Here is a 71,218-nt window from a genome sequence, read left to right as displayed (position 1 = left end):
CTCCACTTTCTCCCTTTAAAGTTACATCCGTCACACTTGCTTACTTTCAATCAATAAATAGATGTAGCTACCTAGTAATGGACTTTACTCCGTTTTTCTGTTTGTAAAGAGACTCCCTTTTTGAAGTTTCTGGATTATAATTGCACTTAAGTGAGTCTGAAGGAGACACTGGCTGCGGGGAAAAAGGCTATTTGTGCAGCAAGGTGAGCCCTAGACCACACAGAGAGTCTCAAATAAATTTCTAAGAGTTATTTGGCACTCTCAATAATTTACCTATGTTATTTTTAGCATCACAAAAAAAAAAATCCTCATGATGATAATTTCTAGGCAAGGGCTGCCATCCCCTTAGAGATCAGCTCAATTTCAAATGTTCCAATGAGATAGCAACAGACAGATGGAAAAGGGGGTTTTCGGTGGAAAGCTCTCACCAACAAGGACAGTCATGAGTCAAGAGCTCCTGCCCCACCCAGGCCTCAGACGCCAATTGGCTCAAGAATAGACACCGAGGTTTTCTGTTTATTGGACTTGACATGAGTGGTCTTGATGGTCCTGGCTTGTAGCGGAGGCACTTTTCTGATTATGGCTCCTGGTGGTGGCCACCCAGGGCTCTCCCTGAAGAATGAACCATTACAGTTGAATACGGAAACCCACAGCATTTTAGGGCCCCATGCCATGTGGGACAAGAAGGTACAAATGAAGGCTTTGTTACCCTAGAAACTTCACAGTTGAGGCAAAAGGCTTACTTCACAGTTCAGGCAAGAGGGCAGGAAGACAAAATTTCTTTTCTCACATGATGTGGAGAAATATAAGCACCCATATCAGAGTTCTACCTAGATAGGTGTTTGAGGCTTAACACCAAAGCAACTTTGCGCTCCTCTCTGAGACATTTGCACTGAAGATGGAGGAACATTTGCTTTTTTTTTTTTTTTAATGACTGAAAGTTTGGGATGCAGGGTAGAAGGAGTCCAAGTGGCCAATAGGTCTTGGAATCTGGAGGAATGTGTAAGGGATCCAGTTAGGTAGACCTGGGTTCAAACCATGCCTGGGCCACTGTTATGGAAACTGAGGTGATGCATGCCTGTACTTGAGACCTTGCCAGTGAGCTCTCGGCGAACCTTTGCTACAGGTGTCCAGACAACTTTCTGAGAACCCTAGCTTGAAGAATACATGCTAACGGCACACAGCCTCCCTGGCTGGCTCCGTTATCCTCTGTGTTGCTGCTCAGACCCACCCTCCCTTTTAAGCATCACCTTCCCAAGGCAAGTACAGCAGCCCTTGCTAGCTCCCCTTCTCTTTTGGAATGTTCCCCTAACAGAGGAATTACTTGTCCCTTTGGTGTTGGAGGCTCTGTGCCTTAGAGAACTCTGAATAGCAGCCAGATCTCTAACAGGAGTATATGTTCTTCTGAGCAGTCAGTTTCCCTCACTTCCGTTCAAGTGACAGTGACAATGAAGTGGACCAGTCAGGCACAAGAACTGCTGCTGCCAAAGGCACCTGCTGGATTCTTCTGGACCAACAAAGCCCATCAGTCTATCAGACCCTGTACACTAGTTTTCCAGTCCCTTTGATTCTAGCTTCTCCCTCAACAAAGACATACAGTCACCAACCCAAGATAGGGCCAGCACTGCCTGCTGTGCTATAGTCAGACTATTAAAACAAAAACAAACAAACAAATCCCATAAGCTGCCCCCAAAGTCAATTGTAGTTGAGATTTAAAGCCCAAACCCACCCAGGTGACCGAGCAGTTAAATGCCTTTTTTTGGGCATTCCCTTGTTGAGAACCGTCGGTATTGAGGACTTGTTGCATTGCTTCTAGAATCTAGGACACTGGCTCATCAACCTGTGACAGTAGTTGTGAGGCAAAAACAAAACAAAACAAAACAACTGGGAACTCGTGTCTGCCACTGTTGTTGCCTCTGCAAACTGGCTGGCTTCCTTAGTCCCTAAAACTCTGTCTTGCTTCATCAATCCCTGGAAAACTGTCCAAGGAAAAGAATGTGAAAACCATCTACTGGCGGAAGAGCTGTCCATCACACACCAGCTCTATGCTGAGCAGGCCTGGCGTAGCTGGATGCTGGGGCTACCAAGAGAAATAAAGCATGGTTCCTGCACCAACCCACCCCCAGGAAGCTCACAGTTTAGCACTGAGACAAACACTTTTTACATATATTGGGTACCACAACAGGTCTTCGGGTCTTTCTGAGGCAAGAGGCCGGTGTCAGATTTCAGGCCTCCTTGGCCAATGATGCTGTAGGAGGGGAATAAGGGTCTACCTAGGGCTCTGGGCTGGGTAACTGGGCAGTTCTAGAGGGAATTTGCACGCTCTTGCCTTGGGCAGTAAGAAGCCCTGAGGGCAGGTGGGTTTGCCGGCTGATAGCCTGAGCTTATCTATGAACTGGGAAGGCAACAGACGCACACCTGGAGACGTTTGGCAGGGCAGATCTGTCCGGAAGCTTCTGAATAGTATTAGAGAACCAGGCAGGGGTGAGCTCACCAAGAGTGTGGGGACAGGATGAATAAAGTGATTGTTCCAGGGCACCTTACTTCAGGGAGGAAGTGGAGACAATGAAATACAGAATCCCAAAAGCCTGAAAACGAGAAAACTTCAACTTGGCTCAGAGGGGCCAAGGCCACGGAGAGTAGGAAGGAAAGTAAGTACAGTAGGATGGGCAGTGATCACAAAGGTCTCTTCTAGAATGTTTCAGTGCCAGTCTGCAGGGAGTGACTGGGAGCAGAGAAAAATGAATGAATAGCCCTCTTTTCCCCAAAGAACTTTGGGGGGAGGGGTGGAAAGGTAGTTAAATAAGGTCAGGGAGGCCAAGCAAGACATCTTCTTGGTGTGTTTTATGTGAAAGATACTCTTGCTAACAGGTGGAGGGTAAACGGGTTTCAGGGAGAGAGAACCTCCTTCTTGATAACTGATGGAAAGAGAGAGGGCAGACGGGAGCTCTCTAGGGAGGTTGGAGTCCCATTGAGTGGGGGTAGGAGTGTGACAGGAGGCAGGCCAGTAAGGATGGAGTGAAAGGAAACAGGCATGGACAAGGAACACACACACACACACACACACACACACACACACACACACACCACCCCCAAATTCTTGTAGTCATTCTATCCAGCATCCCCCTAGCCAAGGGAGGTACCCAATCCCCAAAGGGTCTTTTATGAAGTCAACAGTACCAAGAGATCACAAAAAGGAATGCCTTGGCGAACCCCTAACACCTCACACATCACTTCCTGCAGATCTCCTGTCACTAACCCCATTTCCAAATGTCTGCTGCCTGCAAGGTGGCGGCGGTGGGACAGCACGTGGCAATGCACAGGGAACCTTCCAAAAGAAAAGTGCTATGCAAGCCAGGGCTGGGTTTGTTGGGGGAGCGACTGCCCCTCCTTGAGACAGACACATTACAACTTCTGTACCTACCCAAGAGGCAACAAATGGATCTCAACAAGGCAGCCTTCCAGCACTGATGAACACTGTGCAGGCCCGGGTGAGTTGGCTGTTTTCTCTCCCCAGGGCCGTGGCATGCTCAAGGGGGCAGGGACAAACCTAGCAAGAAAATCAGATTGAGCAATCCCAAACAAGTCCCCGTTGACCAAGGCAGAGAGGGCCTTTGCCTGGATAAGCATCCAGTGGGCCTTTTAGCAAAGTAACAACAGATCCCACCGCTCAGGTGAGAAGTCTTGGTGACCAGAACCGGTTGGCTTGAGCAGCCTCCCGGTAGGTGTGGGTGTGTGCGAGAGGCTAACGCTGAGAGGCACGTGCACCGCGGGCGCCCCTCTCTGGGTGTCAGTGGCTATGACTCCTTAGGCGAACCTCAGAAAGTCCGGTCAAGTAGGGATAGACAGTCAGGACCGTACTGGGGAGCCCTCCCTGACAGGGAGCTCTAATACTAAATGACTGTAGGGTATCAGACAAAATCTGAAGCATCACTAGACGCTGAGCGCCAGAATGGGCCTGAGAGTTTTAACTACTCACTCACTGGCCAACTATGGGAGGGGAGCACTTTCCAAGAAGCGGCAGGGTTTGGGGACGATCCAGGACAAGGCTTGAGAGGCTCAACTTGTGGTTTTAAAAAAGCAAGCAAACAAGCAACAACAAATAAAAGCGTTACTCTACGTCAGGGTGTCCGGGCTCCAGGCCCAGGCATGAGGTGCTTGCGGTTTCCTTCCCGCAGCGGGCGTCAACATCCAGGGAAGTGAAAAATGCAGCTCCGGGCATCCCTGGGTAGACCGGTCCCCACACAGGCACACGGAACTTTCTAGGTTGTGGCTAAGCTTCCAATGGTGCGGAGGTTAGTTAAGAGGACCAGTTGAAACCAGTTATCTCTAGTGTGACTGGGCTCACTAAAAGGTCCACGTGCCTCCTCCCCAAACTGTAAGCCAGACATCCAATCTTAAGTCCTGGGACTCTGCATTCTTCAAGTCTGTCCCGGCAGGCATAACGAGATCGGGTCCGCCACCGGAGCTACGGATGCCGCAGCCCAGGCGTTTGGTTGCAGCAGGGCGCGGGAAAGGGCACTTTGGCGCGGAGTGGGAACTAAGCAGAGGGGATATGTCGGCGCGGACCCTGGCGGCGACATTCCCCCTCCTCCCTCCCCACCCAGCACGACCCCCGCCTCCACCTCCAGTAGTTCAACCCCCTCCATCCCCAGACATGAGCCCTTCAAGAAAGATTGCGCGGGACCCCGGACCTGGCCTAGCGCCCACCTGCATCCCGCCCCCAGCCGGAGCACCGAGGGGGCGGAGGGCATGTAAGAAGGGGGTTGGCGACTGCAGTCTCTGGGCTTCTTGGGCGGGGGCAAGGGCTTTAGTCGGAGAAAATGGGCGGGGGCAGGGAAAGACAGACCCTGCAGAATCAGAGGGGGCGCGCCGAGCTTCTCCAACCCCCAGGACGGGCGTGCCAGGCAGATGGGGAGAGGATGGAGGAGTAGGGCTCCGGGAAAGTTTATCCGGGAAAAGCCTGGCTTCTTGTGGGGCTAGTAGGCTGGAGAAACTGAAGCCACAGTCCAGGTGCCCTGCATCCCGGGGAGGGGATGTCTGTCTCCCAGGTCCCCCACACCGGCTGGATCCGGCCAAGTTGCGGCTGGGATTGGAGACATCCATGAGGGTAGAGGTGAGGATGTGGTCGAAGATGGAGTAGAGGATCCGGGCAGACAGAGGCGAGGATGAGCAGCAGGGTGGGTAATAGGAAGGAGGAAACCAAGCCGATGTGGGGGAAGGGACTGGGACCGCGTCGAGGTTGGGTGGGCTCGGGTGGGGCGCACGGCACGGCCAGACTCACCCGCGGCAGCTGAAGCACTGAGCAGCCCCCAGCCCAACAGCAGCAGCAGTGGCGGCGGCGGTGGCGGCGGCGGCGGCGGCGGTGGTGGCGGCGGGCGGCCCCAGCGACTCCCGGTGCCCGGCACAAGCGCCCAAATCCCGTTTTCGCCGCGAGCCCTCCCTGCCGGGCAGCCGCAACATCTCTGCTCCGGTCCCCGCGAGCGCGGCATAGCGCGGCCGGCAGCCCGAGGGAGAGGCTCAGCTCGCCGCCGAGGAGAAAGGAGGTCAGGAGAGCTCTGTAGCTTTTTTTTTTTTTTTTTTTTTTTTCTTCCTGCTCCGGGAGGGGGAAAAAAATCCCGGTACGCGGGAGCCCTTAGCTTCTGCGGCTGGAATGAACCAAGTGTCCGCCCGGCCGGGGAGAGGCGCGCTGCGCTCTCGGAAATGACTCGCTCCAATCCCGCTTCGCGGGGTTCGCGCCGGGGGGCGGGAGGGGGGGTGAATTATCCCCGGATTAATCACTCTGGAGCCGCTTCTCCGCCGCTCCAAATGCTGGGGGTGGAGGCTCAGTTAAGGAAAAAAAAGGGGATGGGGGTGGGGGGGTTTCTTCAGCGCCACCTGCACCTCCAAATAAACCGCAAATTACATCTAAAGGGTTGTTTATTCCTATTTGTTTTACAACTGACCAGTTTCTTTTAAGTTCAGTCCTCCGGCTTTCATTTTTAAGATCACCATTAATACACCCTCTCCCGTACACACACATACACACGCATAGAGACACACTCGCGTACACAGGCACATACAACGCCTCCTCCTCCTCGCTTGGAAATGGGAATACTGTCTGGGGAAAGGTAACTAAAAGAGGATTGCAGTTCCCCAAGTCATGGCTCTTAGCCAATCTTGGGTGCTGGCTTTGAACTTTGAGTCTCGGGGCTGGGGGGACACTCAGGAGCTCCACTCGCAGTAGCCCATCCCAGGAGATGGGTGCGCTGCGTGCATGTAAAGGGAGGTAGGGTTAAGAATTGAGTAGTAAGTGAAATAGGGGACTAGAGGTCCCCTTCACTCAGTCCAGGGCAATCTTACCCCTAGCCTAAACGAAATCGCAGAGATGTTTATGGGCATGGGGGTGGGGTGGTGATGAGACTAGTGGATGGACTCTGTAAGAGTTATTTGTAAAATGTATCCTCTAATTTAAATGACCGGATCCTGCTTGTCCCCAACACCCTCCTCAAGCCAGATCAGTTTCTCCCAAGGAAGTGAGTGAGCCCTTCTCTTCCACAGGCTAGTAGTGTCTGCTTTCAGACCCCAAAGGCTCAGCGGTCGGTCCCCACCCCATCCCCACCCCGCCTCAACAGCAGTCTCACTCTGGTCTACCCTAGTCTGCTCTGCTAGTCACGATGGCTCCTTCGTTGTCCACGCCAAACTCTTGCCTAGGGCGAAGAGACACTTAGGGAGGTGGTAGAGGCCTGAGGGGATCACGAGCGGCAAGGCTTAGGGAGGAGGCCTCGCCTGACACTCGCAGCGTAGAAGCACCTGCCGGTGTACACCCCACCCCCCTCTGCTAGAGGCACCCAGAGAGGCAGATCTTGCGTTTAGGGAGTCTGGCAATCAAGTGATTTGGCCAAGCTGGCGCTCTGGCATCCTGCAGGCACAGGAGAAAGGGACCACTGATGGCGGCCGGCAGGGCTGGGACATTTCCTGAGAGGGACTTCAGGGTTGGCAACTTGGGCTGGGGCGTTGGTAAGCCAAGTTGGCCAGCTATGGGAAAGCCTGGGAATTTTGGAGGAAAGGCACGCGAGGGGGCTCCGGGGTTATGGCTGGGTTTGGAAAGGAGCGGGGGAGGGGATGGGGGGAGGTATGCAGGAGGGGTGGATGCTAGTTTCTTATTCCCATCAAAAAACTTGCTCCGCAGAGCCACACTTTTGTCAGAGCGCTCGGTGCGAGTCTTCCCCCACCTCATCCAAACCCCGCGCCATCCCTCCCCATTCCTGGTTGTTCCGGTTTCCCTGCATGAGCTCATCGCACAGCTGGGGAACCCGCCCGGTGGCCCCCGGGGTGGGTAAGGAGAATTCTCTGAATCGCGGGCCCCATTCCCCACCCCCACCACACTTGCTTCCCTGGCCCATCCCGACACAGCCTCGCTGAGTGCCAAGAACCAACTGAAGCAGCCAGAAAGCCTCAGTGAAAGGCCTGCTTTATATGCCTGGGCCAGCGAGGGGGGAACTGCCCGCTTCGCATTGTCCAGCCCTAGCCACCCCCTCCCCGCAAAGAGCTCAGCTAACTGAGGTTGGCTGAACCTTCCACCAGCCCTGCAGAGAGGGGGTGGGGGGAGGGAATGGTGCTGTGGATTTAGGGTAGGTTGCACGCTGCCTGAGTCTTGCCTAGGGTGGACCCTTAGCCCTTCCCCTCCCTCTCGTGGCCAGGGTTCTCTTCCAGGGAATGGCACGCAGTGATGGAGAGGCCTCTACAGCCTGCGACTGGGCTGTTCCATAATTCTGACGCTCGAAGCCAACGGACTTTTTCCTACCAAAGAAAGCAGCTCTACCCCTTCCATTCCCCCAAATAAGCAATAGGCATGCCCCGTTTACCCTTTAATCCTCCGGGAAAAGAAGCATATGTCTCTCCACTTGTCCTGGGGTCTGTGGGAGGAGGGGCACACTTTTAATCCCTGTAAACGACCCACTTACTCATATCCTCCACCTCTGGGGCTTACTCTGATCTATTTGGGTCTACACAGACTCACACAGCGCCTCCTGTGTTCAGGGGCCCTGTGCTAGGCTGCTATGTGAGCCCTGTGGAGATGCTCAGTGTGTGATCCTGGTTTGGGAGGAAGCAGAGGTGGAAAGCCACAGGTAATTGATACAGTCAGACAGGTTTGATCGGCACATCAACACACGAAGCTGGCTTTGAACTTGGTGTATCAGAAGGCGAATTTAAGGAGGCAAGGAGGATCTGGGCTGGACCTTGATGCCAGGATAAGGACTTGGAAGAGGATGGAGATTCGTTTGCTCAATACATATTTATTAGGCACTATTATATGCCCAGGTGCAGTGTTACATAAGAAATACAAAAGGTAGTGGATGGCTCTTGACTTGTCGGGGTCTTTAAGTAAGCAACCATGCCTAAGGATCCTGATGACAGGTGCTCATGAAGGAAATGTGAAAGAAGTGGAGTGAGTTTCCCAGAGAGCACCTGGGACGCCTCTCTGTTATGACCCTGAGAACAGTTCTAAAACTGAGCAAGTTACAAAGGGGTTTCTGTATAGAGGGATCACTGGAAGGCTCCAAGTGACAAAGAGTAAGGCTGGGTTGAGGTGAGCAGGACCCCTGCCCCACCCCCAAGGTAGATCATGCAGATCTCCTCAGGATTTGGACTTTATCCTTGTGCAACAGGAAAGTGGTGTATCTGCTTGCTAGGGCGGAGGCAACTGCCGATTGCTTGGCTTAAACAACAGTGACTTCAGCTGTGGAGGCTCAAGATGGCCCTGGGCTTGGGTCCTCCTGAGGTCTCTCCCCTAGCTTCTCCCTCCATTTTTGAATGTTCTTCTGTCTATATACGCCTGCATCCATGTTTCCTCGTTTTAGATGGATGTCAATCATTTGGGGACACTTACTATCCCACCCTAACAACCTCTTTTCCACTTAATTGCCTCTTTAAAAACTCTATCTCCAAATAAAGCTGCATACTAAAACTGGGGAAGGGGTCATCAAGCCGTGGCTTTTGGGGAGTGGGAGCACAAAGTCCGCCCCAACATGTGTTGGGGGGTGGGGACTTTTCAGGTAGAGGAGAAGCAGATGGATGACAGTCAGAATACATATGTGGGGAGGTGTCTGTTGGGGGAGGGGGGCTGAGGGTGCAGCTCAGTGGGAGGCGTTTGGCTGGCTAGCAAGTGTGAAGTCCTGAGTTTGATCTCTAGCTTGGAGGCCAGTAAAGGAGTAGGAAAGAGGGGTGCGTCTGCTAGGCTGTGAACATCACAGGGGGCTGTAGCAGGACCTACTGTGGGAGGTCGGTGCAGTCCCTGGTTTAATAGGTATATTTTCATGCCTAGCCCGTGGAACCGAGCAAGCGATACAACTCTTCATGCCCTCTGGCCTCTCTGTGACGAATGAAGAAGAAAGGGGAGGAACCCAGGAAAAGCTTAACCACCCAGGAGGCTACTGCAATGGTCTGAACCCCAGGTCTGAGTAATATAAGCACAGGCAGGACCTGGGGAGGGGGGCAATGGCGGCGATACCCTCAGAAGGGCTATGAAATAAGAATCAAGTATTTCAGGCCCTCCTCCCTTAGGCCCAGGAGAGTGTGTCTGTCAGCCCAGAGTCAGCTCTTTGCTCACCCTTCCATTCCCCAGATAAGCAATAGGCAGTCCCTGGTCGAGGTCTCTTCTTAATATCACATTGCAGGGAGAGGGGGTGAAAAAAAAGCCCAACGCAGTGTAGTGACTTGCCAAGATAAGCCTAATATCCAGATAAGATCACAGTTTGTTTTAGAAAGAAAACAAAGCCTGATGCTTTGGAGAACTCAGCCTGATTCAAATAAAGACTGGGTGCCCCTGAAATTTTCATTCTGATCCAAGAAGAAAATCAAAAAGCCTTCTAAAGCTAGGAGGGAGAGAATGAGAGAGAGGAGAGGGCAGAGCAAGAGCTGGCACAAATGGGTGCTGCAGCCATGGGAGGGCTAGGCTGGATATGGGTGCTGGGCGGTGAGGAGTGAGCCTACAGAGGGTCTCTGGAGTCAGGGCTGGGCTCAGGAGGAAGGCTAGGGTCTGGCTGGGCTTCTAAGCCTCAGTATGATCAGGCAAAGCGAAGGATTTTCTCAAGAGTGAGGCTGGCTCTATGGTGCTAGCAGGGCAGGAGGTAGAATCCTGGGTGAGCAGCCTAAGAGAAGCCACACTGAGCATCACAACACAGAGGGAGACGATGGGCCAGAGTCCAAGCTGCCCTCCAGGGTTACAGAAGGTTGCAGCCACCAAATTCTTATGCTCTTCTGGGAAAATCTTCAGTCTTAGAAAGGAGAAAAGAAGAGGGGCTCATGCCACAGGCAAGGCAAGTCAATCACACACACACACCCCGTTTTGTGTCGAGCCATAAATAGAAAAGGGGGGCTGCCCAGGTTTATTATAGTTTCTTAAAGCTCTCCTTAACCGCCATTTACCATCCTCACTCCACATCATCTGCACACAACACCATTTCCTCTCCTAACTACCACTCAGCTCAAAAGCCACCTCCTCCAGGTAGTCTTCTGTAAGTCCTCCCCACTCTGACCCTCTGTTAGGTTAGATGACCCTTTAGGCATGGGTTGCTAGCTTCGTGATCTTCAGTGCTAGGATTAAAGGTGTGCGCCACCACTCCCAGTCGGTCCTACTCAAACTCAAAAAGTGAGTGCTCAGGCAGAACTGCATCTCCCAGCCAGCCACCTTTGCAGCTGGGTGCAGTGTGAGGCCAAGTTCTAGCCAAAGGAATGTAAGGCAGACTAGATGCACAACATTTGGGGGATGGCTAAACCACAGACAGATGAAGCCTGGCTCTCTAAGTCACCTTGCAAAGGGAAATCCCCTGCCCACTGGAAGCACCCACCCTGGACCATCCTGTGTAAACTATTCTTTAACAGTAACAAGCCATTGAGTGACAGGGGGCTGCTGTGGCAGCTAGTTGTGCCCCTGGAATAGCTTTCCTTGTTTTCTGTTTTCCTAGGCAGTCCATTCATGAATTCCCCCACATTTTCTCTCATTTATTCATGCCACAAGTATTCCTTTATGTGTTGGGCTCTGTGCTAGGGCCCAAGGAAAAAAAAAAAAAAAAAAAAAAAAAGGAGACATCACCCACGGGTCCTGCCCTTACTTGGTTGATGGTTTATAAAGAAGAGTCAAACACCAAGGCACAGTTAATTATGCTAGGAGAATGATGGGATCGGGTGGAAACAAGAAGAGCTACAAGCTCAGTCAAGACAGAGGGAGGGAGGTAAGAATTAGTGCTTTGTACAAAGACAGCACAGAGTGGTTAGTGCAGAGAGCTCAGATGAAACAGACGATGTAGCAGGCTGTGGCACCAAAAAGAGGCTGTCAGTCTAGGACCCTCCAGGCTCTATAATGGGCAGTTTTCTCATTTGCTGTCACCCAGGCTGACTGGAAGCTCAGGATGACAAGTTTTATCTTGCCTCTTGAATTCCCAGTGCCTGTACTGTGCCTAGAATTCTCTCCTCTCGAAAAACCCAGGAGGCTTTCCCTACTCACCTTTCCAAAACAGAACTCATTTTGAATCTCTGTTCAGCCTTTTCGTGAAGCATTGTCCACACCCACCTAGACTCCAGAAACAGAAGCCTGGTGTTATGGTGCCTTCAGATGCTCCCAGCATCCCCCAGTCCCTACCTGTTATGGGGTATGGCTGGCATACCCCAGCCTCTACCCTGAACTCTCTGGCCTTGTGGCTGGATTGCCTCTCCCCCAGAGGCTCTTCCCTATATAATCCAGACATTTTGGTTACCCGCTCCCTCCTTTTGTACCTTTGGCCTCCTGGCTGCTTTACTTGGTTTCCCCTCTCCTTTCCCCTCCCCCTCACGGTTCAGGGTCATGAATACTCTGGACTCTCCCAGCTATAAGGCAATTTCTCCCTTATAGCTACAATAAACTTTCTCCCCCACCATTCCTAGAAGTTGTCATATCCTTTCCTTTCCTTTTTATTCCTTTTTTTTTTCTTATTCACCTGGGGAGCCACCACAGACCCTCTCACTTGGCTCTCATGCCTACCTGATCACTAGTCTTCTAAGTCAGCCTCCTTAGTGCCATAAAGACCCTGACCAAGACCCCATTGCTTATCTGTCTTTCAGTTGACTTCCAGCCACTAAGCCACAGGCACCCTACCTCTGCTCCTGTCCTAGCCACTCTTACTCTTTGCCATCAGTTATCTTTGGAAACACTAACTTAGCTTTATAGTTTCAGTGCCTTCCATGTGCTTTCTGTGAACCTAACACAGAAAGTTTGAAATCCAAACTCCCACCAGGTCCTCTCTGCAAGGGTCTTCGTTGTCTGTTTTGTCTGCCCAGATAAGCTCTGGTTTCTGTTTTGGTGTCCTTCAACTCCGCCCTTCTGATACCCTCCCACTGCTACTGGGAGCCTTCCTTCAAGGGCCTGAATTGTGCTGCTACCTGGACCATTCTCCACCCCCCCACCCCGCCCCAGCATGCATCCAGCCTTCTCTTCTTTGCCCTTCAAAACAGTGTCGGTGTGAGAGCTTAGAAGTCATCCACTAGTGCCTTCAGGGTCCTTGGTGGATTTTGGAGCTTCAAAGGGTCATGTCTCACATAGGTTCACAGACTGGAACCCTTGGTCTATGAAGGCTGAGGGACCTTGAAGATGCGGGTCCTTGCCAGAGGGAGTGTGTCGCTTGGGCCAGCCTTGGGACTTTATACCTTGGCCTAATGTCCTATTCAGGCTCTCTCTCTCTCTTTCTGGATGTGGATAACCTTTTTCTCCTTAAGTTGCTTTCACTGGGGTATTTTAGCACAGCACCAGGAAACTAACTTAGTGGCCATGCAGTGAGCACGGATAAGTGGATGGATGAGGAGATGGATGAAGAGGTGGACTTCTGGCTGGATAGGGGGATGGGTGAGTGGATGGCCAGGTGGATGAATGGAAGGGGGGTAGGAGGGTGGGGAAGGAGGGTAAATGCTTGAGCAGGTTCTCAGTAGTGTTTGTGAAATGGACCTGCTACTATCTCCTAGACTTCAGTGACTCAATTTCTTAAAGAAAACACCTTCCCTGAGTTATGATTTAATGTTTCACTCTCTGTCTTCAGAGAACCCTGGTATGAGGAACTGACCAACTTAACAGCATTTCTGTCTTTTATGGAAGCGGAATTGAATATATTGCCCACTGTGTCACTCAGTGTCCTTTATACAAGGACTCATGATAAATTCATGCTTGGGGTTGTTTCCAGGAAGCACTCTGTCTCCGCAGATGAAGATGTGCGCTTTCTGCTGTTGGGGGAAAAAAATCCGCTTCTTGACCTGTTTCCACTTCTGCTTTGGCTGACAAGTAGGGACCACCTAGTTTATTATCTTATTACCCCCCCATGCAGTCAGGTCATTCAGGGGACCAAGAGTAGCATCTCTTCCAATGGGGTCAGCCTGGGCTTTACTCTGTAATGCCGAATGCTGTGTTTGTAAACCTTAAAGATGCCTCTCAGCAGCTCAGCAGTAAATAGCTGAAAGTTACGTTTATTGGTGACCAGTGTCCCCGTGCAGAAGTTGGGAATGGAAGGATAAAGCAGGAAGCTCCCAGCTGGTGGCTTATTTAAGGTTTCTATGGCTGTGATAAAACACCATGATCAAAAACAACTTAGGAAGAAAAGGGTTTATTTCACCTAACGCTTAAGGTCACACATGCTCCACCAATGAGGGAAGTCAGGCCAGGAAAGGTTAATGCAGAGGCGGTGAAGGAGTGCTGCTTACCAGCTTGCTCCCGGTGGCTTGCTTAGCCTGCTTTCTTTCCTTTCTTTCTTTTTCTTTCTTTCTTTCTTTCTTTCTTTCTTTCTTTCTTTCGTTCTTTCTTCTTTCTTCCTTCCTTCCTTCTTCTTCTTATTAAAGTATATGGATGTTCTTTTTGCATGTATGCCTGCATGACAGAAGAAGACATCAGAACCCATTATAGATGGTTGGGAACCACCATGTGGTTGCTGGGAATTGAACTCAGGACCTCTGGAAGAGCAGCCAGCGCTCTTAATCGCTGAGCCATCCCTCCAGCCCCTCAGCCTGCTTTCTGGTAACACCCTGGACCAGCATCCCAAGGGTGGCACCACCCACAGTGAACTGGACCCCTGCCACATCAATTATCAATCAAGAAAATGCCCCATGGGCCAATCTGGTGTGGGCATTTTCTCAACTGAGGCTTCCTCTTTCCTTATTACTCTAGCTTAAGTTGACACAACTAGGCAACCCAGCAGGAATCTTGTATAGAGTGTCTATCTGCGGAGAGCGCCTGGTGGCTAGCATAACTACAGGTAGTAGAGAGGCCAAAATGAGACGTGATGAGCCAGTCTGATTCTGGCTTTGTTGTTGTTTTCCTGGGCCACCCTTGCGAGCCTTTGCTGCCCAAACATTACCTTTCAAGCCTGGGACAAATGGCTGAGGACCACCTTTAACATATCAAATCGGATGCTGGCCACTAAGTTCCCTATGCATCCCCCAGTCCCTATGGTTACAGGGCCCTCCCAGCTGGCATACCCTACCTCCCCTAGCCCTTAACTTCTCCAGCGCAGGGGCTGGCCTGCTCTTCCCCTAACTGCTCTGCCCTCTATAATCCAACCATCTTGGTTCCCTGGTCTTTTCGTCTACTCCCTTTAGGCCCCCCACCCCCGAGTGCTGCACCTGGTTCCCCTCTCCTTCCCTCCCTCCCCTCACATGGCTCAAGGTCATGCCCACTCTGGACATGTCCTTATCTCTGACTATACTTTCCTACATATCTACAACAAATATTCTGCTCCACCATACCCTGGCTCAGTCCTATCCTTTCTTTTTTATTTCTTTCTCTCGTTCACCAGCCGTGTCTTTCTTTATCCCAACTTTAAGGGGAGTCTCATAGGTTGCCATTTTTATAAGATTGCTCATAATAGTTGCTGATTATAATCTTGATATATATATATATAGTTTAGTACTGATGGCCAGAGGAATCTTACATGAGTTTTGCCCTGATTTTTTTCTCTCTCTTTCTTTCTTTTTTCTTTTAAGTACTGGGGATTGAGCCTAGGGCCCCCACTCATCCACTCATGCTAAGCAAGAGCCCACCACTGATATATATATATATCCCCAACCTGCATTTCCCTACTCAAAATCCCCTTAACTGCTTGGTTTTTGTTCCTTTGCATATGAAGGCTCACCAGAGCAATCCCAAGGGCATCTAGCAAGTGAGCACAGCACAGCAGGCATTTTAACTCAAGTGCTTCTGTTGCTACCTCCCAGGCTCCTACCTCCTTCAGCTGCCTGCCACAAAGATTCAGTTAGGAGAAATAATCCCGCATTCTCTGCTAGGGTTGGCATGGCAAGTGACAGTGCCTGGAGACTGAGAGCACCAAGTCACAGCCTTGCTTTCCAGAGCACTGTGCTGGCTTTCCAGAGCCCTGGGAATGGCTGGCTTGTCTACAGCCTTCATCCATAATTGATACAACATGGCATCAACTTCCTCTTTCTTCTCATATTTTGCACCTCAAGCAATTTGAAGTCCTCAGATGTCTGAGACCCACCTGTAGGCAGTTCGACTGTTTAGATATTAAGGAAATGGAAAAGGGGGAGGGTTATCTTTATAGATTTTTTAAGGAACTTCCGAAAGAATTTGAGGCCTGGAAATTGTATATTAGCCCCACAATAAATAGAAGAAAATGCCAACGTGGGAATCAGTAAATATTTAATTAAATGCAAAGTGTAACATTATGTCAGTTTCATTAACTGTCAAATTTAGTAGGCATAAAAACTTCATTACATTTGATAAGGATTTATAGGTTACAGTTTTCTTACTGCGCAAGATTTCCTGAGGAGGCACCAAGACCGGGGAGAAACTGCAGCTGACCATAAATTGAATAAATTACTTGTAGCCAAATAACTTTCAAAAGCAAAATGACAAAACCAAACAAAACAAAATAAAACAGCAACAACAACAAAAATAAAAAAACTTGCAATTTTTGGGCCGGGTGTGGTGGGCACGCCTTTAATCTCAGCACTGGGGAGGCAGAAGAAGGCAGATTGATGTGAGTTTGAGGCCAGCCTGGTCTACAAAGCGAGCCTAGAACTGCCAAGATAAGACAGAGAAACCCTGTCTTGAAAAACTTAAAACAACAACAACAAAAAAACTTGCAATTTTCTTTTATATCTGAAACGTTACCTTTCATGTGAGAAGTGGGTAGGCTGCCTAACACAAGCCACATGAGGAAGACGGTGGGTGGGGTTTGGGTTTCAGTTTACTTTCAGATTTTTAGTTTTTTGCTTTGTTTGTTTGTTTGAGACTGAGTCTTGCTATGTAGCTGTGGCTAGCCTACAACTCATCATGTAACTGTCTTTTTCCCTATGCATGCTAGGTTAAGTACTTTGAGCTACATCCTGTGTTCCATTAAGTTTTTAAAAGAGTCCCAGCCATGCCCACTTTTCTTTTAGTTTTTTATTAATTTATTCATATTACATCTCAATTGTTAGCCCATCCCTTGTATCCTCCCATTCCTCCCTCCCTCCCGCTTTCCCCCTTACTCTCCTCCCCTATGTTTGTGACTGAGGGGGACCTCTTCCCCCTGTATATGCTCATAGGGTATCAAGTCTCCTCTTGGTAACCTGCTATCCTTCCTCTGAGTGCCACCAGGCCTCCCCATCAAGGGGACGTGGTCAAAAATGGGGCACCAGAGTTCGCATGAAAGTCAGACCCCACTCTCCACTCAACGGTGGAGAACGTCCTATCCATCGCATGCCCACTTTTCTAAGTTTCATAAGCTAGTCATATTTTGTCAGACATGGGAGTAGCCTTTGGCTGGAGGGTGGGTAGGAATGCTGCCTTCCCCAGAGGTTTTTCTGATTCCAAATGAAAAGATGGAGAGATCTCGTGCACTTGGGAGAGTGCCTGCCTGGCATGCAGAAGACCTTGGATTCCGTTTCCAGCACCTCAAAAACCAATAATCCCACCTATAATCCCAGTGCACACCTCTAATCCCAGCATATCCTTGGGAAGCAGAGCCAAAAGGATCAGAATTCCAAGCTTGTCCCTGGGCTACACAAAAGCACATTTCCATTTGGTTTGTTTTAAAAAGGAAAGAAAAGTTAAAAAAAAAAATGGGAAAAGGATGGGGTGGGGACAAGAAAGCAAGACTCCTCCATAGTGACAGCTAGCATCCACTGGAGACACTGTCATCGCCATATATTGTCTCAGTTGGCACTAGAAACCTCTGAGGTCATTGTTTTTATTACATCTGTTTTGTAGAGGAGCCAACTGAAGGAAGCACAGAGAAGTGAAACAAGCGGCCCAGGGTCATAGTCAGAGTAACGGGGAATTTAAGAACTTTCCCAAGTTAAAAACGACTCATAAGTGACATGGTGTCATCAGTGACTGTTAATGCCAGGCTTCAAGCCCAGCTAACTCCCTGGGCACTGGGATGAGCCTAGTTTGTGCCTTGCCTCCTCTGTGCCATGTGCTCATGGAATGCTTTGCTCCTTTATGAGGCAGTGGTCTACCCAGGGTGCAGGATTTCACTAATCCTTGTGCCTTGCACATGACTGGTGTTCAAAAGTGCAGCCAGTGGGGGAGGTGCTACAGTGCATAAAACACTTGCTGCGCACGTGTGAGAAAGAGTTCATCTCCCCAGCAGTCACATAAAAAGCCAAGTGGCTCTAGCAACCCTCTCATAATCCCAGCATTTGGGAGGCACAGAGATTTCCCTAGGCAAGCTTGCTAGCTAGGCTAGACCACATGAAGAGCTCTTGGTTGGGGGAGAGACACTGTACCAGTAAACAAAGTGAAGAGCAATCAAGGAAGATACTTGAAGTCAGTCAGTCTCTGGCCTCTACATGAATATGTCTACACACACACACACACACACACACACACACACACACACACACACCAAGCGCACATGAATGTGCAAAACTAATCGCATCCTGGAGAGGTTCACATGATGACTCCCCCAGTACAGTTAAAATTCTTCCTTGATAGGCTGTAAGGATGGCTCAGAGGTTAAGTGCACTGTCTGTTCTTCCAAAGGTCCCGAGTTCAATTCCCAGCAACCACATGGTGGCTCACAATCATCTATAATGAGATCTGGTGCCCTCTTCTGGAATGCAGGCACACATGTGGGCAGAATACTATATACATAATTAAAAAATAGTAAAAAAATTCTTCCTTGATACACTTATCCCAGAAGCTGTGGATCAGAAACTTCAATAGCACACATGTCAATGTAATTTAAAAAAAAAAAGAGAAAAAGAAAAGAAAAAGAAAAAGAAAAAGAAAAAAGCAAACCAACAGGCAGTGCAGTGCTTTGATAGGCCTCTTCTGTGCCAGTTGTTGTTCTAGCAATTACTATGTGTTAAGCAGTTGCTTCCCAGTAAAGCATCTAGCACCAGTGCCATAATACCCAACTCCAGAGAGTCCCTTCTCTTCTCTCTGCCTCTCCAACACTGAGAACACAGGCAAGTACCACTGTGTCCAGTGTTTTGGTTGGGTAATTAGGGTCAAAGGAAAGTGCTAGTGCTTGCTTGTCAAACTCTTTGTCCACCAAGCCATCTCCACTGTCCATAATAATCTTTTAAGAGAAGGACTTTGAGACAGGGTCATACACACAGAGGACCTCTGTGAAGACAAGGGAGAAGACACCTCTAAGTCTAGGGGAAAGAGATCCTTAAGTTTCTTTACAGCTTCCATTATTAAAAATACCCAGACAAAAGCCACTTATGGGAGAAAGGATTCCCATAATTTTAGGTGATAGTCCATCACTGAGGGGATGCCAAGGCTACATGAAGCAGGTAGTCACATTCCATCCACAGTAAAGAGTAGAGAACAGTGACTTCATGCATGCTCAGCCCACGTTCTCCACTCTTATTCCATTCTGGATCCCTACACAGGGAATGGTGCCACCCACAGTGGGTGGATATTCCCACTTCATTTACCTTAACCTGTGTTGATTATCTTATCACACTCAACATGCCCACAAGCCACCCTGATGTAGACAATCCCTCAACAGTTTAATTGTCAAGTTGGCAATTAAAACCGATCAGCAAGCTTCTTAATGAGGATCACACTACTGACGCCTACACAGTGAATTTCTAGCTGCTAGAACTATTAGAAAGCAAAGCTCTACATTTTAAGCATATTGTGTGATGGCGTTAACAAGCCAGTATGCCAAAGTACATAGTAGCTCACACCTCAGTTTCTGGTGACAGACAACTCAAAACCTAGTGAAATCTTTTTTTTTTTTTTAATATTTTTAATTTTTTACATATACATTTATATTATTACACATAGGTAAAATAAACTACATACAGCAAGAAGAACCACGAAACAATGAGGAATTATGTTAATGTTACATTCATAATGTTTTGGCTCTTTGTATTTGGCAACCTTAAAGAAAACACTTTGCTATCTTGGTGAGTCTAAAATTCTGAATATAAATCAATATCTATAATATCTCATCTCTATCAACTTAAAAGATCTATCTAGACCTAAAAACATCTTAATCCTAAACAACTAAGCTTAATTGTGAATTCAAATGTGGCAAACAAGCCACTGGGCAAAATGTCCTCTTTTCGACCACTGACAGAATTCTGCCTAAAAATAGGCAAGCTTGGATGCAGGCAGAGTCCATGCCCAAACTCTGCCAAGACAGGGTAAGCAAGTCCTCAATAGTTACTGCCTCACAAATATGTCTGTCAGATATACTGAGCCAGTAGGCTGAAGAGGATGCTCCGACATTATAGAGAGTTATGGGTAAGGGTTCAGACGGCAAACTGTCTCTGTCATTTTTTTTTTTTTTTTTTTCATTTTGGAAGCTGCTAACCTGCACTTCTGGTTCTCTCAGATAATTCATTCTATTCCTTCTCAAGTCTCTGATGGGGTTGAAGACCAGATAGCTTAGTGAAATCTCAATGTGAGCCCAAGTAATCTGACTCGAGTCCATGAGTCTTGTACGTTCTTTGTGCTGTGTAACGTGATTCCAGACACAGAGCACCTAAGACATGCCTAGTACAGGCGAAGAACAATTTGTTCTATCTTATTTAAATAGGTGTGTGTGTGTGTGTGTGTGTGCACTTGTGTGTGCATGCTCCAGCACTAGCACATGCATGTTCCTCTGTGTGTATATGCGTGTGTGGAGGCCAAAGGTCAACACACCAGGTTCCTTTCTCTACCATTCTGATTTTTTTCAGACAGGGTCTTTCACGGACCATGAAGCTCACTGATTCCACTAGAATGGCTGGACACACACACACACACACACACACACACACACACCAGTGTCTCAGTTAGGGTTCTTATTGTTGTGATAAAAACACCATAACTAAAAGCAACTTGGGGAGGAAAGGGTTTACTTCAGTTTAGAGTTCTATATTATAGTCTATTGTCAAAGGAAGTCAGGGCTGTAACTCAAGACGGGACAAAGAGGAGTGCTGTTCTCCAGCTAACTCCTCCTGGCTTGCTTAGTTTGGTTTTTATATACCACAAGACCTCCAGTCCAGGGATTTTACCACTTACAGTAGACTGGACCCTCTCACATCCATCAGTAATTAAGAAAATGCTCCCACAGACTTGCCTATAGGCCAATTGCCAGCAATGCTCCTGTCGCCCCCCTCCCTCCTATGCTGGCTTTACAGGTGTGTGCTGGTGCCTGCCTCTTTCATGTGAGTGTTGGGGAATCTAAACCCAGGGCCTCCTGCTTCGAGAGCAAGTGCTTTATCTATGGAGCCATCCTCTTTCCAGCCCAAGAACTGAATTTTTAAATGTATGTTAAAAATACAATTAAAATTTCAATAACCCCGTGTGGCAGGTGGCATTCGTATGGGATGCAGCTTTATGCAGTTTAAAGACAGCATCTCGCAGGAGCCTGTGTGCTCTGAGAAACCTACCTCTCTCTTTGTTCCCTGTCCCAGCTTCATTGTTTACTTTCTCTTTTCTCCCATCCTTTCTGATTTGGTCCCCCGCACCTAGTTCCCTGTTCAGGAAAAGAAAGAGCAGAGGTGAGGGTGAGGCAGCTTTCTTGAATTCTGTGGCCTGGGCAGTGCAAGGTCTTGGCACTGTGCCCTAAGCATAGGTGTTAGCCAACCAAATGCCAAGCGGCACAAACACTGAGTGACATTTTCAGAACTATTAATATTTCATCAGAAGTGATCACTTTTCCTTTAAATACACTCTCTTAAAAGGTTTTCTACATTCTTAACTATAATTTTATTCAGTCTAGGTCCTCGGAATTTTCCCCAAAGGAGCACATCTTCAATTTCATAATGAAAACCAAAAAGGAATGAAGCTCAGCTTGCAGAACTCAGAGTCAACAGTTCCAGGAACTCAGCCCCTCTGTAAAGAGCAAAGCTACGTGGTGGACACCTACAGCATGCCAGACACTTCTTATGCAGTGTACCATTAGTTTACCCAACATGTATTGATTGAGAGCCTACTGTGTGCCAGAAACGTGATAGGACTCACTTTGTAGCTCAGGCTCCCCTGGAACTTAAGAGGATCCTGTCTCAGGCTCCCAAGTGCTGTGGTGTGTCCCACCACACCCAACTCAGAAGTGAGATCTTCATAATCCTTTACTTTGTCGCAGCTCTCTTGTCTGCCTGTAATCCTACTTCTGGCTATTTGGGTTAATAATACACCTCCCTTGGTCAGAATAAGGCTCCGTGGGAGGAGGCACCAAGTCTTTTTCCATCATCTTGTTTCTTCATTGTCCATCAACTTATCTGGAGGAAACAAAGAAGTACAGTGTCAGATCACGGTGCCTGGCTTCTCCAGGCTGTCTGCCTCTAATCTCTCTTCCTCCACCTCCTGCTGGCTTCCCAGGGTGGACCTTTGGAGGAGTAGCCACTGCTTTTGGGGTCCAGGGAATGCCTGGCAAAATGCTGTGCGGGCTTTCTCTAAGGAGAACCTTCTTTCTAGCGAGGGGGACAGGACGACAGACTACCGATCCCTAGTAAAGAGTGAGTGAGGTTTGTTGTTATTGTTGTTTTGTTTTCTACCTCTACCTGCTTCCCAGCCCCAGTGCTGAGGTCTGCTTGGGAGCTAAGGACATTAGGTGAGGTCTAGTCCTGAGCTTTGAAATCCAGCCTCGTTTCTTGAACTCAGGACACGACCATTTATAACTTGGAGACTCCCACCATGTGCGCAGAGTAAAAGGTAACTTGTACGCTTGAATAGGATACGATTTGAGCTCAGCCCTTGGCATTCAGTGCTCCCTTAGAACCGGAGACCGAGGGTCAGGTTTTCCCCACCCCCGCAGCCTCTGAAGTTTGTTCGCAGTGGTGGGATGGGGACAGTATTTCACTTGGACTTACTTCTAAGGAGAACTTGCTAGGGTCTTGCCAGGTGCACCCCGCCCCCACTCCACCTGCGGTCCTTGGACACAAACGTCCGACCGGCCCGTGACCCCCGCGCACCGAGCCGCCGAGCCGTTGCGCTTGAACCCACTGAAAGAATCCCAGCTCTCGACGGCAGGGGTGTGGGAGCTACTGGCACGCAAATCTGCTGACCCCGCCCGAGCCCGCCCTGCCCAATCGGCGTCCTTTTAAGGGTTGGGACCCTCTGTGGTGTGGTAGCAGCTCTGTGCGGGGAGCGCGACAGGTGTCCTCTGGGGACCTGGACCAGGCTCACTGCCAGCACACCACCATACTGGAGATTTCTTTCCTGGGAGGCAGAGAAGCTGTAGCGGCAGCAGATAGAGAGAGGGACAGAAGGGGGCGGCCAGGAGAACTAAAGCCAGGACCTGCGGTGGGCAGGAGCCGTTAGCCCTCTTTGTGCACCGGGTTTTTGGGAAGGTGGGAAGTGGCAGTGCTATGGCCCGCCCAGACCCTGTCTAGTACAGTGCCTGGCCCTTACCCAGCCCTTCTGGCGGCTTGGCAGGCGAGAATGGGCTGAGTCCCATGCCCTGAAAAGTGTCTCAGGGGTGTCGCAAAGGGGGAGTGCGGGGGTTCTGTGGGGAGAGCCAGTCTCCGCCCCGCCCCCCTCCAGCCATTCCCAGATGTCATTCTGCCTGTCCAGGCGCTTGGTTCCTGAGTTCGGGGACATTCCACGGTTACTAAGTTACTGGTTTTTGTTGACTTTTAAATATTTTCTTCTACGGGAGACGGGGAGGGGGGCAAAAGTCAGGAACGAGCAAATAAAAACAAGTCAACATAAGCCCCCCCTCCCCAGAAGAAAGTTTCCCCCTACAACTTATCCCCACCCAGACCAAAGGCCTCTGAAACTCGCCCCTTGGCTGGAGCAACAACCAGCTAGAACTGACTACTTCCCAGGCCCAGGTTTCAGCTCCCTTTCTGGTGAATGAGGGCTGGTGGTGGACAGTCCCTTTGTCTCCCAGCCCTGGGTGGACAAAGGGGCTTCCGGAAAGAGAGAAAGAGGATGGCCAGTGCAAATGGTCTCCCGCCATCCTCAGCCCTGGTGGCCAAGCGTTCCTCTGCCCTGGGGCCATTCCCCAGATACGTCTGGATCCACCAGGACACACCCCAGGATAGCCTAGACAAGATTTGCCATGACATCTGGAAGAGAGTTCAGGGCTTGCCTGAGTCCCTGCAGCCCAGGACCTCGCTGGAGAAACTCTCTGTCCCCATGACTGCAACTGTCAGCTTCCAAGAAGAGTGAGTAGTCCCCCGTTTGGTTGGTTATCAAGGAAAGAAGGGAGGGGGAGTGAAGTCTGGCTTTGGGTTGAAAGTTCTTGCTCAGTGTTAAATTCTCCATTCCCACAATCCCAAGTCTCCGCCAGTTGGAGGAGCGCTGGCCAAGGTGCTGAAGTTGCAGGGGCGAGGAAAGAGATCATACTGGCACATCTTCTTTGCCAGCAACTAGTGAGCCTTTTCTCACTCTAAAGGCATAGGTGACTAAGATGAAGATCTGGGACCCTCGCAAGAGTGTTCTCGCCAAGCCTAAGGGTTAGATGACTCAGTACTGTCCCCAGAGGCAACTAGATGGTCGTTCCCCCTCTCTCCCAAGAAAAGTCCAGGCATTGGCACAGATGAGTCTGGTGGTTGGAAACCACATCTGGAGTCCCCTAATACAGAGAGCAGCTGTCCCATTCAGCCTCCACAGAGCTACTGCAAGAGCGCACATCAAAATATTTACTGGGAAGGCATTGACATATTCAGAGGACATAATAGAAAATTAAAGTGCGGGAAGCTGGCTGTAAATAGCTGGTTTCCCGGATGGGAAATCCCGTGTCTGGGAAATACAGAGCTAAGTGTTTCTGTACTGGGAAGGTGAGAAGATATCGTTGGGACTGGCTATTGGAGCGGAGAGGAAGGAGCAGGGACGACGCAGACGAGGGGATCTCATTAGGGAAAGGAGCATGCATCAGCTGTGGTGATTAATGCCGCTGCTGAGTACCCTTTCAAGGCTCTGCATCTTCCAAGTGGGCTGCAAGCATTGATTAATCCTCCCAGCATCCCTATGACACAGGTATTAGTGTCCCCATTTTACAGATGGATTAATTGTTTATAATTAAGTGCTAATTAAAGACCAAGTGATAATTAAGTGTTGTCTGGCCCCGACACATGCTCCAACACAGTTCAGAGACGCTCCGGAATAGGGGAACCACTCAGGCATTTATCAGCTGCCTCTCTCTGTTTTCAGGGCTCTCTAAGCAATATCTGAGAGAGAAAGCAAAGTATAGATGATCTGGTCTACAGGCCCATTGCAAGCTCCTTTGCTTTTTGCAGATGAAGGTAGAAGGCATGCTGGTTGCTTCTGGTTCCTCTGCCCTGTGCTCAGCAGCATGCGGCTTGGAGGGAAAAGGCCTTCCTCCAGCCAGAATCCTGTGGCTAGTCTGTTCAGGGGCACTGAGCTCCTATGGCCTGCTCATTGCCATCTGCTTTGGGACAGTGCCTTGGCACAGGAAACCCTGGGTCTATACTCAGCTCTCTCAGTGGCCAAGGAGCTGATTGTCCACTTTCTGGATCAAAGGTCAGCACAATTTCCAGTAGAAAGCCCCTTCTCTGCCAGGTCACACCAAATTCATGGAGACAGACTCTACTTCCAGTCTGCACTTGGCCGGAAATTGAACTGGCCTACCTTTGGCAGTTGCTTCACTCCATTTGGCCTTGATTTCCTCATCTGCAAATTAAGGATGATGCACCCTGCCTTGTCCACCTCAGAGTCGATAACAAGGGTCAAATGTGATGAGAAACAAAGAAATGAAAGATGCATTATATAAACAAGGATGCTTTGGGGGTGAGGGGAATTACTGCTGCTTTTTTTGATTTCCAAGACAGGGTTTCTCTGTGTAGCCTTGGCTGTCCTGACTCCATTTGTGGACCCAGGCTGGCCTCAAACTCATAGTGATTCACTTGTCTCTGCCTCCTGAGTGCTGGGATTAAAAGTGTGTACCACTGCACCTGACTGTTGCTGCTGGCTTTCATCTAGGGTTTTCATGTTACGCTCCAAGAGTTGACAGTCCTTCAGATGACCACCCTGGAGTCAAGCTGGCTGTTTGCTGGGCCAGTCTCCTCCGTCCCTCCCTCCCTCCCTCCCTCCTTCCCTCCCCTCTTCCCTCCCTCCCTCCACCTCACATGCTTGCTTCAGCCCAAGCTGTTCAGGCTTTTGTCAATTTTACTAACTGGAGTTCTGAGTATTGTTGCATTTGAAAGAGTTATGAGACTGAAAAGAGACCTGGGAATCCATTGACTTAGATGAATAAACCACATCATAATTCTGTAGCTACCCACCCAGCAGAACACAATGAACACCTCTTGAAAGCCAACCCTCCTGCTGTAGTCAGATAACCAGGCTCAGTCAGCCCTGTGTCCACTGCAGAACCTGTGACTGTGCGATTGATCTGAGCTTTGGTTTCCTCATCTGCCAAATCTGGGGGTGGTGGTGGCAGTGGGGAGGGGTGGTAGGGGTTGCTGAAGGTGACAAGTCAGGATTGTTCGATGGTCCTGCTACTAATTAGGATCGATAGATCCATTCTAAGGATGGCAGTTATAATCTCTGTAAATCCTGCAGTTTTTCCAGGGCAGAAGGGGAAGGGGCATCGCAGACTTCTATTTTCTTCCCTCAGGGGCAGTGGCTAAGGCCTGGAGCATAGTTTTTGCTTTAGCTGAGACTGTCGGGAAGGCTCCTCTTGGTTTTTAAAGATTTTAAAACTACTTTTACCAGTTCCTATATGGAGGTTTAAGAAACATTCTCAGCCTTTTTGTTAAGGTGGCAGCGAGACAGCAGTCTATCTTAAGAATGTTTAAATAGACAAACTTTATAGATTATCTTAATACTTAAAGACTAAGACTAATTTAGGTTTTATCCCTATTAAGTTGGAGTGTTAAAAACATAAGCACAGTCAAAAAATAGAGCAGAACAGTTTTTGTATAATTAATAACATCACATTTAGAAAATAAGGCTAAATATATTTATAAGGAAGTGATTTAAGTTTTAACATCATAAACAAATGAATGTTAATACAACAGAACATTGAAGAATAATTTTTAAAAAGAGTAGCAAACTCTTTAGGCAGGAAGCCTGTAGCTGATTCTGGGGTAGCTGGTGACAAGAGGAACAACATTTATTTACTTGTCTAGGAATTAGTAAAGATGGAAGTTAGAAACAAAAACATTTTGGATTAGGGTAAAAACATAGCCTTAAAATGTGAAAGTCAAAATTAAGTAACCATTGTAAAAACCTAGAAGCGGCATTTGGAGTTTAGCAAGGTTTTGAACAGGGTTGGTGAGAGTATTTATGATATCCGAAAAACAAAAATGGCAGTTAGTCATGTGGTTGCCCTTAACAAAGATGGCGGCTAGTCATGTAACTGCCCTTAAAGATGGCTTGGAGGCCAAGTGCTCCAACCTCCTCTATCCTGAACTAACATGGCAACTGCCACGGTTGTGAGCAAGCAGTGGCGGGCAGATTTGAAAATGTTGTCAGGCTGCCAGGATGTCTAGCTGCTGTAGCTGCCAGAGTGTGTGTGGGTGTGGGGGGCACAAGGTTGTACAGCAGGCTGCAGTGACCAGGTACCCGAGAGAGAGAGAGAGAGAGAGAGAGAGAGAGAGAGAGAGAGAGAGAGAGAGAGAGAAAGAGAGAGAGAGAGAAAGAGAGAATTAAGAAAGAGAGAGCCGTGAGGAGGGCACACAAATCTGAAAACCCCCAAAATATTAATTAGGGAAGTGAGAGTCCATGTGCATGTAGATGTTAATTTCCATAATTATCAAACTGTACCACTTTGGTTTCAGCTGTTCCCCTCCCCCTTGTAAATGAAAATAATTCTCATCTATTTGTTTGTTTTCTTGAGACAGGGTCTCACTGTGTAGCCCAGACTGTCCTGGAATTCATTAGATATCCCAGGATGAGCTCAAACCCACAGCCTCCCAGATGTTAAAATACTTTGTTTACAGAGGAATAGGCTGAGATTTAAAAATATTCCTCTGCCCGAGGTCTGAGGTTCTACTCTTTTTTCCCCCTCAGAGACAGAAACTATAGCCTTAGTTGTCCTGGACTCACTTTGAGGACCAGGCTGACCTTGAACTCACAGTGATCCACCTGCCTTTGCCTCCCGAGTACTGGGATTAAAGGCGTGCGCCATCTACTCTTAATAAAGGGTAGAATTTCAGAAACGAAGCACCAGACCACCTTGGCTTAGCTGTGAAGGGGGGAAGGGAGTGCTGAATATCAGAAATGAAGTTCTTAACCATCTTGGGCCCAGCTGTGACTGGGATGAACGTCTTCCCCTAAAACATGAGGCATTCCCATGCAGTTTACATGGGGACCCTATGTTCTGAGTGATCACAGACTTTAAAACCAGAGAGCGTGCCGCAGTGTCTTGTGTGTCCAGGCCATGTGACACCTGCCTATTGTTCTTTTTCCTGCCTATTCTGTAGGCAGGGTTTGATGGCTGTCTCTTCTCAGAGTAGCTAAGAAAGTTCTTGAATGTTGTTATTCATGAATTTTAAAGATGCTTTTAGAATATTTATGTGTATGTCTGTGCAACATATATGTGCCTAGTGTCCACAGAGGTCAGAAGGGGACATAGGATCCTTTTCAATCTGGAGTTGCAGACACTTGTGGGCTGCCATATGGACAGTGGGAATTGAAGCTGGGTCCTCTGGGAGAGTGCTCTTAAACCACTGAGGCATCTCTCCAGTCCCCCCCCCCCAAATGCCCAACCCTGTCCCTAAATGTCACTGAAACATGGGCATGAGGCCTTGGAGGCCATCCTGAATATCCTGAGTCACTTCCTTGCTGTCCTTGTCAAGAAGTCACCCACACCCTCTCTGAGATGGAGAAATGCCATCCCGAGGCTGTCAGCTCTCTGAAAGGGGCTTGCTTTGCCCATAGCTGAACTCTGTCCCCATCAAACTAACTGATCTTGTATTCTTTTTCTTGGGGATCCAGAATCAATCTCTCCACTCTGCAGTGCTTTAGGTGGTAAAGGATAGCAGCAGATCCCTCCCAGGACTCCTTTTGTCTATGTTTTCACTAGCCAGATACCCATGGTTCTCTTTTCCACTTTAACTGACTCATTGGTTGGATTCCCTGCTTATGTTGCTGGTGCTCATGGCAGTGGGATGCCAAGAATCAAGTGCAGATATGTGAATGGAATCAGTGCGTGCTGACTGTATGCCCTCCTCTGCCTTATATATTCCTGCTACTGATGATTGACACGCCACAGTCTCCACTTTCCTTTTCATGCTGAGTCTGCACTATGGGCACCTAGGAGTCCATTTATTCAATCAAAAAAAAAAAAAAAGTCCTTATTAAATAGGTACTGTGTGCCTGGTACAGTGCTAAGCGAAGGGGGGCAACTACTATGGTAACTGCAGAATGTGATGATGTTCTCACTGGAGGAGACCACTGGGATGCACGCAAAAGTGGTGAGATGATTTTTTCAGATAGCAACAAGTGCAGGTGGAAGCAGCATCCTGCTAAGTAACAGCAAGAGACCCGTTTAGGCTGAAGTGTAGGATCTGTTGAGCTGAGTCTCAGATGTCAGCAAAGCAGCCGGCTCTCTGACAGTCCTGGAAGAAACATGTAGGTGGAGGATGGGGGACATAGGGGGGACTCAAGGGGGGGCGGCACAGCAAGCACAAAGAGCCTGAGGAGATGAGATGAGCTTTGGGAAAGATGGTGCTACTGGAGGGCCCTGGAGGATGCAGACACGGCAACAGTTAAGGCTCAAATCGGGCTAGTGAGGTCTTATGAGACCTCAGAGAGCCACTGTATAGCGCTGAGATCTACTGCGTGTGTGTGCTGACTCTCTTTGGGAGTTTTTCAGAGATCCCTTTAGTTTCTGCACAGGGATGGTTTACGGTGTGTGAGAGAAGTCAGAGGTCTGTGGGAGCAGTAGGCCTGTCGAGGCCCACATGGCAGAGTATCTGGACCACAGTGACTACCACAGATGGAAGGAGTGGGCAGTTCAATGTGCGACATGAGGGAGCCAGAGACCCCGCTGATGGTTTGGACACACAGAGACACTGAGGTGGGATGTGGGTTTCTAGCTTGGGTTACTGGTTGAACAATGGCGCCTTTTAAAGAGGTGGGGAGAAAGTGGGGAGAAACGGGTTTTGGCAAGAAATCAATAGTTCTGTCTAGAGTCAATTAAACTCCAGAATCTTGCTCAGTTATCTTTTAATTAGCCTTAAATTCGGGCTTAGAGAATTGTGGCAAGCCACTTACTGACTCATATTCGAGGATTACATCTTCATTCATTCGCCACAGCGCCGCTAATAAAATTCCTCAGCCTCAGAATGGGGTGCTTTGGGTTTCCTTCTAACTCCACTGCTCTGACTGCAGGGCAGTGCTCATTCGTTTGTGTTTGCCTTGATTCCTTCAGTGAATACTGGAGGCCCAGTGCTGGACCTCAGAGACACAAGGCTAAGAAAAGGGAAATCCCCTCCCTTTGAATGGCTGCCAGGCCAGAGAGTAAGATGGGACAGAGACTCATCGTCAGACAGCAGCAACACCCAGGAGACGTTTAACGTGTGCTTACTGTCTTCAAGAGCATGTTTTGGTGACAACATTATTTTGTGATGGAGAGAGGAGACAGGGCCTGACAGTGTCTTGCAAGGGCCAGAGGGTGATATGTGACAATGAGCGTGCTAATGATTGAGGCTTGGGGAAGGCTTTCAGGAGAGATTGGGTGCCCCTGCACTGTGAGTGTAGCAGAAGACGTGGGTATGGTTCCACGTGAGGATGGTTCCACGTGGGTATGGTTCCACGTGAGTATGGTTCCACGTGGGTATGGTTCCACGTGGGTACGGTTCCCTGGCAAGAGAGGCTGCTATCATTAACAGCACCTTCACTGTCAAGGTTCCCCAAATTCAGTGTGTCCCTGCCCTTGAGGATAGAGAAGGTAGAGCTTGCGGAAAGAATCCAGCAAGTTTGGGGAAGGACAGGAACTCCCAAACGCACCGTGGGAGAGGAGGGGAGTGGGAAGGCGATCCTGCGCTGGCTGGCTGTAACCAGCTTCCCTGACTGCTTCCAGGCCCTTCCTGGGCACCAGAGCTTGTCAAGTCAGGTAGAACCTGGTTTGCAGAGTTCAAAGGCTTTGCCGAGGACCATGCCAAGCCAGAGTCTAGCAGGAACAGTAAAGTCTGCAGGAAGAAATCTATATAAAGAATTAAAAAAAAAAAAACAAAAAACAAAGACAAGAAACAAACAAACAAAACAAAAGCAACACACACAAAGCAAAATCAGCCAGAGCCCGGAATCCTGATGCTTGTGTTGACACTCATTTGATCCAGTAGGACCCTTGCTCAAGCCAATCTACACAGGGCAAGCACAGGAGCCTTGCCTTGTTCGAAGGACTCTCCCAACAGGGCAATTCCTTCTACTATTGTTATTATACAATTGAGTGGGTTTACTTTGCTAGAAAAATAGCTTCAGGCACACACTGTCTTTTACTACTATCTTGCAAGTTTGGAGCCTGGTGATGAGACCCACACACAGAGATCCAGACTGATGTCCCATTCCAGGAGTCAGCTCTGGGTATCTTTGTGGTCTAAGGTGACAAGCCATGCCTTCCTCCCTTGCAAGAGTCAACACCTCCTTGAGAGTCCGTGGAAGGCAGTTGGGCACCATGCTGCCGGAACACATGTTTCCATATCTCTCAGAAGTTAGAGACCCTGTGGGTTGCAGGTTGAGCTCCATAAACAGAGTGGCTCTCTCCTGAGCTTCCCAATTTGAGTCTCAGCACCTTGTTCCGTTGACATCGTGATACCCGCATCGTTTGCTTGTCACATGAACTAGTGTACGGCACTCACAGTTCAAGGAAAACAAAATCAGGAATGAGCCCAGAAGACTGGTGCTTTTTGTTAAAGGTCACTGGTCGCAGTAGATTCTTACATATTCCAGTCTTCCACACAGGAGAAGCCAGAAAGACCTAGGGAACCAAGGCACTCTCTTGTTTGAATGGCTCTTCCAACAGAGCACTTCTTTTTCCAGTTGTTATTAAGGGGTTAAGTGAGTTGGGGAGACAGAGGCTCAAGAGCCTTGGGCCTTTCTCCTCTGGTTCCTATCACCAGGGCCTTGAAGTCATTGCTTTCTTATTTGTGTCATTTCTGCCACTATTCACTTTCATGTTCTGGTGTATTTGTCCCTCTCTCTACAGGAGGTCCTCCACCCGCCACCAACTTCCTCCTCCTGAAGCTTGTTAAGGGCTCTGCTCAAACATCTCCCACTGGCCTCGGTTCTTTTGGCTAAGCCTTCAGGAGTCTGTATTAAGTGTGTACAGTATCTTTAGACATACATCTTGCTGTTCTCCTTCCGTGTTCATTCTGTAATCCAAGACGAACACCAGTGGGCATACAGGGCCTTGCCTCTACTCAGGCTACTCAACTATCAGGAACGCCTTTCTCTTGTTTGCCTGCTGCAACCCCACCTGTTCTTAAAAACCGAGATGACTATGCTATCTTCTGTATCACCTCACCCTGTCTCTCTGTAACTGAGGATTGAACTGAGGACCTGGCAAGTGTACTGTCCCTAAGCTTCCTCTACAGAGATTTTTCTGTGCACCTCAGTAGTTTAAACAAACAATTATACTCTATTTATTCCTTAAGGGTTTTCTACAATTCCCAGATGGCAGAAAACAGGCAGGGGAGTTAGAATCATAGCCCTCCCTAACGGAAACCAAGTTACTTAGGATGTGTCCCTTGTTGCCCTCATCTGAAAAATGGAGAAGGGTTGTGTTGGTGGAGTAGTAAGTGTAACGCCTACATGGCACCTGGAATAAGAAAAGAGCTCTTCCCCTTGCTGTCATTATTACCACCGCCACATCATTGTCATCATGACTGTCACAATGTCAACACCATCGTTGTCATCATCATTACCGTTGCCACCATCATAATAGTGGCTGTTACTATCTCTATTCATCATGATCATCGTCATTATTATTATCATTACAAGCACAGTCCTTAACAACATCGTATCATATCATCACCACCTCTATCAGCAGCAGCATCCCCATGGCTGTTACTGTTATCATCTTTATCACCGCCAGCATCATCACCATCACCATCACCACTAATCACACTGCCATTATCATGACCATCATCACAATTGTCAACATCATCACTATCGTCACATCGCCATCATTATCATTGTAACCATCATCATCACCATTGCCATCGCTATCAACATGCTCCTCCTCCTCCTCTTCCTCACCACCATTGCCACTGCCGTCACAACCACCATCATCACCTTCACCATCAAAGATAAAATGAGAGCACAAGAATGCAATGGAGAGAAGAGAGTTTATGTCTCCTGAATCAAGCTGAAGGAAACTACTCAAGAAAAAGAGATTCTTGGGAACCATGGCAAAAATGAAGAACAGGTCTGAGTGATTCTGTAACTCTTAGTGTCTAATGGGAGAAAGCAGAGGAGATAATCACAAGAGATGAGTGTCTCCCTGGCACCAAGGACAGAGTGGTGTGGTCTTTATAATGGTGATGGAATTGGAGGGCCAAATTGAAGCCAGTTGCCTCATTGCCTGTTGTCCAGAGGCACAGCTGTCAGCTCCTTCCTTATATGGGAGTCTTGGCATTCTGATGAGGTGATGGTCACCTGATGCATATTGTACACTGCCTCTTGGCAACAGCCCCCTCCAGCACTGCACCATGAGGTTCCTTAAGGACGGAGATTGTGTCTTACTCATCTTTGTCTCTCCAGTGTCCAGCCAAGTTCCTGGCACTCCATGATTATGCAGTATGTATGAATGAGGGAGGAAGTGGATGACGGATGAGCCATTAAAATGCCACCTTGAGGAGAGTGAGGCCGAGAGGTGGCTAGGATCCAAGCAAAGGGTCACAGCCATCAGAGAGAGAGCACTGAGGCATGCAGGGAGAGAATATTGTGCAAGCCAGGACAAGGTTTTGTCCTTCTGCCTTAGGCTGCGTTAAAAGGAGTTAGTAACTCACAGGCATGAGGCTCCATGCCTCAGTGTACTCTTATTTCCTTTTCCTAGCTATTACTCTCATTTTGTGAAAGGGGTTGATGAGGCTCAAAGAGGTTAGGCAACCTGAACAGCTGGAAGGGAGCCTAGGAAAAAGAGAAATCCTGAAGGGTATTGGTGCCTGAGCTCACCGGACAACAGCAGGCACTCTTCTCAACAGCCTGCTTAGCACCAGGAGCTATGAGCAGGAAAGGAAGACGAATCACGATTAACGCCTCGCTTCCTGTGTCCCCTTTTGTAATTTAATTTTATGGATTCGAGAGTTGAGTCGCAGGTTGTGGGAGCCTGCAGAGATGGGCCACCGGTGGTTTCCTTTAATCCTCCTTTTAATATCTTTGTTGCAGCCTTCTTTCCAATTCAGCTCCCAAGTCACATTAAAAAAAAAAAAAAAAAAACAAACCTCTTCCTTGGGGTAAGCCTTCCCTTATTAAACAGATTCAAATGAAAAGTTTTAAAGATAATTTGAACAATAAGAATCACTTGGTCGCTCCCAGCCAAAGCTCCTTTATTGCTGTATTTATCCCCAGTACTTCCTGTCTCATTCAGCAGCTCACTGAGCCCCTCACTGCCCATGCCCAGTTCCCCCAGGCCTTGGCCCCACCCTGCACTTGCTCCCCTCAGGGAGACTGGAGGAAAAGGGGTATGGTATGGCGAGGCATGTCTCACTTTCCACTTGCCAAGGACTGATAGTCCCAGGACTGCTGTAAAAAAAAATCTAGAAGGAGTGTCACCCATCCAGGGTGTCTCTACGGATACCATACAGGGAAACCAGAAGGCGAGGGAGGTGCGAGGTGGGCAAGGGGGACCCACCCAAAGTGTTGATAACTTGGGACCAATTCCACACCCCAGTGCCAACAGAAGCTACAATAGAAAGAAACAAGTGTTTGGCCTCTCTTAGACACTTCTGGCTTACTCCAGGGGTCAAAGGTGAGAAATCCCAGGCTGACCGTTGAAAAAGGAAGAGTTTCAAAGAAAAGCATGGCAGGCAGGCAGGAGGCGGGTCTGCACTGAGTCCTTCGTGCCCTGCTGGGGCATGTAAGGAAATGGACTGCACCACTTGTGAAGACCTTTGCTGAGAAATGTGTTATACGGGCTTGGCATTCTGGGAGCAGAGCGATTTTACAGTGTCCCTTACCTTTGACCGGGATGGTGTCACCATCCTGTCCCCACTTGGCAGCTGAGGAAATGAGGTCTCAATGATTTTTACACCTTGGCCAGTACTTGTGGCTTGGGGGCTCCAAAGGGTTTGTATGTATGAGCCTGGCCTGCTGGACTTGACTTCACAGCCAGGGCTGCCTCTCCTGCTCAGCCCGCTGCTGCTGCCTCTCTGTCAGAGCTGCTAACATTTGCATAGTGCTCCTTACAATTTACCAAGGGCTTTCACATTTCATCATCTCACTTAATCCTGCTGAGGTCTGGAGAGGGGAGGAGGGCTGGTGGGGCAGGAAGGCCGAAGCTTCTTCAAGGCCCTCCTTACAACCCTCCACTCCCTACCAGAAAAGTGAGTGGTGACTCAGTGGGGTTCCACATACCTTTGGGACATAGGCTGTCTATATGACTACTGGACCCCACTTCTAAACTGAGAGAAGTGGCCAGGGTCTTTTGGTGGCCAGAGAGGTGGACTCAACCTGTGTGTGTGAGTGTGTGTGTGTGTATGTGTGTGTGTGTGTATGTGTGTCTAGTCAGGGTGTATGTGTGACTTTGGGATATACACGTGTATACATGGCTATGGCGTATGTATGTGCATGGGTATATGGCTACAGTGTGTGTATGTGGTTGTGATGTGTGTATGTGCCTGCCGTGCATGTGTATGTGTCTTGCTATGTTGTGTGTACATGGTTGTGTGCATATGCATGCCTTTGAGGTATACCTATATGGTCATGATTGTGGCATGTATGGGAAGAGGAGATCCAGTAGTTGAGTGAGTGCCGGACCTGAGCGGAGAGAAGTTGGAGGAAGACAGGCTGTTTTGAGCTAGTTGTCCCTTTTCTCTCTATGCTAGTCCCAGGCCACCCGGAGCAGTGTGATATATGTGTCATGGGAATAAATGCTGGCCTCTGAACCTATGTAGGCAGAAAGACCAGAAACACCAGTATCCTCGACCCTAGTCAGGATGAGTCTCTCTTGGGGAAGAGCCTCTGTGTTCCCAGGGAGGACTCTTCTTTTCTGGAGCCCTTGGGTGCAGCAGTCTAGCCTGGCAACTGCTCCAGGCTCCTCTGGATTTTAAGGTTTCCATTAAGAAATCATGTTATTCTGATGGGCTTTTTAAAAATGTGACTTATGGTTTGGGAGTTTTGTTTTTTTTTTCTTTCTTTGTTTTTGTTTTGGTTTGTTTGTTTGTTTGGTCTTGTCTTGTTTTGTTTTTGAGACAGTGTTTTTCTGTGTAGCCTTGGCTGTCCTGTACTCACTTTGCAGACCAGGCTGGCCTCAAGCTCACAGAGATCTGCCTGCCTCTGCCTCCCAGAGTGCTGGGATTAAAGATATGATGAACCACTTTGTCCCTTGTTTTTCTTTATTTTTGTTTTGTTTTTTCTTACTACTTTCAGTACTGATGCTTTGTGTGTGTGTGTGTGTGTGTGTGTGTGAATACTTAATGTTTTGATTGTGCCATGCCATGGGGAGTTTCTTTTGTGGTATTGTCTAGTTGATGTTCTGTACGCCCCTTATATCTGTATGGGTCGGTCTTTCCTTAATTTGGAAAAGTTTTGTCTATGGACCTGTTGAAGATATGGTCCAGGTGACTGACCTGGCATCATTCTTCATCTATGCCTATTTAGAAAATTTTGGTCTTTTCACAGTGTTCTTAGATGTCACTTTCATTTCTTCATTTTTGTCTTCCTCCTCCTCTTTCTCCCCCTTTTCCTCCTCCTCCTCTTCCTCTTTGCTTGTGTGGTCTAATTCCTCTGCTTTAACATCAGGACCCGATATTCTGTCTTCTACTTGACCCATTGAGGGGTTCCTTATGCTCCTTGAGTGAGCCAGAGACATGGAGGCAGGACCTAGAGTTTTAGTTTGAATTTGTGGTTGAACAATGATGACATTTAAAGATGTAGGGAAGAAATGGGGAGAAATGGGTTCGGGGTTTTTGCAAGAAAACAATCATTCTGTCTAGAGTCAATTAAACTCCAGAATCTTGCTTAATTGCCATTTAATTAATCTTAAATCTGGATTTAAGAGAATTGTAACAACAACAAAAAGAGAATTGTAACAAGCCATTTACTGACTACTACTAGAGGTTACATCTTCATTTGTTTGCCATGGCACTCAAATTCCTCCACCTCAAAATGGGAATTTCGGGTTTCCTGTTGACTCCATGGAGCTGACTGTACATTTGCTCTCTTGATTTTTCCAGCAAATGCTCACCACGGCCTTCTCTAGGCCAAGCCCTGCACTTTCTAATTGGATTGTTGAGTTTTTCAACTCTGTCTTCATTTCAGCTTGAGTTTTCTTCAATATTTCTCTACTGAATTCAGTTTCCAAATCTTGAATTGTCTTTGACATTTCACTCTGCCATATGTTTGTGTTTTCTTGAACCTCATTCAGGCATTTACCGCCTGCTCTTCCCCTTAAGTTCATTGAGCTGAGTTGTTGTGTCTTCTTCAAACTGCTTTTAGCTTGATGAAGCTTGTTCTTTTAAGCATTGTGTCATTGTGGAGTTAATCTAGGTAATTCTCACTAAGAACATTTCTACAGGACTAGTGGGCTTCATGGGATATACTGTCTTGGCCTTTCATGTTGTCTGTGTTCGTGATGAGTCTTGGATATGTGGATTTCTTTATTTCATTGGTTGTGTGTCAGTGAGTCTGAGGCTAAGCCTGAGCATTGGGGATAGCATGGGCAGGCAAGGTTCCCAGGACACACTAGATTTGGCTGGGTCACACAGGTGCATCCCAGGCTAGGCCTGGAGGTTGGATATAGTATGGAAAGGTTAGACTCAGGAAGGCCTGCCAGGCTGGGATGGTGCACAGGATACATGACCTGGAGTGTGGGAACAGTCCAGGCAGAACTCAACAGGCTGAGCCTGAACACAGGTGTATGACCCAAGATAGGTCTGGAGATTGGAGAAGGTAACAGAGGCCACCAGGCTGGACTGAAGCATAGGCCAGGTGGGCCTAGTGATGGGATTTAAATTAGCTCATCAAGGTCAGTCAACCTCTGGAAGCTCAGTGAACTGCAGCTACAGCCACATACTTAACCCCCCACTTCCATGGTTAAGCAATGTGGGCTGAGTTCATCTGGTTCTTCTAGTAAGGGCTGGGCTTGACTGAACTCAGCTGGTTCCATGGCTAGTCCACGTGCCTTCAGGCCTGATGTCCTGAGAACTGAGGCTCCTTGGAGTCCCATTGGATGTGTCACCCTCTAGCAGGTTGGTCTGAGCTTATCTGCGAGGAGGGGAGGTCAGTTATCAGTCTCAAGAGAAGCAACAGGTTGAGACTTAGACCCAAGCACATGTTAAGTCTTGGCTTCTTCCTGGATCCTGAAGAGAAGCAGCTTGCAAAGGGTTTTTATAAATGCGTGATGAAGTAGAGATGTTTCATTGGATGATCGTGTTCCCCCTCTGAAGTTACAGTGGAGCGTGCTGAGGGTGGTGCCACAGAATAAGTGCCAACAACCACTGTCAATTTTCATCAATGGGACCTATGGTTTAGATATAGGGCCACTTGTAAAAGATCTGGCCTCTGCTAGATGTTGGGGATTGAGTCTAGTTTCTGCCTCCCTCCAGAAACTACTCTACTATGCTGTTCCTCACCTTGAAGACAAAGAACCTTGAGGTCAGAGATCAGTCTGCTGATGGACCATGGTTCAAGCCTGAGTTTGTGTATTTGACTCCAAAGCCACCTACTGGCTTCTCTTTATAATCAGCCAGGGCACCTGGCCTGGGTGACGTGTTTGCCATTGGTCTAAGATGCCATGCCTGGAAGAAAATATTTGCCTTGGTGTCCTTCTTTGGCACTAACAATTTCTCGCTTGCATTTTCCCATTGTTTGGCTCAGGCAAGTAGCAGTTTCCATCTTTGCTCCATGTTATCATGTACACAGAACTGCTGCTGGGGGAGCTAACAACATACTTGCTTAGTCACTGTGCTGGGAAGGGGTGCCTACCAGCCAGTAGCCTTTATTTATTTATTTTTACGCAATTCTGTACATTGCAAATGCGGAAATAACACAAGCAGCGGAGCTACAAGCACACCTGAAGCAGGGCGGCAAGCACAGACCTGGAAACCCAGAACTTTGGCATGGATTCCAACCTGATTCCTTTCTCTGGAGCCTGGGAGTTAGGCTGCCTTCCTGCAATGGTTCACTGGATAGAGTCTGGTAGATGTTATGACGTTTCTCAACCCAAAGCGAAGACTGAACATCACAGGGGTGCCAGGGCCAGCAAAGCTCAGGGGAAGAACGTAAGGGCTGGTGAAATCGTTCCACAGATAAAGTGCTCTGTGTACTCAGATAAATGCTGCCAGTGCGCATCTGTAATCCCAGTGCTGGGGGGCAGGGCAGGGACAGGCAGATTCCCCAAGCTCATTGGCCAGTCAGCCCAGCCAAACTGATGAGCTCCAGGTTCAGAGAGAGACCCTGTCTCAAACAAATAAAGCAGAAACGGAGCAAGAAAACGATCTGACACAGACGTCTGGTGTTGGTGATGTGCACTTAAGTGCACGTGCATACATATCTGAAGGAACACTATGTACCTCCCTGGCCCCCCCTTCCAATTTCCGGCTGGATTCTAGGAAGTTCGTGCTTATCTTTGAATTTAGTAAAGTTAGATGGCGCTTGGGAAATGTTCCCCAGAAACTCCAGATAACTGCCGAGAGTCAGTGTGGGCTGCACATCCCAAAGCCCACATCAGTCAGGGAGTGTAGTCATCTGACGAAGGGCCCCCACCCCTGCCTGGCAGGGAGTTCTTGAAATCAGGCAAAGTGGGAAGGTTGGGAGTGTCTGTTTGGTCTTCTGATCCGCCTAAGGGGGTGGGTACCAGACCAGAACCTAGAGCAAAGCCAGACTGATTGCAACAAGTCAAAGACTTGGCACAGTGCTGGGCCAGAAGAGAAGTGCACAGCAGGGGACAGACACAAGAGAGTTCCTTCGTCCATTTAGCCAACAAATCCTTTCTGATCTGGAGCTTTGTGGCGACAGGTGCTGTTCTAGGCTCCGAGGCCTCTGTGATGACCAAGACAGAGAGTCCTTGCCTTCCTGGAGTGCATATGACGGGGAAGAATGATAAAGGGAGATGCCATGAAGGAAACAGACGATGGAGTCCCCTCCCCCCAGAGCATGCCTAGGGAGAGAGGAAGGAACATTTCTTTAGAAGTCAGCTAGGAAGAAGACACGTGGAGATTAAGGCACCCGAATTGACAGCTGAATGTCGCAGAGGAGGCAGGTAAGGGGCAATCCAGGGGCTGCACAGTGCATTCATTCCTGAGACAATGCAAGGGGCCTTTGTCACAGGAATGAGCTGGCATCCCGGGGACCAGATAAAAGATGAACGTGGTAGAAGGAGAGGGAGACGGGCCAATTTGTGTAGTGTCCTGGGGATCATCAGGGAGTTTGGAATTTATCCCATGAGTAATGAGAATCCACAAGGCGGTTTTAAGCAAGGGAATTGCTTGATCTGGGTTCTGAGAACGTCCCTGCTCCGTGGCCGTGCAGTTTTCTAAAACAAACAAGAACAAGCCAATCTTATTTTCTTGGGGATATAGGGGGCTGAGGAGTCAGGGAAGACACAGGATTAAGGACTCCTGGGTGTGTGACGAATCTTGATCACCGCCAAGTGCTCGATAAAGGCTCTCAAGGGGGCATGGATACGGGACAGCATGGGGTCAGTTGCTTTATTTTCCCCACGTGCTGATGCCGGGTTACTGTCCCTCTGCATGTAGGGTCTTTGGCAGCGTCCCCATGGCCCTGGCCAGGACTCTTTTCTGGCGAGACAATTCTAACTGTAAGTTGGTGGAAGACTCCAAGGACCAGACATGCAGCTGACATGTAGCTGTCAGGGATGGCTAACGCTGTGAATGACAGGCTCAGGACGCAATACCTCACCATGGCGATCCTCCAAGGGTTAGGGTCATGGGATGGAGTGGCAATATTCCTGATTGCATTTAGATTAGGAAACAAAGCCCGGGCAGGAGCTTGGGGCACTTGGATGAAGGATCTCTCCAGAAAGGAGGCTGGCTAGGGCTGGGCAAGTGAGTACAGGAAATGGGCCAGCTGTGCCTCCTCCCTAACATGACAAGGTCCTCCTCCCTAACATGACAAGGTCCTTGGTCTTTCAGGGCTCCTGTTCCTATCCGGAGGTGGGAATGATACTGCCAGGTGTCCAGGGATGTGGAAGGGATCAAGTGTGAGCGTGGGTGTTGCTTACCTGGCTTCCCTTCTGCCTTGTGGTCACTTCTTTTTCTTTTTTTCCATAGTATTTTTTTATTTTATTAATTTATTCATATTACGTCTCAATGGTTATCCTATCCCTTGTTTCCTCCTATTCCTCCCTCCCTCCCATTTTCCCCTTACTCCCCTCCCCTATGACTGTTCCTGAGGGGGATTTCCTCCCCCGTATATGCTCATAGGGTATCACGTCTCTTCTTGGCAACCTGCTGTCCTTCCTCTGAGTGCCACCAGGTCTCCCCATCCAGGGGATGTGGTCAAATATGAGGCACCAGAGTTCCTGTGAAAGTCAGACCCCACTCTCCACTCAACTGTGGATAATGTCCTGTCCATTGGCTAGATCTGGGTAGGGGTTTGAAGTTTACTGCACATATTGTCCTTGGCTGGTGCCATAGTTTGAGCAGGACCCCTGGGCCCATATCTGCCCATCATAATGTTCTTCTTGTAGGTTTCTAGGACCCTCTGGATCCTTTTATTTTGCCTTTCTCCCATGCTTAATAAATGATGCATCGAGCGGCCTTGGTGGGAGTTACCCGGAGAGCTCACAGCCAGGCTGTGCACCTCTATTTTAGGTAGTGTTTGCCTCTAGCTTTTTAAACGACCCCATTGACCTTGGCAGAGCAGCAGGGTGGGGGTGGGGATGAGCTGCGGGAGTCAGGTTTGAATCATTCCAGATTTCTACAGCTGTCTGGTGGCGGTGGCGGTGGCAGTGGCAGTGGCGGGCTGTGCAGAGATGGGGTGCCCTTTTACAGATATAACTAGCCTCGCAGGTGCCCTTGGACCTAAATTTAATTCCCAGAACCAACACAAAAGTGGCAGGTGTGGTGATATGTACTTATAAGGCCGTCCCTAGGGAGGTAGTGACAGGAGGATTTCAGGGGCTTGCTAGTCAACCCATCTAAACTGATTTATGAACTCTGGGCCAATGGGAGACTTGTGAGCAATGTTCCTCTGGCTTCAATGTGTACATAAGCACACGTGCATTCTTCTCCCCCTGTGTACATGCCTGTGTTCTTGCATGTGTGTGCATGCACGCACACACACAGAGGCATGTGTGCGCACATAAACACTCATATGCATACCCACATGCACTAACACAGAAGGACACTGGGAAACGAGAACCTGTTTTCCTGCTACTTGGCACTTTTGAAGAGTCACAGTGTATATATGTAACCCAGAAACCAAATATAGACGCCAGTAGACTGACTAACGTGAAGGTCCCAGGTGTCCGCTTCCCGCTTTCCTGATGATTGACATGTGCAACCTAAAAAGGCTCTTGTCTGTGGTACCTTCTCCTCCCTCCCTCTTTTGCTCCCTCCCTCCCTTCTTCCCGCCCTTCCTCCCTCAGCTGGATTAGTTTTAAAGGAAACCCCAGACGTAATTGATCTACACATATTTAACGTGTAGCTCTGAGATTAAAGGCTGTTTTTGCTATTTAAGTGTGACCACAATGCCATGTTCACAGTGTTAAAATTATAAGCATCCTTGGAGTGAGGCTAATTCAGAAAGGGTATTGACATACTGCTGGCTTTGCAAGACAGTGGAGGTCGGGGGGGGGGGGGGGGGGGGGAAACAAAACTGGTCTTTCAAGTGACTGGTTCCTGAGACTTGTGTCTCCCCTGATCCCTTGAAAGGAGGAGGAGGAGGATCTGAAACTTGGGGCATCCTCTTTACTCTGATTGTTCCTGGGGCACAGTGGGGAGAGTAGGGCCTATTTATAGCCCTAAGTCTAGACATGGGAGGAAGGCAAAAGGAAGGGAATATTTGAGAGGGAGAGAAGAGTCTGAGGGAAAGAGAATCTGAGAGTAGGAAGTGGGTCTTCTCTGTGGACTATCAGGGGCAGACTCTGCTCCCCTGGTTCTGAGTGAACCATGTGTCCCCCTGGTTTTTGTATAGATTTGTGTGCATTGAGACATGCACATGCATACATACGTGGGTGCATGGGAGGGTGTATGATGTGTGTGTGAGAGAGAGAGAGTGTGTGTGTGTGTGTGTGTGTGTGTGTCCTCACAAGCAAACAGCACTATCAGGAAGTAGGGACATGCCATGGACTCTGTTTTGGGTATTTCCTGTGCTGCCTTAGTGCACAGACCATACCTTGGCTTACCTATAGTAAAACTGCAGCAGCTGAGCCCCATGACAACCCCCTTTTTCCCCTTCTGCCTCTTAACCCATTTTCCCTCTTCCTGTGCCCTGAGTGGCAGCTGATTAGGTTCCCAGAATGTGCCAGGCATAGGCAACTGCATCTGCCCCTCCCAGAAACTCTTCGAGTATGCACAGCTGATGCTTCTAAGCTGGGGTTCCCTGGCTCCCCTGGAAATTCAGTGGAGGAAGGTGCCCCACCAAGGTTGCTAGTGGGTTGAGATGGCAGGCTTACCATCTTCTCCCTCCCCTGAGGAGAACCATTAACCAGGAGCTAGGTACTCATTGGCCCATCAAGTACCACCAGTCCATTAGAGTCCAGACCAGTGATGGAGATCAGGGATAGGGGAGCAGGGGTGTGGGGAGAGCCTTATGAGATGGTTCACAGTCCAGGAAAGTACTACCATCATCCACAGTAAAAACAATTCAGATGCATGACCCTGTCAGAGGCCATGCCAGCAAGGGTAGATACAGGTACGCAGATGGTCACACTGTGGAATCCAGGATTCATGGTCTGGTCAGACCGTGAGCCTGAGCTATGCAGACATAGTCAAGGATAGTTCCACAGCCCTTGTGACAGAGTATCCGGGGTGTTCAAACACCCCTTCCACAATACTCCTGGGAATCACACAAGGGTATCAAATTGCCTGAGATGCTGAATAACGTGTCCAGGGTCACACAGATGAGAAGTGACCGAGCTAGGTGTGAGCTTTACTGTACACTTCACCATCCAGCAAGAGGGAGGGACTGGCTGTATATTATTCTTGGGGACTCCTGAGCAGGCTCTACAACTCGCAGCCAGCCCCCTTGCTGTGCACAAATTTCCCCAGGAAATGACCTCTCCGGTGTCTGTTGCCTTAGGTCCCAAGGAAGGAGGGATGGATATTCTCAGCACATTGGCCTACAGGGTGATGCTGAGTCCTACTAGTAGTTGGCTTTGTGTCCTCCTGGCCCATCTTCCTTCCTGAGAAAGCAATGGGCTTTCATACTAGGAAATGTGTTTCCAACAGGTTGTGAGTCCATCTTCTTTCCCTCGGGCCTGTGGCTGGCTGGCAGAGCCACTGGCTTGGTGAGCTGGTGAGCGCGCTAACTGTAGGGTGTCTTTGAACCTTCCGCAGGGCTCTGGCGCTGAGTGGTGGCAAGGATGAAATCTCCCTGTTGGTGGAGCAGGAGTTCTTAAGCCTCACCAAAGAACATCTCATCTTGGTCCAAGATGGCTCTGGGGAGCTTGCAACACCTATCGTCACTCCCCAGGGCACCCGGGAGCTGGCTCCCTGCTTTCTCATGCCTCCTCTCGGGACAGACAGCACTGAGTTTGCAGGATCCTCCGTAATGGCTGGTGACAAGCTCCAGGAGCAGGAGCTGTCCATGCCTATCATCGGTAGCAGGCAGGACTCCGACTCTGCCATGTCTGCAGTCACGGGTATCCTTCACGCCGCCAAGGTCAAGAGTATCAGGGAGACTAAGGACAAGGGCCACAGCACGGGTGCCTCTAATTCGGAGATCAGCAAACTCCTGGCCCAGTTCCCGCTGAAGTCTACTGAAATGTCCAAGGTCCCTGACAACAAGATGGTGCTGGAAGAGACCAAGGTCATTAAGGACTTCCTGCAGAATAGCATCTTCAATGGCTCTGGACCCCGAGAGCCCATGGGGCTGGGCCCGTTCCTGCTGTTGCCACCCCCGCCTCCTCCTGCGCTCCCCGACAAGCTACCCGAGTTCTCTCCTCCGAAGAGGCAGCTCCCGGTGTTTGCCAAGATCTGCTCCAAGACTGAGGCTGACCCCACCCTTGAGGGCCACCACTGGATTGGTGAGTAGGACTGGGAACAGAGAAGTGAGGGGGGACTTTCAGGGAGGAAAGTCTGGCTCAGGGAGCTGGTCAAGGACACGATGCATCTTTGTGCAAAGCTAAGCAATGCAGCACTCCCTGTATGTGTGCTAGAGCTCGAGTGTGTGTGTGTGTGTGTGTGTGTGTGTGTGTGTGTGTGTGTGTGTGTGTGTGTATTTGGGGGTATATCAATGTGTGGATGAATGAACATATGTATATGTCTGAAGGCCAGAGGTAATTTCAAGTGGCTTTCTCTGTCGCTCTCCATCTTATTTCTTGAGACAGGCTCTTTCAAGGTCATGTAGCCAAAGTGCCTGGCCAATGAGCCCCCAGGATCCTGACTCTGCCTAGCACTAGGGTTACAGACATGAACCATCGCACCTAGCTCTTTACACAGATGCAGGGAGTCCAAAACCAGGTTCTCAGGCAGGTATGACAAGCATGTCACTAACTGGGCCATCTCTCCCGGCCCTGGAAGACGTGTCATTTCTGACTTTACTAGGTACCCAGAGCATGCTGGAAGAAGTATCCACCTTATTAGAAAAGATCCGCGGGGGTCACTTACCTCCTCATAGAGGCACCCGCTCTAGTCATCAGGACTGGTCCACCTTCTCTAGGGCGTATCCAGGCACAGTTCAAACTGCTGGTCCTGGATTTGTTCTTGGGGGACTCTAGAGGCTTGGATAAGTTTATTTTCAACATTTGAATAAGGACTCTAGTCTTTGCAGGAAACTCATCCCCTCCCGGTGCTCCCTGCCCATCTCTGGGATTCCACATTGTGTATGCTCACACTGGATTGCAGAGTGGTTGGCCCACAGTCTCCAGTCCCTAGGAGAATAGATTACACTCATGGCAACCAAGAGAAAGGTCACCCCCAGGCTGAAGGGTGACAGTTAACTGACAGTGTCTGTCTGGGGAGGGCCCACGCCACTTCTCTGACAACAAGAACAAGGTCACCTTCTGGAGCGTTTCTATGTTCTAGACCACTTGAGGGACCTCAGGAAATCAGAGCTGAGGTGACAAGCTAGACTCAGCGCTTGGCAGGTCTGGTGGAGTCCCAAGGTGGGAGAGGCTTGAGCCACCCTGTCCTTCTAGAGGGCCCCTTCATATTCCCTGATGAAAGGACTGCAGACCAGAGGTGCCTTGTCCACTTCTCTTCCCTGTACTCAGAAAGTGCCTTTGTGTACTTTCTATGGGAAACTTATGACAGAGGGATCTTTGTACAGGGCGAGTGCACTCAATAGAGAAAGCACAGCGGTAGCACAGCTGAAGGTGCCTCTGTGTGTGTTTATATAGTTAAGAGGCAGAGGAAAAACAGGTGAGGGAGAGAGAAAGAGGGGAGAGAGAGAGAGAGAGAGAGAGAGAGAGAGAGAGAGAGAGAGAGAGAGAGAAGAAAAGAAGGAAGGAAGGGATAGAGACACAGAGACAGACAGACAGACAGACAGAGGGAGAGGGGTAGAGAGTGCCCAGATGTCAGGCAGGTCTTGCAGATGTTCAAGGGACTGACTGTAGTCCGTGAGAGGCTGCAAATATGCCAGTCTCTGGGGGGGGGGATAACTACTATTAGTGGGTATGTTATTTCAGCATTCTAGCTGGGGGCTAAACTCAGCAACCAGAGGAACTCCTGGAAGAGACTCTGGGGACACGTTCTGCTAAAAATGTCATAGTCTCCTAAATTGGCCCTGGCTAGAGCAGCACTTCCCTTTGCTTGGAAGGTAAGGTCCAGGCCCATGCAGAGCCCCTCAGGCCTGCTGGGATAGGTGGTAGGGGCTCCGTGATATGGTAGGAGCAAGTCCACTACCATCGGTAACAGTAAAGCACAGGTCCTCGGATCCAGCTACTGCCACATTTCCCAGATGCCTGCAATGTGTCCAGAGTAGCACAAAGCCATCCAGCTGTATAGATGGGCCTCTCAGCAAAACTCCACGAAGGTGCCCAGAGACAGTCATTCTGAGGAAGGACTGAGGGGCAGAGCACAAAGCCCGCTTTCTGCTTCTAACAGAAATGCCTTAGTAGTAATTATGTCCATATATGTCTGAGTATATCTCCAGATTATATAGTATGTAATATACATGCGTACACATTTATAAACCTGCCTTCCTATTTCTTGGTTCCAGGAACTCTTCAAATACCCAATCCAAAGATGCTCAAGAGCATTAACACATAATGGCATACAAGCCCCGCACTCCTTCCTACACACTGTAAATAATCTATAGCTGACTAGTGGTGCCTAATCCCATGTAAATGCTTTGTAAATAGTGGTTACAGTGTGTTGTTTAGGGAATAATGGCGAGAAATCCTGTATGGGTTCAGTGAGGACACAGTGCTTTCTTAGAATGTTTTGTATCCACTATCTCCCCCCTATTCCATTTTTGAAAACAAAGAGTTACAGCAGTGAAGGGAATGTGGGTAAAAGCTCTGATGATGTGCCACAGGTGTCAGGGTGTCCTTCTGAGAGGGATGGATGCTCAGTGTTTTTCAGGGGCCTATGGAATGGCCCTTCTATACACTCCAGTCAACTATAATGACTCACTTTGTCCCTTTGATGTTTCCTGGCATTTGTCTGTAGCTGCCCAGGTCTGTAACACCTTCCTGATAACCTCAAATAAGTCTTGCTAAATCTTCCTTCCTTCTGGGTTGAAGGACCCTCTTAGACAGATGAGATCTTAGCCAGTATCTTCTTCCATGTTGTCTCTTTGTCACCTCACAGTGCCCATCTGCCTTTCCTGGAGCTATTTCTGGGCACATCTCCCTCTTCCTTGTGTGAGCTCCTGCAGGGCAGTCTAGCTCTGACTCATGGCTGTGCCACCGGTACTCAGGGAAAGGCCTGGAGCTGATGGGAGAGCTGAATGGCCAGTGAGAATCACAGTGGAGGCGAAGTCCACAATGAGGGACTAAAGAGCATGACTCAGACTGTGTGTCCTGTAGGGATGGATGTGTGTCTCTTAGCTAAGCCATGTGCTTCCATGTGGCCAAACCACATCCAAAATACCTTCACAACCTTAGCCTGGCTCTATGCATGGAAAAAGGGAAGGAAGAGAAGGAGGGAAAAGCAAGAGAAGAAAGGAGGGAGGAAGAAAAGAATGAAAATGAATGGCCAGGCATGGTGGTGTACACCTTTAATCTCAGAATTCAGGATGCAAAGACAAGCAGATTTCTGTGACCTTGAGGCTAGCCAGGTCTACATGGTGAGTTGAGGTCAACCTCAGCTACACAGTGAGGCCCTGTCTAAGAAAAAAGAAGAAAAAGATATGGGTATATGGATAATAGGTGGATCAATAAATGGATAGATGGGTGGGTGGATGAATGGATGGATGGATGGATGGATGGGTGGGTGGATGGATGGATGGATGGATGGATGGGTGGGTGGATGGATGGATGGATGGATGGATGGGTGGGTGGATGGATGGATGGATGGGTGGATGGATGGGTGGATGGATGGATGGATGGATGGGTGGATGGATGGATGGATGGATGGATGGATGGATGGATGGGTGGGTGGGTGGATGGATGGATGGATGGGTGGGTGGATGGATGGATGGATAGATGGGTGGATGGATGGATGGATGGATGGATGAGTGGATGGATGGATGGGTGGGTGGATGGATGGATGGATGGATGGATGGATGGGTGGATGGATGGATGGGTGGGTGGATGGGTGGGTGGATGGCATGGCTGGATGGGTGGGTGGGTGGGTGGGATGGCTGGCTGGCTGGCATGGCTGGATGGTTGGGTGGTGGAGGATGGCTGATGCTGGCTGGCTGGATGGATGGCTGGCTGGCTGGGTGGGTGGCTGGCTGGCTGGCTGGCTGGGTGGGTGGCTGCCCGGCTGGAGTGTTCCTGGCTCGATGCGTGGCTGACTGCTCGCTAGTGGCGCCTCCTCGCTGATCACTGGCTACTGGCTGGCTGGATAACCCAATCCGATGACTGGCGCTGCGTGACTGCATGGATCGGGTAGATGGCTGAGTGGGTAGGTGAGTGGATCAATAGGCAGATGGAGGAGTAGACAGGGGAGTGGAGAGATGGCTGTATCAGGCAAGAATGTCAGAATGGGCCACAATCAGAGCAGACTTCAGCATGAACCCAGGGATGCACCTGACTGAGACCCAGTCCCTAGTGTGGCCTAGACCTCAGTATGAAGCAAGAGCTACAAGAAAGTAATTAAAAAAAAAAAAGAGGTTTTTGCCTTCCAGAGGCTTTGACTCAGTCTCCCTCCTTCTGTAGAACGAACCCCTGGCACTAAAGAGCTGGCCAAAGGTCGAGAGAGCTTCTTTCTTAGCCAGTGGCCCCAGAGCCGGAAGGATGCGTATGGTGAGGAGGGTTACAGTGACTCAGTGGGCACCATCTCCATGACTCTGCCAACCAAGAAGCCTGTGTGGCCAGCTGAGAAGAACCTGCTCTATGAGTTCTTTGGGGCCACCAAGAACCCCAGTGGGCAGCCGAGGCTTCGAAGCAAAGTGGATATGGATGGGCTAGATCTAAAATGTAAGTGAATCTTCCCTGGGTGGGTACCTGAGAACCCTCATGGGCCCAGGCAGGGGTACCTCAGCCTGTCCATGGGCGAGTCTTTTTCCCCTTGGGTGTCAGGAGTTTTAAACTCCATAAGAAAGAGGAAATGATTTTCTCCCAGCATCCCCTAAGGGAATCTAACTGCTAAAGGAATGTAATTGGTTTTCAGAAATCCCGGGGGTACACACAAAAACTGATGTGGTACATGCCTCCAACCTGAGACGTATTACAGCTTCTCGGTTTGCCCAGGCTACAGAGAAATCCATGCTTCGATTTATTTCCACAATGAGATTATTTGTGACCTGGCCTGGCTTCCTCTCCTTTGCCCCACCTACAACTGTGTCAGTTATGAAGTCAAAACCCTTTTCCAAACACAAAGAAACAGCAGCAACAACAACAAGAAGAGATGCTGGGAAGGTGGGTAGTTCTGATTCCACAGCCCATGGATGTCTCTGTGAGGGGAAGAATTCATACTTGTGCACAATAGCAATTAAACCTAACCTCATGCTTTAAAACCTCAGTATTAAGATCCTGCACTGATCTAGTTCATGCTTTTAAATACTCAGCTTTGAGAGCTAGAGATGGCTCTGTGGGTGAGAGTGCTTACTTCTCTTCCAAGGGACTGGACTTTGGTTCCCAGCACCCATTCTGGGTGACTCACAAGGATCTGTAACTCCAGTTCCAGGGGATCTGACACCCATGCAGATCACACACACACACATATGCACATCACACATACACACCCGCCGGCATGCACATACACACGAAGAAAAATAAAATCAACCTTTAAAATATTTGGAAAACCATTCCCAAATACAGAGACAACAAGCCGCACAGTTTCTAGTGTTGCTGAGCATCCATCCCTGGTCGGGTGGATTTAATCATTTAGGGGGTGGGGACCCTTTGCAACAGCTTTGCACTTGTTTGTATAATGCTGGAATTTGCTTTTGCACGTAGGTGGAATACAGCCTTAGCAAGCAATGTGGTTTATTGCATACCTTGCTCACCAGCCTCATTTGCCATTGAGTGATGGGGAGAGAAGCCAGCCCTTACAAATGAACCAGCGCTACACTAATGATTGGTTCCTGGAGTTAGAAATCTCCTGGACTTGAAAGGACCCTCTGGGAGCTTAAAGGACCTGGTCCCTGAGAATAGGTAGCCCTGGGTAGTTATAGTACAGAAGGCAGCTAGCCTCTCCCCACTACAGGCACTGAGATGCTCGCCCTCTGCTGTGACTTGCAGTTAACCCACCTACAACAGTGCCCGACAAGAACATCAAGTATGCTGGGAATGTTTTTGCCCCACGCTTCACCACAGCCTTGACCTCAACCACGCTGAACCAGCCTCTCTGGCTCAATCTCAACTGTCCACCTCCGCCAGTGTTTTCCAGCCACTCCACCTTCCCGCACTATCAGGTAAGCAAGAGGCTGTGGCTTCCCCGCAAGAACCTTGGGACTCCCCAAGAATGCCATCCCTAACCATAAGTTACATGAGGATGAGAGATGACATTGCCAACCTGTGGACTTCCGCTGCTATTTTCATTGTGGTTATACTGACTCACTACTTGGTATACAAACACACGCGCACACACGCACACACACACACACACACACACACACACACATACACATGTGCTCACACACATGTATACCACACATGCACACATGCTCTTGGGAATCCTAGCTGAAACAGAATTAGAAATCCCACACAAAGGAACTGTGAAGAATTTGTAGCAGGGTTTGAAAATTTTACTCACGGAGCTTATTTATGCAGGGAAAATGTAGTTTCTTCATTTTGTCCATTTAACTTAATATCCCTTAAGAGCCGTGGCCCGCTTGGTAGAAGGAAGAGAGAATCAAATAAATGTCCACTCTAGTTTAAGCCTTTGTCCGATCCAATAACTTAACAATCCCCTTAGGTAGTGCTCTGTGTTTTCAGGAGAGGCACTTAGCATCAAAGATTTCCCCATCTTCTGTTCCCACTGCTGGCTTTTCTCCATCATGTCATGTAGTTCCTCCAGGAAGCACGGGGTCTCCGGCCTGTGAAATCAGGGCTTTGGCCATTTGCTGGCCTGGCCTAGGGTAGGCAAGTCTGGAAAGTGGAAATGGAGAAGAAATTTGTGTCACACTCAACATGTCATCTTCCATGTTCTCTCTGCTGAGAGCCAGTGCCATTTCTTTGTTTCCAACAGAGCAAGAAGCATATGGCCTAGACATCCTAGGCAAGCAGGGGGCCTATCTAGTCTGAAGACTCCCTCAGCTGACGCCCCTCCAGCTTCATCTTGAAAGAGCTGAACAAAGACCGGTTTCTGTTTTGATTTCAACTTTTTCAGAAAAAAAAAAAAAAAAAAAAAGATTTAGCTCTGCTTCCCTGCCCTCCACAGGTCCAAAACGCCTTGCAATTCATGGTGAGGTGTAGGTGAGGTGGAGATTGTCCAAGGGAAATCACAAGGCATCATCTTCACATTAGCAATAACATCTTCACACAGTCTCGAGAGAAGCATCTGGGTCATTAATTCATGGCTTCCTTCACAGGCATTTTCAGCCTCCTGCAATTTGAGGCTTGCCTAATCCCCATTCATTTATTCACCTACTCATTGACCGACTCATTCTTATTTATTTATATTCATCTTCTTAAGTAATTTTAAAGACCTCTGCTCTGTGCTCACTGTAGGCTGAGCACTGTGCTAGGTGAAGGCACTCAAAGGTGGTGAAGAGGCTTGGAGACCAGTGTAAGTTCAGGAGTAAATCAAAATCCATGGGGGATACACTCAGCCTCAGAATCAGAAACAACTGTATACTTTTCCATGTTTGGAAGTCACTCTTGCTGAATGCATGCACACAGTTCACGATGTCAGGCTGCATGGTAATGCTTCGTTGCCTTGGCTTTTTTTGAGCAAGGTTTGGACATACTTTCTGAGCATAAAGTCTGTCCTGTGTCTTCAGAGACACTGATGTTCATATCGTAGGGCTGACTGTGACCTTTCTAGAGAATGAGGGAAATGGAGTCAATACCTCTGGATGGTAGAGTTCTAGAAGCAGAAAGTACTTTCTTGTAGATCAAATTATAGATTTTCTATAACATGCACTAGAAGTTCAGCTCAGTCTAGTGTCTCTGACAGATGCATCCCCAGGCGCATTCTGAAACTTTCTCTGACTGCTGCTCATTCTGGCCTTTCTGCTTTATGTACCCATCTCTCCGCCCACTTGACTACTCATCCATATTCATCTATTTATCTATCCTTAACTATTCGTCCATCCATTTACCCATCCACCCATCCATCCATCCATCCATCCATCCATCTGTTCACTCATCATTCATTCATTCCATCCATCCATCCATCTACCTCCATCTATCTATCCATCCATCCATCATCCATCCATCCATTCCATTCATCCACCTGCATACCCATCAATGCATCCATTCACCCACCCATCCACCTATCCATTTACTCATTCATCAATCCACTCACCCATTCCATCCATCCATCTATCCATCCATCCATCCATCCATCCATCAGCTTTTTCTAAAACATGGTGCCCTGGCCTTCCTAGAAGGACCTACTGGATTCTGTGAACAATTCAGGCCTAAATGGGCTCAGTTGAAGTTGGCCTTAAAGAAACCGATCCTCTCAGGTGGTGGCTAAAGACAGCATTTCTATCTTCTCATGGCATCTCAGATTCTCCTAGTACTTGCTTGGAGACAACTGATCAGGAGGCCTGCTACCGTAGAGATGGCAGGTCTAGAAGCCAGAAGATGAGTGAGAGAGTTCTGCAACATCTGCATTGTGTGGCCTTGGGCAAGTTCCTTAACTGTCCCGGTTGGTCTGTAGGACAGCCGGGCTTATCATAATTACAGCAGCAGCAGAAACTGCTTGGGTTGTAAGGATTAATTGAGCCCATGCATAAGGAGGGACTCTCAAAATCCCTAGTGTGACACAGATGTTTATTTCATTAATATTCAGTTATGGTCCTCTAAGAAAAGGGGGTTAGGGAGTTCAGTAGACCTTGAGGGGGCAGAGAGAAAACAGAGGACTAGTCTATCATGATCTCTTCCACACAGGGCCTAAGGAGTAAAGATGAGGCCCCCAAATCCAATTTACTCCGAGCTCCACAGTGGAGAGACCGAGAGATAGGAAGACAGGGTACCCTACACGAAGCGTGGGCATCTCCAGATGAAGGAAGGACTCTGAGTGGGGAAAGGGCACGGCTCCAAGTGAAGAGGAGTGAATGCTTATCTGCCCTAATTTGCTCATGATTTTATAAAGCTGCAATTCTAACAACCGCAAAGGCCTCTAGAGTCAGGCAGTCTTTCTCATACTAATGAATGCGGCAACATCTCTTACAGGGGGTAGGGCAGGGCAGCTGTATGCCCTCCATAGGCCATAGCATGGCCCTGTACAGAACAGGTGGTGTTGGTGGAGGGCTGCCTGGTGTTTGCAGCCCTAGAAGAGGTGGCAGTTAGGCAAGTTAATGGAGTTGGAAGGAAACAGCAGTAGAAGGGCCCTTAGCACCCCACCCGAGGCTGTGCAGCTCACTGGAGGCCTGGAATGAGCAAGTTCATCCCTTTGGCAGGACTTCTCTGCCCAGGTTCACTGCAGGGTGGGGTTGTAGGGACTGGGCTGTATCATGGTAGTGACAGAGGTTGCCCTGGTTGCAGAACTTCTTTGTTTGTTTAATTAATTAATTCACTTTACATCCCAGTCATAGCCCCTTCCTTCCTTCTTCCTCTATCTCCTCTCCCCTACCCCTCAGAAAAGGGAACCCCCCCCAACTCATCTCAGCACATCAAGTCACATCAAGACTGAGTGCATCTTTTTCCTTGGTGGCCTGGCAAGACAGCACCAGGGGGGAGTGACAGAAAAGCATGCAACAGAGTCCTTGTCAACGCTTCAGAGCTAGTTGCAGAACTTTAAGCAACAGGGCATGAAAGGATTGGCTTTGGGTCAGGGTTGGTGAAAGTAGGAGGGGCCAAGACAGGAAGGTCTCAAGGGTCATGTCACTGCTTAGTAACAGAGGATGGGCAGGGCTCTCTGATAGGATGTGCCCTTCTGGATTCTTTGGAGATCTGGAGGCTGAAACAGGAAGGGGATTTTGGGAGGCTTCTGTGCTGTCTCTACATCAGAGATCGTGAAGCCTGTCTCAAGGAGCTGAGGACAGCACCAGGAGCACGGCGTCCACCATTAGCGGTTTGGTGATTGCCACAAACCAAGCCTGAAGACAGGAAGCACTTTGGGATGAGGAGTGCTCTGGGAAGATGTCCCAGGCTGAGAGGAGCACTGGGCTTTGAGCATCATTCTAGAGCGTCCAGCCTCTTAGCTTCTCAGGGCCATGTTGGATGAAGAAGAATTGCCCAGAGCCACACATAAAACCTAAGGGTGTACAACCCATGACCCATGGGCTGCAAGAGCAAACACGTTTACTTTACACGACGTTGTGACAAGACACTGTCATCTATGAGGTTCATGCCTTAGGTCATGCTATCAAGTTACACAATGGTTGCAGACCAGTCTTAGAATATTGTTTTAAGTGTCCATCAGTTGAAGAATGGATAAAGAAACTGTGGTACATATACACTATGGAATACTACTCAGCTATTAAAAACAAGGAATTCCCCAAAATTTGTAGATAAATGGATTGAGCTAGAAATGATCATAATGAGTGAGTTCACCCAGAAGCAGAAAGACTCAAATGGTATATACTCACTTATATCTGCATACTAGCCCAAGGGGCATGTCCCACGAAAGCCTTCACTTACCAGGAAACTGGGACAGAGGGGAGGGACATCCTATTGGGACTCTAGATGAGAGAAGCATGGAGAATAGCAACGTAGAGGATCCAGAGGGTCCTAGAAACCTACAAGTAGAACATTATGATAGGCAGATTTGGGCCAGGGGTCCCGCTTCAAACTAAGGCATCAGCCAAGGACAATACAGGCAGTAAACTTTAAACCCCTACCCAGATCTAGCCAATGGTCAGAACATTCTCCACAGTTGAGTGGAGAGTGGGATATGACTTTCTCACGTACTCTGGTGCCTCACATTGGACCATGTCCCCTGGAGGGGGAGACCTGGTGGCACTCAGAGGAAGGACAGCAGGTTACGAAGAAGAGACTTGATACCCTATGAGCATATACAGGGGGAGGTAATCCTCCTCAGGAATATTCATAGAGGAGGGGAATAAGGGGAAAATGGGAGGGAGGGAAGAATGGGAGGATACAAGGGATGGGATAACCATTGAGCTGTAACAAGAATAAATTAATTTTTAAAAGGCAAAAAAAAAAAAAAGAATATTGTTTTAAGTAAGGCTATAATTTTATATTGGGCTGCATTAGTAGCTATCCTGGTCCCCATATGGTCTGAAGGGTTGGACACCCTGGTGACGTAGGTAATGACTGGGTGGACATTTAGAGAGGTCATGGGTTAGCCCACCCTTTGTAACATTTTTGCTAGGTGTGTGTGTGTGTCTTGTGTCTATATGAACACAAGGATCTCCTACCCTTAATCACAGTTGTGAATAAAATTTCCATTCCTTTGGGCTAAGCTGCTGGAGCTTTTGGAGGGAGGGGCCGTGGGGGATGATGGACAGACCTAACATTTACATAGTCCTTACTATGTGCCCAGGTGCCTCCTCAGATCTTTCCTGGCATTCCTTTATTTATCCTCCTGCTTACCCTCACTCACTGTGAGTTCCAGAGACACACGGGCCCATAACAGCACAAGCCCAAATGAGCACGCATAGGGGCACAGTTGCACATCTGTGCACAGAGTCACAGCTGGCTAGACCCAGATCCCTACATGTGCAGATATACTTGAACATGGATTTATCAACATGGAGCACAGATGTGTGGGGACACCTCATGTGGTAGGTGAGAATAGGCTTAGGGAAAAGCAGAAAGAGTCCATGGTGGCCGAGGAGACAGCTTGGTTCGTAAAAAGTGCTTGTCTTGCAAGCTTGAGAACCTGGGTTTAACCCACCAGAATTCAAAATTCAAAAGTTGGCCATTGTGAAGCAGGGTTGAAATCCTAGTCCTGGTGAGGCAGAGACAGAAAGATTATTGGGGATTTACGGGCCAGCCGACAGTCTACTTCATGAGCCTCAGGCCAGTGAGAGACCTTGTCTTAAGAAAACAGAGGGGGCAGCACAGCAGATGACAGCACAGGAAATGACACAGGAGGTTCGCCCCTGCTCTCTACAAGTGTGTGCAGAATGTGACACTGGCCACTCTGTCTCTTGAGGGCAGGGGAAAGACTCTTAGAAAGGTGGAGCAGCTTTCTCAGAGATGCATCAGCCTCTGAAAGGCTCTCGAAAGAAGCTTTGGAGCCTGTTGAAAGGGGGATTTCCATGTGGCCTGAGCAGAGCTGGCCCCAGCCTGATCCAGTCAGCTTTAGGCAACTTCTTGGAGTCGATCATCTGCGGGGGTGGGGTAGGGGGGAGGGAGGATCAGCCTCAGATGTAGATCTAGGCCTGTGAGCGGGATGCCGAGGTGGTATATAGCTTCTTGGCTCAGGCTAGGGACCCTCACCCAGCATCAGGGACCTTTTCTCTTTCTCCTTAGGGCCTGTACCCACAACGGTCAACGAGGATGCCCTACCAGCAGCCCGTGCACCCCCCGCTGGGGTGCTACTCTCGACAGGTGAGTAGGTGCCTCCCCCTCCAACCCCTGGGCTCCAGAAAGGGTCAGAAAGCTATCTGTTCCTTCATCCTTCCATACTCAGTGGTCACCATCACTGACGTAAGAGGACACACATATATGTCAAGGTGCTGAATCACACACACCAGTGGTGCCACATATCAGAGGACACCTAAAGAGTCCTTAGTGCATGATAATTCCACGCCTTTCCCAACGGCTTCTACACTAATTTAACCTTCTCAGACACCGTATAATGCACGCTATTGGTGGGGAAACAGAGGCATAAAGATATTAGGCCATAACATTAATGTAGAAGTGTGGGGTCTGCTGTGATAACATGAAGCTTCAATGACTCAGGGACTGTGAGAAAGGCTTCAGTTCTTGCCCATGAGTCTCTGCGTTGGCTGAGCTGGTGTGTGGAAGAGAGTAAGGTCTAGTCTCCTTTGTCTTTCGGGGTCAAAGGTGAAGACCTGTTGTTCCTCTCTCATAGGGTGACAGAGGCACATAAAGATAAGAGGAAAATGCACAGTGCTCCCAGAAGCCTCTGCTCCTTGCACAGTGATGTCCACATACTTTGAGCTGCCCAGAGCTAACCCCACAGCTCTGCCCAGCAAGTGTAGGCCAAAGAATCATTTTTATGCTATGTGATCTGGCTCGTTTCCGGAAAAGACACTCACTTTGATTTGGATCTCAAATAAATACTGAATACCATTTTTAATAGAAGTAAACCTTAAAAATATTGCACAAGAAATATTTATGTTAAAATGCATTCATAGTTTATTTGCAGTTCGGATTCAACTGGTGTCCTGTAGTTTTATTTGTTTGCTGAATGCAGTAGTATGAATTACACAGGTACTTTCAGCACAAATGCCTCCTAGATATTAACTCAGAAGCCGAACGGAGGCCTGGTCCTGGCAGCCTCATGCTTTTGGCCACCATGATGGCCACCTCTCATAGATAAATACACAAAAGTACAGTATCAGAAAGATGTGGCAGAGACAGTAACATACCCACATAGAGAGAGGCAGGCGGGAAATAGCAGGCTGGGGAGATGTCTCGCTGGATAAAGTGCTTGCCTTCCAAGCACGAGGAATGGAGTTTGGACTCCTAGAAGCCATGTATAGCCAGGTGCAGCAGCACACATCTGTAATCCCAGTGTGCCTATGACATGATGAGAGATGGAGACAAGCTCATGGACCAGCTCGTCTGGCATATGCAGCCATGAACAGCAAAAGACACTGCTTCAAAACAAGGTGAAAGGTGAGGACTGACATACTAGGTTGTCCTCTGACCCCCACATATGCACTGTGGTGCATGTGCAGGCGCGCACGCACACACACACACAGCACATGAGAAATACATGCAGTTATTCACGCGTTCCCAAGCTGCTTGAGCCAGGCTGTATGTTCACACAGACTCACTGACCAACATGGAAGCAGGCTCAAGAGGTAATGAGTCTTGGGGCAGAGATGGGATGTGAGGACAGCCATTTAGACTGGGGACACACAGGAGCCTGAAGACAAGCGTTCCATGTTCCCAGGTGGACTTGCATCTCACACACAGGTCCACGGCCAAGCCACACCTTCAATTCCAGTTTCTCTTACTTCACCCCTTCCCGGGGAGTCCCAGCCTTTTTCTGAAAACCTTATCTCAGAGTTGGCATATGCTAGTATGTTCTGGAAGGTAGAGATAGGCCCATATGTGAAAACAACCTTGGTCAGAACCTGTATCATTATGAATTAGAGCCTCCTTCATCCTAACTGGGATGGGAGACTCTGTCTCAGGAATCCCAGTCTCCTCCACCTAGAAACAGTAACACCTCTTTTTGGCTCAAAGAGTACTTTCAGGCAATTATGGGTGCGTATAAAACATGGTAAGAATTTTAAGGACTGAGGCCACCGCTGTGTATTGGTTTCTTCCGTATCCTTCTAGGGACATTTATTTATATAAGATTTTCAGAGCAAGGGAATCATTCTCAGGACATTGTTCTGTGCTTTTGTAAGAGATGAATGTATTTGAAGGTGGTTTCCAGAGCAGCAAACGTGATGGCTTTGATCAGCCCCATGGAATCATGGGCATATCCTTAGACAAGGCTGCCGCGAACTCTGAGACTTGCCCTTTAAAGACTAGTCTCAGGGCCAAACACTTCCCACTGTGGAGATCCTGGATATTTCCTGTTATGACCCTCACAGAGTCTGTCCTAGGAGATGTCTTCCTCTGTCCTCTCCATGAGCTCTTGGGGCACTTGTCCTTTACAGGAATTCCAGTTCAGCAGCACCCCGACTTTAGCTCCTCTATGTCAACAGTTCTCAACTTGTGGGTCCTGACCCCTTTGAGGGAAGGGGACATCCAAAGACCCTTTCACAAGTGTTGCCTAAGACCATCAGAAAACACAAATTTTTACATTATGATTCATAACAGTAGCAGTATGACAATTATGAAGTGGCAACAAAAATAATTTTGTGGTTGGGGGCTGCCACAACATGAGGAAGTGTATTAAATGGGCACAGCATCAGTGAGGTTGAGAACCACCGCTGTAGCTGGATTTCAATTGCTTGGTAACTACAACTGGTCCTCGCAGCAGCAACCTGCTCTTCCCTGGCATGGGTTTCCACTGGGCTGGGGTTGTCTGGTGCTCACAGTTGGCTGAGGTCCTAATGCAGAAGCCAGTACTGTGCATCGCAGCAGGTAGACTCTCTTTTACAATTAAAACTGAACAAGGAGACTGGGGATGGGGTGGGGTGATGTTCGAGCGAAAGGCAGGGAAGATAGGAGAGAGTGTTGAAATGATATTGCTATGTACCAATTTGCTCCCCCCCTCCTTTATTTTTATCAACTGATTCCCCACACAGAGTAAACAATGTTTTCCCAGTTTACAGATTAGGATTTTGAGGCTCAGATACATAAAGCAAGTAAGGGGCACATAGATTGATAGGTAGCAGTTGGGGTTAGGGTTTGGGTTAGGGGGGCTGTGGAACTTGACCCTCTCTATTCTCTCTATCCTGCAGGTGACACCATACAATCCACAGCAGATGGGACAGCAAATTTTCCGCTCTTCCTATGCCCCCCTGATGAGCTACATCCCCTTCATCCAGCCCAACTATCCGTATCCTCAGAGGACACCCCAAAAGCTGCCCGCCAATCCCCGAGACCCTCCCCCGATGGCAGGAGACGGGCCTCCATACCTCTTCCCCCAGGGATACGGGTAAGTCCTCCACCATGGTGGGGGTGGGGAGATGACCTGAGTCTAGACAGCTGTCACAGAGGGCAGGTGAATGGGGTGGGGCTTTATAGAGCCTTTCTTGGTATATGTGTCCTGTGACTGTAATGGTGGTGGTGGAGTGTATTTTTGTGCCTGTGCCCAGTGTCAATGAGGACGTGGAGGGAACTGATGTGGAGCTGAGCTTGGGCTGGGGCCTTTTGAGGGTCCTTTGCAGGCTGCCACCTACAGGCTAGTTGTAGAACTGCAGCTGCCCAATCAGAATCAAGTGGGCGCTATACATATTGATTGGGTGCTGCAAGTGACTGATGATGCCCTGTCGTTACCATATAATGATTTGCAAAGAATATGGTCAGCTAACCTATGTATGTCTCCTATCCCCTTCCTGGATGCATCTGGAGTCCTTGCCAGGCTAATCTTTCAAGCATCCCCTGGACTTCCGGCAGGTCCCCAGGAAGGATTTTTTTCACAGCTTATCCACCAAAACCTCCCAAATGGTAGAAAAGTCTGGTATTTCCTGGGCTTGTGTGTGGGCTCAGCTGCAAACCTACTAACACGAACTGGGCAGTGAAGCTGAGAATTCCTCTTGGATTGTGCATTGTGTGAAGTAGCACAGTTGTGTTTGTTTTAAACAAGCAGCCACTTACCCCAACAAAACAAATCCTCATCTTACACTTGTGACCCAAGGCGGAGGAGGGGGGGCATCATGCTACTCCTGTGGACCTCAGAATCCTAGGCAGACCATGGGGCATGTGTACCCCCACTTGGAGAAGCTCAGGTTCTAGGTTAGGATCAAACTCTCAAGGGTGACATTGATTCCTGCACCCCCGCTAACCCCTCACCGTGTCCAGCAGACACCCTTTCACCACCTGACCCACTGCACGCCCTCAGAGTCTCACCCTTTGAATCTTAGATCTCCCCTAATCTCTCGTGAAAAGGGATCGCTGTTTCAAGGAGATTTTGATAGTCAGATCTGTTTGGGGAAAACTGTGAGAAACAAAGACAAGCAGATTTCCTAACGGTTGGAACTCTCAGATCATTTAATTGCCTGGGGTACTTGGAGAATGTTCAAGAAGGTGGTCGATGGCGGTATTTGACTATGATATCCGTGCCTCCTTCTTACATCTTTCCTTTCTCCTCTACTCCCTCCTTTTTGTTTTCCCTCCTTCCCCTACCCCTCGTTCCCGTCCTCAGCAGGTTATGCTGAACCTCCCTCACCATCATCATCACACCCTAGAAAGTACTGTGTTAATTCACAGGGTTAAGGTAAACTTAAAGGGAACTCATACATAATACATCATACTTCTTACCTTCAAAAAGCAGAGGGCTCAAGGCTAGGGACACAGCTCAGCCATTAAGACCACTTACTGCTCTTGCAGAGGACCCAGGTTTGGTTCCCAGCACCCACCATCCAGAAGCTCACAACCACCTGTAATTCTAGTTCCAGGGGGATGCAATGTCCTCTTCTAGCCTCTGTAGGCACCCCGCCCCCCAACAGATGGCATATCTAAACTCATGCAGACACACAGACATACACATAAAGAAAAAAAAAAATGAGGACTGACACACTGGATGACACATGCTCTGGTAAAGTGAAGACCATGTGGCCCCAAGACCTGAAGCAGGACCTCTGACAGCTGGTGTGTGGATGTGTGTGTGTGTGTGTGTGTGTGTGTGTGTGTGTGTGTGTGTGTGTGTGTGTGTCGGGGTAGTGTCCCAGTGAGTGGCTAGAGGAGGCAGTCTGGAAAGGGGAATCAGGCCCTGCAGTGGGAAGGGGCATGGCATTCACTTAAATGTTCCCCTTTAGCTCTTGATTTCAAGGTGCCAGGAGCTGAACGCAGGTCCTCACTCTCGTTAAACAAGTGACTTACTGTTTCATTATGTTCCCAGGCTGGAAGGAGCAAGACAAGTTGTAGGCCTGGGGATGGAGGGATGTACGGTTTGGAGGATTAGGTTTATTCCTGGAAAAGGTGGAAAACAGGATTGGAAAGGGAGGTTGGGATTGGATTATTCAAGCCTTTTTTGGCTGGTAGGCCAGTGGATCTAAAAAAGGCCTGTGAGCATCCGAGTGAACCCAGGGGCCTAGGGGAGAGAAAAGGAGACAAGATGCAGTCTGGAGGTTTCAACAAGAGGTCATCTATTACTTTCCTGGTGGGGAGGGTGAGCGAGACTGCCAAGGGAAACAGAGAACCAACCCTCCACCAGCAGGCACCCTCATATTACTGTCTATGTCTATTCAAGGGACAAACTAGGTTGCTGGCTGTCCAGGGAGCAAGGGGAGCTGTAAGGACAAAGGGTGCCTGGTCTTTGTGTGTGTCTTTGGGGAGATAGTCGGAGGGGGGGGGGGAGAAGGCACAGGAAGGGGCAGCCCAAGAAGTAGGCACATGACCAAGAAGAAGAGAGACATTGGAAACAAAGAAGAGAGATGAGTAAGGGACGATGGTTAGTGGAGGATAATGATGCCTCAAAAAGCTGGAGAAACCAGGAAGATGGGAACAGAGACAGGTGCCACCCTCACATCCCTAAAAAGAATGATTTGTTCATTTGAAAAAAGGCTAATTGACGGAGCTGGGGGAATGGCTCAGTAGGTAAAGTGTTTGCTATGCAAGCATGCGGACCTGATGCTGATCCCCAGTTTTCATAGAAAGCAGGCCATGGTAGCAAACCCTTGTAATCCCAGTGCTATGAAGGCAGGGACAGGTGGGTCTCACTGAAGCTCACTGGCCAGCCAGCCTAGTCTAATGGGTCATCTCCAGAATCTCAAAGAACAAGAGGGATGGTTCCTGAAGAAAGACCCCAAAGTTACCTTCTGGTATCTATATACTTGAGCACAGGCATGTTCATGCATCTTCAGGCATTTACACACACACACACACACACACACACACACACACACACCCACACCAATCTGATTTATCTCTGGGCTTGTGACACGAGCCTGTAATCCCAACACTTGGGAAATGAAGTAGGGAGATGTTTAGTTTGAGGCCAGCCTGGGCTACATGGTGAGATGCTATCTCAAACAAAACAAAATAAACTGGCTTGAACAATTTCTGTGCCTCAAACTGTTCATGGTAATGTGAATTGGCATGAAGAAGACATACAGAGTACCTTCTTCTCTCACTCCTTCCCTTCCTCTACCTCCTCCTTTAAACAAGGTCTCAGTATGCTACCTAGAGCTGGCCTTGAATTCACAGCCATCCTCCTGTCTCGGCATTCTGTGTGTTGGGAGTAAAGGCATGAACCACCACACCTGGCAAGGAAGGCTTTCTTAACCATGGACATTCCTAGGTATGAGAGACAAGTGCTCTGCCAGGATTAGACATGCAGAGGCCCCTGTGTGGCTGGAGTCCAAGGGGATGGCAAGAGAGTGGGTGGAATAGAATTCAAAGAAGCAGCCAGGGCTGGGCAGGTTGGGACTGGTTAGCAAGGCCGGAATTTTGAGAGCAGCAGGATGGCATGGAGGGCTTTGAACTGGGGAAGCACACGCTCTCATTTCCTGCATAGAGCAGGTCATGTTGTCCAAGATACGAAGAATGGGCAATGGAGGTGGGGGCCGATGCAGGGGCTCATAAGACAGATGCTGATGGTGGAGAGAAAGGCAGTTCCTGGGAGAAAAGGGACATGTGAAGCAATCTAGGATGTTCCTTTTCTTAGCAGAATCAGTCAGATTTGATCATGGTGGATTATGGTTGGCCATGGTTGCATATAGCATGAGGACCAGGGATGAGGGTGAGCAGGCTGCTGCTGCTGGTGGTGCTGGGGGCAGTGCAAGTCTCAGGCTTCTGATCTGTGCACTGGATGACTGGCAAATGGCTAGGCTGCAATGACCAGAGCAAGGCTTCTTATCGATGGGTTCAGTCTTGGACACTGAGCTTGTTAAACAGCGTCAGTCATTTTCTCTTGCTGTGACAAAACATCATGGCCAGGAGCAAGGCACAGAAGGAAGATTTATTTGGGTTTATGGTTCCAGAGAGATAGGAATCTATCTTGGAGGGGAGGTATGGCAACCAACAGCAGGCAGAGAGGCAGGGGCAGGAAGTGAGGAGCTCGCATTTTGAACCACAGCATGAAACAGAGAGAGCAAGCAAAGCAGATGTCAGGAGAGGCCTTGCATCCTCAAAGCCTGCCCCTGAGGGGACAGCACTTCTATTTATCTATTTATTTTTAAAGATTTATTTATTTATTATGTATACAGTATTCTGCCTGCAGGTCAGAAGAGGGCACCAGATCTCATTATAGATGGTTGTGAACCACCATGTGGTTGCTGGGAATTGAACTCAGGACCTTTGGAAGAGCAGACAGTGCTCTTAACCTCTGAGCCATCTCTCAAGGCCCCAGGACAATACTTCTTAAGTGTTACCAACTGGGGACTGAGTGCTCAAATGCCTGACACACTCAGGGGAGGGGGTCATTTCTTATTCAAATACTCACAGACAGATGAGCAGAACTATTGACAGACAGGTGGATGCAGGATCCTGGAGCTTAGGGGCAAGATTGAGGCAATGAATTTGGGGGTCACTAGAATATAGATGACATATGAAATCATGGGACAGAATGAATCACAAGGGAGTGCACATGAATAGTGGAGACCCAAAGACCCAGCCCTGGGGCCTCCAGCAGATGGGAGGGGCTGGAAGGGACAAACTGGCCAGGAAAAGATCTGGGAAGCAGCTTCTAGTGAGAGCTCTCTCTCTCTCTCTCTCTCTCTCTCTCTCTCTCTCTCTCTCTCTCTCTCTCTCTCACACACACACACACACACACACACACACACACACACACAGAGAGAGAGAGAGAGAGAGAGAGAGAGAGAGAGAGAGAGAGAGAGAGAGAGAGAGAGAGAGAGAGAGAGGATACTCAGGTTTAAAAAAAAGGAAGTCATGTATAGGAACTAATTCTACAGGCAAGCACAAAGGAGCCAGGATCAGAGTGGGGAAATCAAAGCCAGGTACTATGGGAGCCAACATGAGGAACTCTGGGTAATATGTTTATTGAGAAACTTATGAAACCGAGAATTAGACAAGACCTGTTGAGGCTGGATCAGGCAAGGGAAGACGTATTTGTGGAAGTAGGTGCCTAGTTTGGTCTGGAAGATAGGTGGACAGTGTCATCAGACACAGAGGAAGCAAGAGCTGAGAGGGGATGCCATGAGAGAGGAAGGAAAAGGGTCCCATCGTCTCAGAAGAAGAGGAAAGTCCTTCAGTCCCTCTGCCCAGTTGATTTGCCTTCCCCATCGGGGATGACTACCACACAGTTTATCCTCCACCCAATAAAATAGTAAGAGTGAGCATTGACTGGGGCATGAGTAATACTCACTCTGGGGACAGTATTACGGCAGCTGTCTCAGGTAAGTCAGGATGTACACTTACCAAACTGTAGGCCAGCACCCTCAACCTGTGGGTCGCAACCCCTTTGAGGGTCAAGCAACCCTTTCACGGGGTCGCTTAAGACCATCAGAAAGCACAGATATTTGCATTACAATTTGCAACAGTAGCAAAATTACATTTATGAAGTAGCAGCAAAAATAATTTTATGTCACCACAACATGAGGAACTGTATTATAGGGGTGGTGGCAGTACCAGGAAACTTGGGGACCACTGCTAGGAGCTGACGTAGCTCCTCCTCCCTCCCCCGGCCTCTCTCCCCTCCTCAGGAAGCTCTAGTCCACACACACTGCTTTCCCCCTAGCCCTGTGTTCATGCTGTCTGGACCATAACCTTGGCAGTTGACCTGACGATAAGTGATCAACCCAGAGAAGCTAGGAACATAAGGGGCAGTGATCAGATATGAGAGACAACATGGTTAACTTGTTACTGATAATCATTGTTACTGTTCCAGCTTTTATTTTTATAAATCAGATTAAAAAAAAAAAAAAAAACAGGATACCTTACAATAGCATCACTTCTTTTCTTCCAATGCTGGGGATTTAACACAGGGCCCTTCCACATGCCAGGTAAACACTCTACCACCAAGGCACACCTCAGCTCTTTTTTTTATGAGACAAGGTCTAGTGAGACAGACCTGGCCTCAAACTTGTGATCTTCCTATATCTTCCTCCCAAGCTCTGGGAGAACAGGCACATACGATGCTACCTTCACTTTCAATCAGTTATAATTTAACATTGTTTTCATCTTACACATATGTGTTTTGCCTGCATGTATGTCTGTACACTGTGTGTGCAGTGCCCAAGGAGGTCAGAAGAGGGTATCCGATCCTCTGGGACCAGAGTTAGAGATGGCTGTGAGCCATCATGTGGGTGTAGGGAATCAAACTTGGGTCCTATGAATGAGCAGCCTATGTTCTTAAGTGCTGAGCCTTCTCTCCAGCCCTTCCAGTATGATTTTTTTTTTTTTTAAAGGGGAACAGAAATGTGGTTTCCACAGATGATTTGCCTATTAGGGATGTGCTGTCAGGCCCTGGGTTTGGCTGCTGAGAAGCTAGGTACTATCTCTTCTGTCCTGGAACTTCTTTCAGTGAGAAGGAAATGGAATATTACCCAAATCTTAACTGGTCTATGGACTGTCCCAACTAGGAGCCACAGATGGTATAAGCAGCTGAGGCCATTAACACGCAGGGGTTTGCTTCTGCAGCTCCCTCCCTCCCTCATCCCTCCTACTTTGTTGTTTCCCCATTTTATGGGAGAGTGGCTTGAAGGTGACTCACTTTTGTAATATGCATCTGCCCATTGGAAAAGCAGCCGAGAAGCCCTGGATTAGACTAAATCTAGCCATTTTCTCGGCAGCGGCAATTTGTATTAAGCTCTAGCTCCGTTTGAAGCATGATGGGAGATGGGTGAAGAAATTGCAGTCAGATCCCAGAAGTCTGTGCTAGTTGTTCAGTCTGAAGAGGTCAGGGGAGGCTTCGTGGAGGAGATGGCCTTTTAACTCTGTTCTGAAGTACGTATACAAGTGTGCTGGTAAAGAAATCAGAGCGGCGTGTGGATTTCTGCTCTTTGAAGCGGAGGCACACGTCTTCTCTGCTCTTTCTTCCCCCAGGGTCACACAGAACACCAGGCACCCACGCAGTGGTGTTGCAAGGCTACTTCTCTGAGGAGTGTCGAGATTAAGGAAGACTGATTTCACTCACTAGGCTGAGTCGGGGAAGGTGTACCGGTGTCAGCTGCCAGGACGGGCCCAGTTTGCTAAGACGTTGTGGCCTTCCCTAACACATTTGCTCCTCTAAGACAGATAGGTGCTCAGTTCCAGTAACTTCTTTGTGGCCCCTTCATGAAGACAGCAGGGACGGACTCTAGACATTATCCTATGTGCTTCCTGTAGCTCCCTGCACCACCATAGGAAGGAACTCAGCTCTTCCTTTTCCTTTAACTGTGTCATTTGTGTTTGACTTGTCCAGAGCCAAAGACTTTGTATGATGCAAAGGCTTTTGGCCTCCAAGCCCATCCCAGGTGCCTACCCTTTGATGGCCACAAAATCAATAGATTATTTCTTTCCGGGCTCTCTGGGAACACTACACTTCATCACAGTATCCATCGCCTCTCTCTTCCAGGTTCAACTCAGTGCCCAGCGGCCCGTTGATGAACAGCCCCTATTTTTCCTCCAGTGGGAATGGCATACGTTTTTAGACATCTCTCTCTCCCCGCTCCCACCTCTTTTTACCCTCGGATCAGGGCTAAAGGTTCTGGAATTCTGGATTCTGCAACAGCTTGGTGTGAAGTTTGGAAAGCCAAGGTTCCAACCAGGTGGCCGACAGAAAACAGCAAGACCAGATTCACCTATTGACCAACACTCACCTGCATAGCCCCGCCCCCCCTCACAGCCCACACTGCAGATGCACCCCCATTTGTAAGACCACACAGGCACCTGTGTTTAGCTAACATGACTGGTTTTTGTTTTTGTTGTTGTTGGTAAGATAGAAAGTAAGACACTTAATTTAGAACGTTTATATTTTATGATAAAACTATGAGCTGCTTGAACACGGGTGTGCCTGTTCATTTATTTGCTGTGCCCTTTGTCATCTTTACTGCTCATTTTCCTCCTCTGAGCCTGGGTGTTTCTTTGGACACCAACTCGTGTTGGTATCTACACGAGGGACATCAGGGGTCAAAAGCCTGAGCACTTATATCTTTTCTCCAGTGATTTACTTCCTGCCCAGCATCCCAGATTCTGCATCACTAGAATGGGAATTATATAAAAAAAACAAAACAAAAAACAAAAAATAAAATAAAAAAACACTGTCTTCTGTGGTCTGTCACAGGTAGAAGTTTTACAGAAAGTCTCTCTTGGGCACAGTATTGGTGTAGGACAGTTTCAAAATGCATTTTAAGGGCTGGCAAGATGGCTCAGCTTTCGAAAGATGCTTTCGAGCCTGATGACTGGAGTTCTATCTTTGGGACACAGTTAGAAAGAGAGACACCTGATTCCTAGAAGTTGCCCTCTGATCTTTGTACATGTGTGGACACACACATACATGTGTGCATGTGTGCACGCACACACACACAAACACACACACACACACACTCGTGCCTGTGCACATGCTCACAAAACAAATCATGGAACAAAAAATCAATCTAAAATGTGACAGACTATTCAACCTTGAGGTGTCAACCTCGAGATCAGTGTCAACTCTGCACTTAACAATAGTGTCCTTGACTGGGTCCTGTTGGATTCTGACCAATGACTTGAATGACAATACTGAGAGACACCTTTATGTAACATTTATGGAGGATGCACCATAGATATAGGAGGCAATGTGAGTTGGTTCTCTAGGTCTATGTTTATGGCAAGGCATCACTAACCAACTGCAGGGTCTTATTCCCTAGAGGCTGTCCAGAGCTGAAGAGCCGTTTTCCCCAACGGTGCTGCAAGCAGCTATTACCAATCAGGGTTGGCGTGTTACATGAAATCCCTGTGCACTGCCTTTTTAATGCATGTTATCAAGGTGAAGCTAAACAGGGGTTGTTAATGTCAGGATGCCCCGTTGGTCCATACACATAGATGGACCACCACTATTGCCTCTATAATGCTCTCGTCAACAATGCTGGGTACCTGGAAGCTGAACTCTGCACTCAGAGGTGGGTCGGAAGGGCATTAGGCACTCTACCCTAGTGCTACCAGCAACAGCAGGCCGAGGGTCTGACGGGCATCGGTGTCTTGGAGTGGACTTACACCACGAAACGCTTTCTCTTGTCCTCATAGTGTGATGTCACTAGACCCACTGGCCTCACCCTTTGGATTCTGAAAGTAATTTCTCCCCTCAGTTTCCCTTAAGATTAATGCCTCATCTTTCTCCATGGTCTGAAGTTTGGGGCTCCTGTTGCTCTTTGGGCCTCTGCTTCTCATATTGTGCCTTCTTGATCTGCTTGGGTGACAGGCTGCCTGCCCTATGCTAACTACCTTCCTGATTTCTGAAACAAAACACCCAACCAAAGCAGCTGAAGGAAGGGAGGGAGGGAGGGAGGAAGGGAGAGAGAGAGGGAGGGAGGGAGGGAGGGAGGGAAGGAAGGAAGGAATGAGAGAGGGAGGCAGGGAGGGAGGGAGGGAGGGAGGCAGGGAGAGTTTATTTCCACCTGCCACTCTAGGAGCAGTCCATCATGATGGAGAAGACCTGGCAGCAGCAACAGGAGGCTGCTCATTCCATGGCATTTGCAGCCAGGAATCTGAGAGTGATGAATGCTGGTACTCAGCCAGCTTTCTCCTTTGTACGCAGTCTGCAAACCCAGCCCAGGAGATGTTGCCTCCTTCCCCAATGTCCTTGATCTAGTAAGTCCAAGACACACCCAGAGAGTTATTTCCAAAGTAAGTTTAGATCCTGGCAAGTTTATGATGTGAACTGTTTACCACTTTCCCTTGATTTCAGCATGTTGAGGGATGTTGATGGAGGGAGGGAGGGAGGGAGGGAGAGAGAGAATATGAATATGAACGAACATGAGTTTACCATTGATCAGATCTGGATTGTTAGAAACTTCCAAACTTTGGCATTGGCAGAGAACTTAACCCTTCTGGGCCTGAGTTCAATTAATGATAATGGCAAGAGTTTTGAGGATTAGAAGATGACTTAATGTCTACTCAATATAGACTATGGTTTAAGAGGGGGGCAACAAAGATATTTCTGTCCTACTCCTGAAGCTTTCCCCCAAATAACAAAAACAAACAAAAAACCTTCATAGTTAAGAGAAGCAGGGGAAGTTATAAACCTACTACCAAAGTTTCGTTTCTGGTGTTGTGATGAAATACCCTGACCATAAGCAGCAGGGGGAAGGAAGAACTTCACTTGCTTCTAATTCCAGGTTATAGTTCATTATTGTAGGGCAGGCAGGCAGGAACTTAAAGCCTCACACCCACAGTCAAGATAAAAGAGAAATGAACGCAGCCTTGTTGCTTGCTTGCTTCTAGATTTCTTCACTGTTATCTAGTTAGAGGCCCCTCTCTGTAGAAAATGCTACTGCCAATGGTGGGCTTGGCCTTTCCACCTCAACAACCCAAACACACCCTCTCCTTACCACCCTCCCCACCCCCAGGCCAACTTGATGCAGATGATTCCTATTAAGGCTTTCTTCTGAGGTAGGTTTACCAAGCCCACAGTCAAAACTAACCAGGACACCCACCCTATATGTAAGGTAGAAGTGATGGGGGAGTGATAAGTGCCTTGAAGGATAGATCAAGCAGGATTGTCAAAGGAGTCGTGACAAGCAGCAAGCCACATTTCCTTGCAGAGTTCCAAGGTCTACAGGGCTTGAGGTCCCACGCGCTGAGCACCATGGAACACGAAGCCCAGGGCTGGTGAAAGCAAGAGTCGATACTGTAAGCAGCTTCCATCCTGGCCTAAGAAACTCCACAGGTAGTTGGCAGACATGAGACATTGTCTCTAGAGAGACTTAAGGTTGTGGGGTTGTGGGCTTAGAGGGAAAACTTGGAGATAAATACACACACTTACTTTGATGGCAGCAGCTAGGCTAAATGGGTTTGGAGAGATTAAGGTCTTTGGAAATCAGCCCATGTGAGTGTCCTTTGGTAAATAGCTCCTAATCGACATGAGGAGCTAACAGTTGTTAGGAATAGGCATTTCCCAATAAGAAACTCAAGATGAATGTTAAACAATGAACTAAGGGAAAAAGGGCACCAAAAATTTTCCAAGGGATGTAAGAAAATTTAATTTATAGGATAAATTTTCTGCAAGCGTACTTTAAGTGACTAAAAACAAG

The 71,218-nt window shown here is 48.5% G+C and overlaps 2 protein-coding genes across 2 annotated transcripts in view; one reads left to right on the top strand and one right to left on the bottom strand.

Moving 5' to 3' along the window:
* Nucleotides 1-5,575, bottom strand: part of Csmd2 (CUB and Sushi multiple domains 2) — a 561,027-nt gene extending 555,452 nt beyond the window's left edge. The window contains exon 1 of the mRNA XM_051172054.1: nt 5,285-5,575. Within this exon, the coding sequence (XP_051028011.1) occupies nt 5,285-5,492 (208 nt within the window). The 5' untranslated portion in view covers nt 5,493-5,575. The remainder of the gene's footprint in view (nt 1-5,284) is intronic.
* Nucleotides 5,576-23,245: 17,670 nt separating this feature from the next.
* On the top strand, nt 23,246-67,639 carry C29H1orf94 (chromosome 29 C1orf94 homolog). Its single transcript, XM_051171886.1, has 7 exons — nt 23,246-23,559; nt 43,990-44,678; nt 48,921-49,181; nt 50,448-50,620; nt 56,763-56,840; nt 59,846-60,042; nt 67,564-67,639. The coding sequence occupies exons 1-7, from the start codon at nt 23,246-23,248 to the stop codon at nt 67,637-67,639; spliced, it is 1,788 nt and encodes a 595-aa protein (XP_051027843.1).
* The last annotated feature ends 3,579 nt before the right edge of the window (nt 67,640-71,218 follow it).

The sequence above is a fragment of the Acomys russatus genome, chromosome 29 (assembly GCF_903995435.1).
Source record: "Acomys russatus chromosome 29, mAcoRus1.1, whole genome shotgun sequence".
Classification (NCBI taxonomy): domain Eukaryota; kingdom Metazoa; phylum Chordata; class Mammalia; order Rodentia; family Muridae; genus Acomys; species Acomys russatus.
The sequence above is the reverse complement of the archived record's forward strand: the minus strand, read 5'-3'. Positions and strand labels throughout refer to the sequence as shown.

Coding starts and splice junctions, on each gene's coding strand:
- C29H1orf94 (XM_051171886.1), top strand. CDS start 23,246: ATGAGGGCTGGTGGTGGACAGTCCCTTTGTCTCCCAGCCCTGGGTGGA. Junction 56,841..59,845: donor TGGGGTGCTACTCTCGACAG/GTGAGTAGGTGC, acceptor TCTATCCTGCAG/GTGACACCATACAATCCACA. Junction 60,043..67,563: donor CTCTTCCCCCAGGGATACGG/GTAAGTCCTCCA, acceptor TCTCTCTTCCAG/GTTCAACTCAGTGCCCAGCG.